Source organism: Prunus persica, chromosome G3, assembly GCF_000346465.2.
Source record: "Prunus persica cultivar Lovell chromosome G3, Prunus_persica_NCBIv2, whole genome shotgun sequence".
Classification (NCBI taxonomy): Eukaryota; Viridiplantae; Streptophyta; class Magnoliopsida; order Rosales; family Rosaceae; genus Prunus; species Prunus persica.
The window spans coordinates 6,712,794-6,784,716 of record NC_034011.1 but is presented as its reverse complement, the minus strand read 5'-3'; the positions used below and the strand labels follow the sequence as shown (position 1 = coordinate 6,784,716).

General features: G+C 35.3%; 5 protein-coding genes across 9 annotated transcripts; 3 read left to right on the top strand and 2 right to left on the bottom strand.

Annotated features, from left to right (window-relative positions):
- On the top strand, positions 23,914-25,120 carry LOC109947895. The gene is made up of 2 exons (XM_020559308.1): positions 23,914-24,019; positions 24,120-25,120. The coding sequence occupies exons 1-2, from the start codon at positions 23,914-23,916 to the stop codon at positions 24,323-24,325; spliced, it is 312 nt and encodes a 103-aa protein (XP_020414897.1). The 3' UTR covers positions 24,326-25,120.
- Positions 25,531-35,617, bottom strand: LOC18782174 (protein TSS). Its single transcript, XM_007217633.2, has 24 exons — positions 35,501-35,617; positions 35,142-35,263; positions 34,994-35,052; positions 34,816-34,908; positions 34,613-34,685; positions 33,467-33,793; positions 33,293-33,357; positions 32,374-32,505; positions 31,890-31,931; positions 31,250-31,783; positions 30,831-30,985; positions 30,191-30,677; positions 29,955-30,017; positions 29,766-29,867; positions 29,350-29,643; positions 29,179-29,271; positions 28,990-29,091; positions 28,813-28,917; positions 28,585-28,718; positions 28,262-28,445; positions 27,970-28,101; positions 27,684-27,796; positions 27,517-27,598; positions 25,531-27,340 (listed from the first exon to the last, which is right to left on the bottom strand). The coding sequence occupies exons 2-24, from the start codon at positions 35,209-35,211 to the stop codon at positions 25,781-25,783; spliced, it is 5,001 nt and encodes a 1,666-aa protein (XP_007217695.1). The 5' UTR covers positions 35,212-35,263; positions 35,501-35,617; the 3' UTR covers positions 25,531-25,780.
- On the top strand, positions 49,067-53,086 carry LOC18781881 (formamidopyrimidine-DNA glycosylase). Of its 4 annotated transcripts, XM_020559639.1 has the most exons (11): positions 49,179-49,483; positions 49,600-49,651; positions 49,798-49,855; positions 50,540-50,608; positions 50,692-50,817; positions 50,990-51,040; positions 51,715-51,792; positions 51,922-52,014; positions 52,073-52,175; positions 52,251-52,285; positions 52,390-53,056. In XM_020559639.1, the coding sequence occupies exons 1-11, from the start codon at positions 49,255-49,257 to the stop codon at positions 52,798-52,800; spliced, it is 1,305 nt and encodes a 434-aa protein (XP_020415228.1). In that variant the 5' UTR covers positions 49,179-49,254; the 3' UTR covers positions 52,801-53,056. The 4 variants fall into 4 exon arrangements, with proteins under 4 accessions (XP_007215481.1, XP_020415226.1, XP_020415228.1 ...); XM_007215419.2 differs by lacking the exon at positions 51,922-52,014 and having other exon boundaries at positions 49,067-49,483; positions 52,390-53,086; XM_020559637.1 differs by lacking the exon at positions 52,073-52,175 and having other exon boundaries at positions 49,178-49,483; positions 51,922-52,021.
- LOC18783668 (haloalkane dehalogenase) lies at positions 53,167-63,230 on the bottom strand. Of its 2 annotated transcripts, none has more exons than XM_007215771.2 (12): positions 62,792-63,226; positions 62,178-62,253; positions 62,015-62,100; positions 61,664-61,757; positions 61,482-61,558; positions 61,188-61,315; positions 60,722-60,793; positions 55,241-55,311; positions 54,985-55,060; positions 54,057-54,200; positions 53,856-53,960; positions 53,167-53,378 (listed from the first exon to the last, which is right to left on the bottom strand). In XM_007215771.2, the coding sequence occupies exons 1-11, from the start codon at positions 63,095-63,097 to the stop codon at positions 53,921-53,923; spliced, it is 1,170 nt and encodes a 389-aa protein (XP_007215833.2). In that variant the 5' UTR covers positions 63,098-63,226; the 3' UTR covers positions 53,167-53,378; positions 53,856-53,920. The 2 variants fall into 2 exon arrangements, with proteins under 2 accessions (XP_007215833.2, XP_020415230.1); XM_020559641.1 differs by having other exon boundaries at positions 53,175-53,378; positions 55,241-55,342; positions 60,729-60,793; positions 62,792-63,230.
- On the top strand, positions 65,620-70,926 carry LOC18783617 (protein FAR1-RELATED SEQUENCE 8). The gene is made up of 3 exons (XM_007216964.2): positions 65,620-65,911; positions 66,857-69,202; positions 70,256-70,926. Exons 1-2 carry the CDS (start codon positions 65,843-65,845, stop codon positions 69,020-69,022), a joined length of 2,235 nt encoding a protein of 744 aa, XP_007217026.1. The 5' UTR covers positions 65,620-65,842; the 3' UTR covers positions 69,023-69,202; positions 70,256-70,926.

Below are 71,923 nucleotides of genomic sequence, written 5' to 3'. Positions count from 1 at the left end.
AACCAAAGCTGAGTTATAATTGATGAGGACTTTCCAACAGTGATAATGACAAGTTCAGCAACGATGAAGGTGGGATTGGTTTTTCAAACTCATATTCAAGGACTTGGTTTTGGTTTGTAGCTAGTGAAGGTGGCTGCATTTCAATAGTCAAGAGGGGTGAATTGCTTTGTGAAAAACACCACTGCCACACAGATTGCCCGTTTGATAACCCTTTCATTTTTTGTGCTAGAGTATAAAGGAAAATGAGAGTGAAAATGAGAGTGAGAGAGAGAGAGGATGAAAGGGGAGGATAAGAGGGAGGAGTAGCAAAAGTGAAAATAAAAACTTGAAAGTGAAAACAATTTCAAATAGAGTTCTGTTTTTAGTTTTTGTTTTCACTTTTATTACTTATATTTCCCATCATTCCCTCTCAGTCTTATCTCCACTCTCATTCTCACTTCCATTCTCCCTCTTTTTCCTCTATACTCTGACACAAAAAATAAAATATAAAATATAAAAACTAAATTGAAATGGTTATCAAACGGATTAACTTGACCTCTCTTGTCTTATTCATAAAAAGCAGAACTAGACCGACCTGTCTTTCCTTGTAATTGTGCTGCTCAAAATATAGACTTAAATTGTATGAAAAGTTTAAATAAATAGACTCCCCCAGGAAGACAATCTTTATGATATTGAATTCAAATTGTGTGCAGAAATTAGGAAATAAAGGAGCAATTGAGACCTCTGGCTAGAACAAAGTGTGAGAGCTCTCATTTTGTTGTTCTGCGATTTGCTCGGATTTTGGGAAGGACAGCTTAACCTCCACACCCGCTTCAAAACTAACTGATAGCCGATTTGTGAAATTACGTCATAGCAGAGGTAGGGACTTTGATCATCCAAGAAAAAAAACCAACTCCAGCACCTAAGGGCGGACATCCCTAGTATGAGAATACCATGTTTTAGCAACATCTATACTTTTAACAAAAAGATTCTTCTTGTCAATCTCAATGATAATAAAATAAATAAAAATTTCAAATATGCTCTTTATTCTCCTTTCTGATTCAAATCTTACTTTCTGATTGGTTCCTACTGTTCGAATTTTTAAAAGCTTTTAAAAAATTTACCACTACAAGTTTTAAATTTTGTTTTAATTATTTGGTTATTTTATTTTATTTATTGTGGGAGTTATAAATATTTATTTTTAAGTTTTATTTCTATATTGAATTACTTAATTTTCTGGTTTAATGTGGTGAATGTTACATGATTTTGGATGCCTATAAAAGGTCACTCCTCCTTCACATTTGAGATTGAGAAGACCACACTACTACAAAAAGTGAAAAAGACGACCAGAAAACAACGACGGTCTAAGTGAAAACCGTCGTGGTTTTTAAAAAGACGACGGTTCTAAAAACACCGTCGTGTAATACAACCTTAGACAACTAAAAAATGGAGATTCAAATGGCTGTTCAAAAACAACGACGTACCTAATTAAACAACCGACGTCTATTTGAAACAGATTTCCGCAGTGTAAAATCAATGCCAACAAAGAACGGCAGAAGTTATGAATCGACCAACGTAGAAAGTAAAGACGACGATTTCAATAAAAACCGCCGTTTTTACTCATAAAATAACACGACGAGGTTTTCGTACAAGAAGCCGTATAATTACAAACAAATCCACGGCTTTAAAATACAAAATATCGCCGTATTAAATTAATGTACAACGACGGAAAATATAAATATATCGACGTCATTCTCGTATAGTTCTACGACGTTATCTTTAAATCGTACAATAAAATTTAACGTCGTATTTATTCATTTTATACGTCGTACCTTTAATTTTAACCGTCGTCTTAATAAGAATTTTTGTTAACAATTTTTTTCTTTGATTTTCTTATCCTACGTCGGTAGATCTACTTAATGACAAGAATTGAAATAACCACGACGATTTATATAGAAAACCGCAGACATAATCAGATTTGTCTGAGATCCCAAGGGTTACGAAATCTTACCAGATGGAACTCTGTTCCACATCATAATCTTAACAAATGACACAAATTTGCAATCAGAGAGACAATTTTTTGGAAGTTGATGATGTGTGTGCGTTTGTGTATCTACAAATATTATACCTAACGTCGTTGCAAATTTGCAATCAGAGAGACAATTTTCAACGACGGTTATATTATACCTAACGACGTTTAAAAAACAAATCAACGTCGCTAAACAAATATATTACGTCGTCTTAGTCTTACTTAAGACGACGAAAAACGACGACAGTAATAAAAAAACAGTCGTTGTTTTTATATTCTTATTTTATTTAAATCTGTCATCCAAAAAAGAAACTTTACATATTCCAGAACATTAATTTCCTTCATTTTAAATTTTCTCCGGAAAAAAAAACTCTATTTATAACGCACTGTAATTGAAAAATAAACTGAAAGGTCACGGGAAAAAAAATTCTATTCATAATTTAAAAATTCAAATCCACGTTGGTTATATTAAACCTAACGACGTTAAATGAAAAGATTCCACGTCGCAAAACAAATATTGCGTCGTGTTAGTTAAAAACGACGGCATAACAAAAAACCGTCGTTGTTTCAAACTGAATTAATTTAAAATTTATTCGGGAAAGCAAAATCTATTTATAATTTCCTCGGGTTAGTAATATTGCGTCGTGTTAGTTTACAAATTCTAGAACATTAATTTCCCTCATTTTAAATTTCCTCGGGAAAGAAAAATCTATTTATCACGCTTTGTAATTGAAAACTAAAACTGAAAGAATTCGGGAAAAAAAAACTCTATTTATAATTTAAAAATAAAATCCACGTCGGTTGTACTACACTTAACGACGTTTAACAAAATAATCTACGTCGGTAATTATAAATCTACCGCCATCTTACCTTAATATAGACGACGAGAAAAGACGACGGTAGAACAGAAAACCGCCGTTGTTTCAGTTTCTTTAACAGTTTGGTCCTTTATCTTTCTACAGGACTTGTATAGTTCAAAGCATTGACAATGTCTTCATCATATCTCCCAGCAACTACTGATTCGATTGCTCATGCTTTAGAGGCCATCTGAAGCCATTTCTATTCTTTATCGCATTCTTGAAACCCATCTTCTTCTTCTGAAGCTCTACGGATAAAGGAAGAGGCTATCACAAATCTGACGGATCTTCTTAGCCAAGAAAATCAAGCAGATTTCCCTGAGAAGCGAACTTTCCTTCGACAGCGAGTGGAGGCCAGGCTTGCATCTCTTTTGATGGAAAGCAAGGAGTATTCAGAAGCACTAAGTGTCCTATCAGGCTTGATCAAGGAAGTGAGAAGGCTAGTTGACAAGCTTCTTCTTGTGGACATATATTTGATGCGAGTAAGCTCAATTTCTCTTTGAGAAAGACATCCAAATTATTGTCTTTGAGACGTGAGAGACAGTGTCTCTGAGAGAGGAAGAACTTGGAACCCTAAATGTAAACCGAAAATGAATGAAAGCGACAAATTTATAGAATAAATTTTTAAAACCAACGGCGGTCCTTACAAAAAAAACCGCCGTTTAAATTGTAAAATCAACGTCGGTATGATCGACGTATATTACAGAAATCCACGTCGATACATTAATAAAAACGACGTGTTAAATAATCTACCATGACGCGAGTTATTACTTATGTACTTTAATTTTTGAGTTTACTACGACGGTACCTACAACACTACTGTCGTATTTATTTACCACGTCCGAAGTTAAATGTACCGTCGTATTTTGTAATTTATACGTCGTAGTTATATGTAACCGCCGTATTATTTTTTTGAAATGGTTTTATATGTAAGCAACTTTTCGTCTACCTGACATACACATGCGCTGTTTCCAAACCCGATTAAAAATTTCAATCTCCCAGAGAAAACTTTTAGACTTTTTTCCTTGTCAGAGCACTGTCAGAGTATCTCATCGTCTTCCTCTCGTCTTCTTCGTCGTCTCTGAACTTAAACATAATCTTCCTCTTGCTTTCATTGCACGCAAAAGGTAAGCTTTCATTTTCACTATTTTGGTTGCTGTTTTGCATGCTCTTACGTTTTTTGTTTGAAAAATCTTTTTACCTTTTTTCTGGCCAAATTCATTTTACTTCTTTCCAAGTTCGATAAAATATACAGACAAAGAGGGAAAGTTTCCAACTTTGAAGACAACTACCTCAACTAAATAAGACGACGGTAGCTTCTTATTTACGTGGTTAAATATGTAGACCACGACGGTTCGTCAGTCGTTCTAGCGTCGTCTGAAAATTGACAAAGTTGTTTTTAAAATTATAGTCTTTTTTTTATTTGCTTGTTTAATTGCAGGTTTGATTTCTCTGAACAATGGTTTTTGTTTTTCCCTAATTTGATAAAATATAAAGAAAAAGAAAGTACGGTTGGTATCTAATATAGACGGCAGTATCTTATTGTTTTACGTCGTGTGAATGTTAATACCACGACGTCATATTAAAATACCGTCGTCTATATAAGATTCCAAAACTTTCTTTCTTGGCCTTGTATTTTATCAAATTAGAAAATAAAAACCATGGTTCAGAAAAATCAAATCTGCAATCAAACATTCACAGAGAAAGAAAGAAGGGTTTTGGATCCTTATATAGACGACGGTATATTACTACTGACGTCGTGTGAACATCAATACCACGACGTTATATAAATATTTCGTCGTTTATAGTTAATTATCACGTCGTTTATAGTTAATTATTTCGTCGTTGTTTAATTACCTTGGTTTTAAACATTTATTACGTCTGAGATTATTTCATTGCGTCGTTTAAAATCATATCATACGTCGTATTTTATTAATAACCGTCGTTTGTGTTCTTAATCTTTTCCCGAAATATTTTCACTTGCAGTTTTGTCTGTAAAAATGGTTTCTCACCAAGACCAAAGTAAGGATTCTGGCTTCAAGAAAAATGGAGGTAAGGAGCTTGGAATGGTACCTCCTCAAGTGAAGCCTTCGAAGAAGATGAAGTTTGCTTCATCATTTGCTGAGACAGAACCAACCAGCACGACAACAATCTCTGATGATTCAAAGTCTGGTCGAGGTATGAGCACAATGCCTCGTGTTGTGAAGAGAAAACTTCAGAAACTGAGGCCAATTGTTGAGTACAATAAAAGGGGGAAAGGAATTGGCCAAGCACATAGTGAGATGCAGTCCTACATTGGTGTGTTGGCACGCTCCAGAGTTCCACTTGTGGACATGAAATGGGCTCAAATCCCCAAGGATATAAAGGAGCAGATTTGGGAAGCAGTTGACATTGCTTTTGTGGTAGGTCAAGGGGGCAAGAACTCTGTGTTAGCTTCTGCTGCCAAGAAATGGAAGGATTTCAAGTCTACACTAACGAGGCATTATATCCTTCCATACAACAATGACAGGGAGAGATTAAGCCAACCCCCTGAAACATATAAATTCATAGAGAAAGCACAATGGGATGCCTTTGTAGCTTCAAGGTTATCCAAAGATTTTGAGTCTGTGCATTCTCAACATGCACAGATTAGGGAGAAACTTGAGTACAATCATCGATTGTCTCGAAAAGGATATGCTGGTTTGGAGGATCAATTGGAGGAAACCATGCCTGGGGTAGAAATTGATCGATCTACCTTATGGAAGAGAGCTAGACAGGACAAACATGGTAACATCCCGGATCCAAAGGTGGCAGAGAAAGCAAAATTAATTGCAAGCCTACTCACTCTGTTTTAAATTTTTATTAAACTGTGAATAATTCTTATTACGTCTTATGTTATATTTTGCGTCGTGTGAATGATATTACCACGTCGAAATTTTTTAAAAAACGTCGTTAAAGGTCTAAATCAGGAATCACTACTTTGTTTTCTGTAATTATAGCATAAGATGTCAGTGGTTCATTTTCGCGTCGTTTGTATTGAATTACTACGTCGAAATGTTTTAAACAAGGTCGTTAAAGGTGTGAATATTGAATCATCCCTCTGTTATCTGTAAATAAAGCATAAGACGTCGGTGGTTTATTCATTTCGTCGTTTTAAAAACTAACCACGTCGGTATAACTACCGTCGTGATAAATTATAATAACGTCGATTTATATGTTATTGCGTCGTGTGAAATTATATAATACGTCGTTTGTATATAAATAACCGTCGTGTGTTTTTGTTCTTACTTTTTTATATATCTTTGTTTTAGGATGAATTGCAAAAACAAGTCTCGGAAGGCAAAGTCACTGTATCTGGCAGCAATGATGTGCTGACCATGGCTTTGGGCCCCGAGCATCCAGGCAGAGTGAGAGGAGTAGGTGCTGGGATCTCACCAAGGCAATATTTCAATTTACCCAAACCACAGAGAGTGAGCTTTGACGACCGTTTGAAGGACAGTTTAAGAGTTCTCCTTCAAGAAGAGACTAAAAAGATAGAAGCTAAGGCAAGGGAAGAGGCTTTAAGGATGGAGGCTAGAACGAAACAATTGGTAGAGGCTAAGAGGGAGCATTTCCTGAGTCAGCTTTCCCAATTAATTCCCAATTTTGATCCAAGCATGCTTAAACCCAGAATTAGCCAAAGTCCCAAAAATCCAATGTCTGACAAAGCAAGCTGCTCTGGAGGTGATGTGAGATCCCTACAATTTGAGGATGATACTGTCAAAAATGGGAAACATCAGGAAGAAAAGGTAACATATCTGAACTTTGAATTCTCTGTTTTTTTAAAACCATTAGACGTCATTATTATTAATAAAACCGTCGTTTGAAATACATACCACGACGATTTCAAAAATAAACCGTCGTTTGTATTTCAATACCACGTCGTATTTTAGTTTACTTGTTTTACACGCCATTAAACGTCGTTATTTTTAAAACTTTGTGGTTTTTAGACGACGGAGTTAGTCATTCCCGACGTAATAGATGAAGAGAAGAAAGAAGAAAAACAAGATGAAAAGGAGAAAGAAGATGACGACCAGGTATGTTCACATAACTTTGCCTTTTTTATTTGTTTTTCAAAATTCCAGACGTCGATATTTTTCTTTAAACCGTCGTTTGTTTACAACTTAGACGACGGAATTTTTTTCTAAGACGTAATAAATTATTCACCACGACGGTTTCTTCACCGTCGTTTAAATTCTTTTCAGACGACGTTTTATTCTTAAACCGTCGTTTTTATTGAATTACCACGTCATTTTTTTATTTCTTTAAACAGGTTATTAAAGTTGTTGATTCAAATATGGAGGCGCCATCTTCTTTAAAATCCCTTTGTCGTTATGTGGAAACGACACTCGTGCCTCAGGATAAGACCCTGCACTTTACAATTGATAAGGAGGTGTTTGGTCTAGAGCGCGATACCTTCCTCCTGCCTGAAAATATTACACAATTTGCAGGCATGGAAGAAATAGGAGCTACTGTCATTGCTGTATATATGAGGTTTGTCATTCTAAAATAATACGTCGTTGGTTTATTTATTGCGTCGTCTTAACTAACTAACCACGTCGTTAGTATGTACCGTCGTGATAAATATATTATAACGTCGTTGTCTATTTCAGTACGTCGTGTGACATTTTATAATACGTCGTTTTGTTATACATAACCGTCGTGTGTTTTTTTGTGTTGACATGTTTATATTATTTTATATATTTAGGTACTTACACGATGTTTTGAAACGAGCAAATATGTGCAGCATGGTTGGCTTTATCGACCCAGCTACAGTTAGTGCCAGCTCTGGCACAATAGCTGACAGATCACGCCTACTAGCAGCTCGACTTCAGAAGACTGACGGTGAACAGATTTTCCTGATGCCTTACAATCCAGGGTTAGTCTCCTTAACAGGATTTTGTTTTTATGATTTTCAATAAATGACAGCGTATAAACTAACCACGTCGGTGTTTTATTTTATTAAGACGTTTGAAACTACTAACCACGTCGGTAGTTATTTATCGTCGTGATAAATGTATAATGTCGTCGATTGCTACTTTATTTCGTCGTGTGAAATATTATAATACGTCGTTTTTGTAAATAACAGTCGTTTTTATATTAATTTTGTGCAGCCGTCATTGGATCTTGCTGATTGTAAGAGCAAAGAGAGAAACCGTCTATTTTCTGGATCCTCTGTCAGGAAATCGTGTGGTCGATGAAGAGGCCAAAAACATCGTGAATAGTGCTATAAAAATTTATAATTCTCACATAGCCAGACCAGGCCGTAAGGCAGTAATTTGAAAAACTCTGTCAGGCACACCAAAGCAACCCAGCAGTGTCGAATGTGGGTATTATGTGATGCGCTTCATGAGGGACATCATCATGGATCCTTCCTTGGGGTTTGAGAAGAAGGTAAGAAGAAATTACCTTCATACATTTTACGTCGTTTTTTGTATTATCAACGACGGTCATGTAAAATTACCGTCGTTGAATAGATATAGTACGTCGGTTATGAAAAATATCGTCGTCTGTGATTGAATTTCTTTTTATTTATAAACCATAATAGTCATTGTTTATGCAGTATGCCAAGGGAAAACAGGAAGCGTCATACCCCCAAGAAGCAATTGATGAAGTCCGGAATGAATGGGCAGAGTTTGTTTGCCTTAACCTGGAATAGGGGAATTATTGAACACTTGATATTTATGTATAATGTACAAATTTTATCTATAATATATAATGTAAAAATTTGTTGAGGTTTTCTTAAATTAAAAAAAAAAACAAACATACAAATTGCGTAACTGACGTGTAATACTTTTCCAACGACCTAATAAAGTCAAAAACCGTCGTTTTTTGTTGTTTCGTTTTAAACAAATCCGACGTAAAAGGATATTTAGACGACGTTCTTTGAACAATTGAGTCGTTTATGGTTTACAATGTCTTCAATTTCTTAAGGGTTCAGGGTAGTACTTTGTAACGACAGCGGTTAAGTCGTGGAATATATATTTTACGTCGGATAGTTAAACATCCGCCATGGTTTCTCATTTAAACGACGTCATTTTAACAACTTAGTCGTCTATTACAATTTACAACGTCTACAATTTATTAACACCGACGTGGTTTGTTGTTGTGATAAGAATATTTTATTATTTTTATATCAAAATATTCAAAATAAATTTAAAATAAATCAGAAAAATGCAAAGTCAACTCCTATGAAGTCATTGATATATTTTCTTCCCCCTAAACCTTGAAAAAATTCATTTTGAATAACAAAAATTTAAAATGACCATCCAAAACAAAATTGTTTTGATGAGTCATAAAATCACTTCTAGTTTTATGGTTTAGGGTTTAGAGTCTAGGGTTTAGAGATTAGGGTTGTTATTTATTGGGGTTTATTTTTAAAGTATAATTTTTGGGTAGTCTAGGGTATATATTAAGCTGTAAAACCATAAACCCTTTTATAAACTTAATTTTTAAAATTATATAATTTAGTTTTAAGGGTTTAGGGTATTAATTGTTAACGACGGTGGTTGAGTCGTGGAATACATATGTTACGTCGTGCAATAAAATATCCGACATGGTTTCCACTTTAAACGACGTCATTTTAATATGTAAGTCGTCTATTATAATTTACAACGTTTTCAATTTCTTAACCCCGACGTGGTTTTTCAGTCGTCTTTATATCAAAATATTCAAAATTAATTTAAAATTAATCCGAAAAATGAAGCGTCAAAATAAACGGCGTTACGTTCAGTGTTTTCGTCGTGGAATATTACATTTACGTCGGTTCTTGTAGAACTTTCGCCATGGTTTTTCTTTCGACGTTTTAAAGAGCGCGCGCTCTAAAAATTTTCGCGCACCCTAAATTTTTTTATATTTGGCTCTTATTCTTATACTTCTAACCCTGAACCCTAAAATTTTCAGATTTCGCACAACATAACATTCGCTCTCTCACTTCTGCTCTAATTAAAAGTTGCACTCTCCAGGCTCCGTCGAATCTGTGAGCTCGTCCAACCTGTAAGTACAAACCCTATCTTCCCCTTGTAAATTCATTGAATGATATTAGGTTGTTTTGTTAAAGGGTTTTAGGTATATGCTTTGCGATCTGTTAATAATGTGCTTATAGGTATGGGTTCATGGATTTTCTGTTTAATGGGTTCATGAATTTTCTGTTTAATGGGTTCATGGATTACATTATCTGTTATGTTGAATTGGGAATGGATTTAATTTTGTCGGATCTTTTAATCACCCTATGTTATGTTGAATTGGGAATGGATTTATTGTTTTCATGCTTGGTTTCATGTATATGTTGGTTTCTTGCTTGGTTTCATACATATGTTGTGTTCTTAATGGGTTTTGGGTTCTTGAAAATAAACTGAGACACGACGCCTTTTTAGGCCTACGACGACGATTACACGACGGTTTATGAAAAAACCGTCGTTGTATTACTTATACACAATGGTTTTTTCATAAACCGTCGTTTGTATTACTTATATTAGACGACGTCTGTTGAAAATCCGTTGTCTATATATGCCAAATACGTCTGTTTTTGTTTAAAACCCGTCGTCTCTGTTGTGTATTACTTGCTATTAGATCTTTGTATAATCTGCTATAGTGATGGTCATTGCCTGTATTTTCACTTTATTATAGATAATACGTTATAGTGTCGGAGATGTGTAAGTCATGGATGCACTCGGATAGAAGATCGAAGGCATATCAGTTTGGGGTGGAAGCATTTTTGAACTTTATTATAGACAATAGCACTTTCATTCAATGGCTACGCTTCAAGGTATATGTTGTTGAATAACATATTTCTCTTTTAATTTTCTTCTTATTTCTATGTTAGATTGAATTAAGATATGATTAATTTGCAGGTTCAAAGTGAACTTGAGGAAGACAATCATGGCGTATCAGAAAATTTAAGGTGGCTAGCAGCTGGTCCAAACATGGCAGTGCCATTATATAGGAGCTATCTTATTAAAGGTATTAAATTCAATATCAAGGCACAAGATGATGTGCGGACAACTCAAAATAGTGGAGTTTATTTACTTGCACATACCATGCAAGTTGCTAGTGCCAAGGATAAAAACTCAATTCTCTCAAATATGGGTTTCTATGGTGTCATTCAAGAAATTTGGGACCTTGACTACCAAAAGTTTACAATCCCAGTCTTTAGGTGTGATTGGATAGATAGTTCTGGTCTTGTAGTCGACGAACTTGGATTTACCCTTGTAGATTTGAGTAAAATTGGACATAGGAATGACCAATTTGTTTTGGCTTCTCAAGTCAAACAAATATTTTTTGTTGACGACCCGATGCATCGTGGTTGGTCGGTAGTGTTATCAATGCCTAATAGAGAATATAATGATGTTATTGGTGATGAAGTCTTAGGTGATGTGATAATTGAGTGTGAGCCATTTACTAGAGGGATGCCAAATGTTGACACATTTGATGAACTGGTGGGTGAGTTAGGCGGTCAAAATATTCGAGATGGGTGTGAAGATATATGGATTGAATGATGCTTATGTAATTGGCAGTGTATGACATTAATTTTGTAATATATTGTAATGTGATTTCTTCACTTTCTACGTTCAAATAAAACACGACGTTATTGTGAACCAGTTATTCAGCATATTTACCGACGTCTTAAAGCAACGTAACAATGAAGAACCACGACGCTATTGTGAAGCAATTATTCAGGATATCACGTCGGGGAAGGATTATAAACCGCCATGTAATTCAAAATAACACGACTCCAATCCCATAATACCGACGTCTAAAAAACGAGATATATAATCTGAACGTTAAAAAATACGACGTCATCATACATTTTTCACGTCGCAAGTTCTTTTATAAACGAAGAGGAACGAAATGAATTCCGACGGTAATTCATTATAACCGCCGTCTAATATCAATTAAACGACGTTATTTGTAATACGGCTCTCATCATAATCAACGCCGTCTATATGTTATGTAATACGGCTCCCATTTATTTGGAACCGACGTTGTTTAGAAGTTCAACGTCGTCTATATTAATAAGTGCGTCGTGAGTAATGAATACATATAAATACAACGTCGACTATATAAATGCCACCGACGTTGTTTCGCATTCAACGTCAACTATATAAATACATACGTCGTAAATAATGACACAGACAACTATTTCCACGTCATCTTTTTTAGAAAAATCGAAGTGGAAAATTTATTTCACGACGGTTGTTTGTAAATAAGAGACGTAGTAGATTTCAATAACGTCGTCTTCTCATGTATTTAAAGACGTCATATTTTTTCTTGTCGTGAAAATTATATTTAATGGCGTAGTGTTTTAGTTGTCGTCGTTGTATGTCTATCTTGCGGCCTTGTTCTTTTAATATGTGTCATATTTTTCCTTTTTAACGACGGTGATTTGTTTGAGTTGGTCGTCTATTCTCATCCTCGACTATTTTTTAGAACTTTAGCAGACTAAACACGTCTGTTTTTATTTGTTTTCGACGTTGTTTTATTTAACAACATCTAATATTTATCGTCGTTGTTTGTTTCTGAAAATAGGACGTATAAATTTTGTAATACGACTCTCATATATTTGTAACTGACGTTGTTTCGTTTTTCAACGTCTACTCTATAAATACATACGTCGTAAATAATGACACTGACAACTATTTCCACGTCATCTTTTATAGAAAAATCGAAGTGGAAAATTTATTTTACGACGGCTGTTTTTATATAGGCGACGTAGTAGGTATCAATAACGTCGTCTTCTAATGTATTTAAAGACGTCATATTTTTTATTGTCGTGAAAATGATATTTAACGGCATCTTATTTTAATTTTCGTCGTTGTATGTCTATCTTGCGGCCTTGTTCTGTTAATATGTGTCATATTTTTCCTTTTTAACGACGGTTTTTTTAGAGAGTTAGTCGTCTATTCTCATCCTCAACTGCTTTTTTAGATCTTTTTGCAGTACAAAGACGTCGTTTTGTATTTGTTGATGACGTTGTATATTGTAACAACGACGGTGATTTAGCGTCGTGGTTTATGAGGGAAAAGATGACGGTGGATTCCACGACCATTGAAAAACCGAATACACGACGGTGATTTACCGTCGTCTTTTTGCTTTTTTGTAGTAGTGCCACAAAAAAATTATATAATTATCTCTTCCCCTACCTTTATAATTTCCTGTTAGTATTTTCGGGCAATGGTTATGTGAATTGGAGACATATCCGACTGTGAACGTGCTCATAAGGGAGACCTTGAGCCTGTGTATTGAGAGTCGTATCTTGGAGTCTTGTAGACCTTCAGTACCTGCACGTAGGGATGCTACAAAGGCTTTAGGACAGCGTCTTTGACGTACTTCACCATACCAGGCTTGCCTTCATAATCTAAATTTATTTTACTTTTCTTTACCTATTATTTGTTTATTTAATTTTACTTTACCTTAAAATATTTTCTAGTTTATTTATATATTATTTATATTATACAGGTTTTTATTTTTGGTTTTTACATAAAGAGAAAAACTATCATTTTTATAACAATCCAAAGCCTTTATACGTTAAATTGCCATACATTGCATCTCTTGTTGCAGGAAAACTTAGTGTGATTATCTATGTATGTTTGCGTATGTGTCTTTACACCAAATCTACTTATATTTATTATGCATTGTTGACTGAAGTGTCAATTCTTTGCTGAAATTGCCCCTTAATAGTAATTGCAAACGCATTTATATTGTTTTGACTAGTTGCATCTTTTCGTGATATCAATTCTATTTCTTATCTATAATAATAAAGAGTAAATAAATAGTACGTATATTTATGTTTATTAAAGCATAGAGAAACAGATATATGAATGTTTTTCTGCAATGATCTTAAAAACGCTTTATCTTTTATAATGCACGTTCCTATTTATGTTTACACATCTGAAAACCAACTTGATCATCATTCTTGGTATTTCAAAACTCGAGTCTTCCTGAATCAACCGAAATGTTTTATAACTAAATTATAAACTATAAACCATCTGACCTCTTAAGTTTTTAAACTGGTTCATAATTGTGGAAAATTGAACAAAAAAAGGGAAAATAAAAAAGAAATCTTATCTATTTCGTGAGACGCTTACTTTTGCATTGTTTAGAACCTTGAAAACTATGTATGTCATCATTTTGCTTAAAGTTTGAATTTCTACAATGTTATAATTGTTGTTCGAATTTCAAGGTTATAACCTATGAATAAAAAGTTTAACAATGTTTACGGTTTTAACTTTCAAGGGTGTTTCCAAAAACAAATATATATATAATAATTGCTATAAAATTACTTCAATGTCATTGGTACATTTTCTTGTCACTTATTGGATATTTTGAAATAATTACTTTGACGTTAGTTTTGATTTTGATTTGACTCATTTTTGTCTTCAATGGGTGTATTGATTAATTTTGTGAATTAATATTTTGATAATATTGTAGATTTATATATATATTTTATAAAAAAAAGTTGAGGTGGAAATTGGTTACTCTCACCGCTAGCGCCACGGCATACCCACAATCCCGAGCCGGAATGACTTACGCAGGACTACTGTAGATTTTTATGTTTCAAAAATAGGTATAAAGGTTTAGGAGATTTAATTGCTATCGTAATGGTTTAAAATTAATTTTGGAGCAGCCAACAACTTTAAAAGCCTTAGCTAGTTGGCTAATTGATTCAGGAGTTTTGGAACCAACCTCAATTTATTGAGAATTAGGACTTTTACATTTATGGAGAAATTAAATCTGACTCTTCTATTTTGTGCATTGCATATATGTTTCAAAATGTCATTACTTATTCTATGTTGAGATTAATTTCCCGGATATAAAGTATTCCAATATGCTATAATTGGTTTTGGACGTTAGTTTTTTTTTTTTTTTTTTTTTTCCCCCGGTTCCAAAAGTGGTTCATTGCTATTAACTTATTTAGAAGCTTTTTGCATTGCATTCAATTACGATAATTTTTTTTATGCAACTTTAGTTTCAAAACTTCAATGTCAATTTCATGATGTTTAGAGATTTTATTTTTGGCAGTAAAGTTATTGATATTGTTACGTGATTATTGCTTTTAATGTACTGAACATTTATGCAATTTAATTGCATCTCTGTTTTAATGTCTTGGATTCATTTTGAAGATGCCAACTCCTATATATCCCAATTGTGCAATCCTTCATATTAGATACTTGAGTTAATCTTGATACAAATATATTGAGTGAACTAATGTTCTAATTTGATTGTGAAGTCTTGATAGCTACCGCATTGAGCTAATTGCCAAGAAGTGTATATTGTGAAAACTTCTAAAGAAAACTGAAATAAAATGATAAATTATATCATTGTAAGTTGCATTTAATTTTGAATTTTGGTGTAAGGTTTTCAACCCATAAATATTATTGACATATCTTATGAATTTAAAATTAAATAAAAAAATTTGGTACAGTTTTCATATATTTTGAGAGAATTCCCTTAATTTGTGGGGTTTGAGGTTTTTTTTTTTTTGGGGTAACATGGGGGGCTAAAAGCCCAGCACAGCAACACCTAAGCAGCAACAAGACGATGCCTGGACACACCCATGGCATCAGCATACAAAATATCCTTCAGGAAGTCAAGAGCCGTCTCAAAGAGATGAATCCCATGACCAAAATCGATGCTCCTAGCAGACAAAGCATCAGCAGCAACATTCTACTCACGGTAGATATGATTAATAGAGCAAAGCCAATCCTTGTTGATCTTTGACTTGCAACAACATATGATGCTTGAGTTATTCCTTAACTATGTGGGTAATTGTTAAAATTTTGTGGGTATTTTAAAATACAAAATTAATATCAATACTTATTTTATGTTGAAATTAATTTTTCAGATTTTGAGTGGTTTGATTACCTTTTTAAAACTGAAGTTATTTTGTAAATTTATTATATAAGTTTTGATATCTCTTTTATTGGGATTTATCTTATTTATTTATATATTTTTAATTAGCCCTCATTTAATGTAGTCTAATTGCATTGCTTTACTACCGTAGGCTATTTGGAGGTAACCAACAATCATTTAATTAAACTCCTTTCTTTCAAAATAATAATAATAATAATAATAATTCCAATCAGAAAGCAAGGCCAACTTTGTTAAGCAGCGATCAGCTCGGATTTTAGGAATGGCAGCTCCACGTCTACGACCCCTTCGGATATTAACAAACGCAGGCAGGGACCGTGATCATCCAAGAAAACCCAGTCAAGCATCTCCTAAAGCACCACCTGGTGGACATCCCTAGTACGAGGATCGTGTCATGTCTAAAGATTCGTGGTGACAGTAGGACATCATTGGGTTTTGCAGTGACAACATAGACAAAACAGAGCAAAACTCTGACCTGTGTATAAATTGCAATATTTCATTCTTGATTTCCTGCGCATATATGTATGAAACTGTTTGTTTCCCAAGAATAAGTTAACAGTTGGTGTGAACTGCCTGCCACCTTCATGAATAAATAAATTGAGAACCAGTTAAAGTGATACTTCAATTGCAATCCTCTATTTTGTGGCAATTTACCTCAATTGCAACACCGCTTCGTCGATGCATCTGTTGAAAAAAATTGTTCTGGAAATTGAACTGAATCAAAAAAGAAAAAGAAAATAACTAATCATCTACATGGTAAAATTCTGATATAGTGATGCACCGACACCGAACTTGAGAACGAACGACTTTTTATTCATCAAAATCTCAAAATAGTAAAAAAAAAAATTAGAATTCCTAGTTTCTCACTCAAAAAATGAGAGACTTTCTACATTATAACTTGTTATGTGAGAGATTTGAGGAAGGAAAAAGCTGATGCTTCTTGGTACCTTGGTTTCAGGTTTATGATCTGTATATATTCAATGAACAGAAGCCGATATAGATTGCTGATTGTACAACCTAGTTACCCTCTGAGCTGCCGGCTTCTTCTCCTCTACATGACAACTGTAAATCCTTGGGCATCCCCTTCCTTTGTATTTACATCCGTTGTTCTTGGTTGCTCAGAGCCACTGGATTCAGAAAGCAAGTCCTTCTTTCCTTCATTCCTTCATTTCCATAGTGAATTTTTATAATTGCACTATCCTTTTATATGTCATCTGACTGTGAATGGTTTTCCTGCTTACTTTCGGTTACAGGATCCTTATTCTGCTGGACAGATTTTATCATGAAGCTGAGCAATATCTGCCTTGGAAGCTCAAAGGATCCTTGTTGTGTGGCGAATTGGTTAAATTTTTGTTTCTTTTTTCTTTTGGCTTTATGAATTTTTATTCTTGTTTTTATTTTTTTTTTGAATTTGTTTGATTAATTTATTGCTTATGTGGAGTCCACGTATGCATGAAATAGCCCACGTGTATAAAATTACTCAAACACCCTTGCGACGTCATCAGATTTAACAAAGTTTTGGATAGAATTAACGGCATAGGGTAAAGTGGGTCACCAAACCACAGTAAAAGGGGGTAAGTGGGCCACTTTAAGTTTGAGGGGGAAATGTGAGATTTGATCGTATAGCCTTACAATAATTGAGTGGGTGATGTGGCAAGTGGAGCTTACTTCCACATAGATAAAAACATAACTAAATATTTTAATAATTAAATATATAATTAAAATAAATTAAAATAAATCAGAAAAATTACATTAAAAAAATTAGAACTAGATATTCTAATAATTAAAAACCCTACCCAACCGCCCTAATCCTCCCACCCAAAAACTCCTTCACGAAGGACTCCACCATCATCGTCAGATTCGCCATCGCCATCACCTTCCTCTTGCACTTGTCAAACACTTCGAAACTATTCGCCCTCATGTCCGCCGCATAAAACCTAATCAAATTAATAAATAATATAAATTTAATATGTAAATGAATTATTTTGGACAAACTACAAAAGAACCTACCCCCCCCCCCCCCTTCCGTTTCTCGACGGTGAAGTAAGACTAAGCTCATGAGCTTATTATCCTAGGTCGGAGATTCCCGACTATTCCATTTCCTGATGTTAGCAATGTATAGCGGTCAAGATCACCCCAAGGACGCCTTCGGCATCCAGGGGTCGCGGATCGACCATAGAACCCTGTTCAATAAGTGGACCGCATTAGCTGTCCGCTTTCAGGTTGGGCAGTAAGGGTCGGAGAAGGGCAATCACTCATTCTTAAAACCAGCATTCTTAAGACCAAAGAGTCGGGTGAAAAAGGGGGGAAAGCTCTCCGTTCCTGGTTCTCCTGTAGCTAGATCCTCCGGAATTAATCTCGTTTTTTGTAAATCCTTAATCTTCCATTTTTATTATCTCGCATGGATAGGTACAATCAATTTAAATGTACGAATTTGTTAGAACGAATCATTGCATAGAAATATTAGTATTTGATTGATCTAAATTCATGTAATTTAGTATTTAGTCAATTTTTTTGGTCAATCCGTAAATTGAAAAGAGAGGCTAGAGAGTCTGTTGATGAGTCTTTACTTGTTTCCGATTACGATAAATTGGATCGGATTTTGCAGTTTTTTCTTCTGCAGTACCTCTTGATCGTGGGATATCATTGAGAAATAGGAATCCATGTTATCAAAAGATTTCCTGCGATTATCACTTCCCTAAGTTTCAATTTTTGAAAGATACGAGGATAAGCAAAAATACCAACCAATTGAAAGAATAAATAAAATAATTTATATTTCAGACATAAAGAACCTTTAATTGAAGGGAAATAAATGTAATAAAACAGAACACAGTTTAATTTGGATTGCTGTTGCCAATTATTCTATAAAAAAAACAAAGAAAAATGTTCATTTTCAAATTCATACCTATTTTTGGGGACATTTAGAGCATCTCCAATAGTATGAGATTGGGGCTTACATTTGCCACATCAGCATTTAACAGATTCATTAACGATTTGTATAACAATGGGGGCAATTTGTAGGTTTTCTGTGACTTTGAATATGAACTTGTAAATTTCCCCAAAAAATGAGTTTGAACTTAAAAATGACCCTTTAATTTGGGGGATCTTTTGTAGTTTTGTCCAATTATTTTTTATTTGATTTTTGCATACCAGGGAAGCGCGGCGTAGGAGGCAAGCTAAATGTCATATATGTGGAGGCTGGAGAAGGAGATGAAGATGGGGATTTGGATATGCTGAGGGCTTCAGAGAAGAAGAAGTAGGCGATGATGAAGAGGGGGGAGGGAGAGGAGGAGGCAGCCAGCTTCAATGGGGACAAGCATGAAGTAAGGGTGGGATCTTGGTGGGAGGATTGGGGAGGCTGGGTAGGGTTTTTTTAATTATTAGTTCTATTTTTTTTAATTTAATTTTTCTGATTTATTTTAATTTATTTTAATTTATTTTAATTATGTTATTATCTATGTGGAGGCAGACTCCAGTTGTCACGTCACCCACTCAATTGGTATAATGATCTATGTGTATTAAATTACAAAAACACTCATTTCATGTCATAAATGTTAATAGACTTTTGAATGGAGTTGACGGCAGGGGTACCATGAAACATTAAATCTTGATCAAGGGAGAAAGTGGGTCATTTGAATTTTTGGGGGACAAAATGAGCTTTGATTGTAATTTTGGGGGCGTTGTTATAAATCAACCTATTTTTTATTATAATCAAGGTGTAATGACCCAAACCTAAAATTCATTTATAATCAGTAATTTATTATGAGGAAAGACAATTTTACCCTTGGAATAATTTATTAACGAAAAGTTGACTTTTTGACCAAAAAGGAATTTGATAATTCTACATACACCATTGCGTAGAGCACGACGAAATGAGTTCATAGATACGAAGTGGACTCGAATCGGAGTTTTAACGAATAAAATACGAATAAAATATCACGAGGGGCAAAATGGTAATTTAAAAAATCAGATTTTTTTTTAATAAAACCTCATCTCTCTCTTTCTTTCTCTCTCTCTCTCTCCCTCCCGTCGACATTCCTCTCCCGTCACCTCCCAATCTCCATAACTCCCGCCACCGACCACCTCTGCCCCTGTCGTGGGTGCCAACAGAACCAGCTCGATTCCGTCTTCACACCCCGACCACTCTCCGCTGTCAGCCGTCGCTGTTGTCGCCGGATTCCGTCCAAAAACGAGCCGGTTTTGCATAGTTTTGCAACCGTTCGTTCTCCTTCAATTATCCTCCAAATTTACCGAGTAAGGTATGGATTTCTACCTATTTTCCATGCTCTAGCTGATGGTTGGGTAGGTTTGCATCGATTTTGACCATAGCTAGCTCAGTTTGCAAATGGAAATTCAGCCAGTTTTCGGCCTCCGCGTTCGGCCACTTCCGATCAGTTTTTAGGGTAGGTCCAAGAACAAAAGTGGTTCCAAATATGGTGTTATACCTAGGGTAGGAGTTTGGAGCCGTGGTTTTGAGATTTTCCGGCGATGTGTAATCGCTTTGGACACCCAGCGCTGCCGGCACGTGCGGCGGCGCGTGGGCGAGGGTGGTGCAGTGACACTGTGTCCTGATGCGATCTTTAGGTTGTCACAAGCGCATAGGAATTCGCGGATCTCAATTTGGATACCGTTTGAGCCTCGAACGGATTTTCCATATTGTGCGATTATCGGGTTCAATAATGTTGAGTCGTTGGATCGTAACCAGTTTCAGATATGTTACTCTAGATAATTTTAGAATTGTGTAGGATTTGACAGATTGTGAATCGGAGTCCCGGATACTCCAAAAACGCGAACCCTAAGGCTAGGGTTTAGAAATTATGCGATTACAGGATTGTGATCAATCCGACCGTCCGATCGACATTAATACCCTCGGGACATGTGTCCTAGATGTATTGGACCTTCTAGCGGCTTCCGGATCATATTGTGAGGTCATGGACCCGTGAGGTCCCGGATTGACTTTTGGACTTTAGCGCTTTTTGAGTCCCAAGATAGCGCTAAACTATCCCATGTGGAAGGAAAGCATTTATGGGCATAGGGATAACTTTAAATTGATGCACATACGTTTAGGAGCCGGGGGTAGGGTTTTTAATTTAATACTATATTGTATTAATAGAATATTATGGTCATTGAATCAGGCACCCGGGCACCAGTTGACCCGCATGAGGGACCTTCAAGAGGTCCAGCGAGCTGGGACTATCAGTGAGTGGACTTTTTGTTTTTATTAATGAATTTAATCAGTTCAGTTTCAGTTATAAGCTCTTTTATTATGTTAAATATTTTATGTTGTATGCTGCCGAGTGAAATTTCCTTTAAAGAATTTAAGAAAAGAAATTCTAGTTAATTGTCAAATAAATGGCAGCAGAATTTTAAAGGTTACAGACAGTTACTTATGCTTCAAAAATTTTATATTTTCCTAAATCACCTTGTACCCAGAGATTAAATGTTGCCTTTGGATTATATTTGTTGCCTTCAGTTTAGTCAGCATGCTTGACAATTGCCCCACGAGTTCCTTGGTACTCGAACTCGTGTGGAGCGAGTAATGCGGATAAAGGTGGACTACGGTCCCCTGAATCCTGCGAGTTGCGACTCGGACTGACTTCATGTCACTAAGACCTACGAGTATGTGTCACCCATGGTGATGCCAGGAATTGACGGATATAAGGATTTGACGGAAATAGGGGTACACCTAGGTGATAGTTTTCAACTATTTTCAAATATATAGTTATATACATGCATCGATTTCAGAAATAAAGAAAATAAGCTAGTTTGTATAACTGCTTTTACAGTGGGGTTAGTATGTTCATATACTATTTTCTAAACTTTGTTTTTGGGTCCACTCACTCTTTTTGTTGTTTTGCGCTCCCAGGCAGTAGACGTGCACAGGAATCCACCACCGGGCCATTTCCCATCTTCCGCGCCTTTCTTCTGATGTAGGATTTTGTTTGTAAAAGGATTCACTCCTTTCTAAATTCTTAGTAGTTGCTCTGATATTTTGTCCTAGACTGAGAATTTAACTGTTGGAATGTATATATACGTATGCTGGCAGTTGGTTGTATATATGTATACTTGGCAGGTGGAAATATTTTGGTATTGAGCCAGTTACAAGGGAAACTCTGCCGATTTTTTCGGTAGAAGTCAACCTTGTTATTTTATCATGTTTTGTGTAGAGGGGCAAATAGGTCATTTGTGCCCGACATTCGCCACGTATTGGACACGCACAGGGTCTGGTTCGGATTCCAAAGCGGAATTTGGATCGGGTCCTGTCACAAGCACCTCATCAACTTTGTTAAAAATCATATCAACCATAGGTTCTTGTGTTGTTTCTTCTAGGGCTCATTGTATTCTCCATTTCAGTCTCACTATTTGCAATCTTTTTTTGTCAAACACTAGAGAGATTGCATTTACAAATTACGTCATAAGTGCCGTACAAATACAAAAGCCTCAAGGGCTAGAACAAATGCCCCTGAAGGGCTACACCAAACAGTAGGAAATCTAATCACAGCATCAAACTTATATAGTACACCTCCACTTAAAGCCACGCAATGCCACACAAGGCCACAGACTGTCAGGCTTAATCACTTCAAATCTATAATAACCAAGTACATAACTCATAACGCAACTTATAAACCCAAATTCTCCCGTAGAGAAACCACAACCACAAATGTGCCAAAACAAGAACTGAAAACCAACAACAGCCAACCCCAGCCCATGAAAATGGCTTGAAAGAAAGTCAATTTGAATGGATTCTTGAATATTCTTCCATCCTAAATCATTCAAAATATAAACTTCTTGTAACATGTATGTATGTGTATATAATTTAAATTCATTCACCCAAAAAACAAAACAAAACAAAAGACAAAAATAATAATAATATGATGAATTATGTATAAATAAATAAAACATAGAAGAAATAAAACGAGACAGGAATGGGAGGTACAGACAGAGCCCACTTTGATATAGTCAATCGTATAAGCCAACTTTGGCGGCCCCACAAATATAACTAGCAATTCCGGTCATTAAGGCCCTTCCCTTTTTCCCCACCATAAATGCAAAGACAACTAGATATGACGAACTCCTTTTTTTCCAATTCAAATTCCTCATTCAAGAGCACCTAATTTCAACTTATATGAAAAGTCCAAATTTGAATATTGGTTAATAGTTGTCTTAGTATTATAAAATATTTACAAACTATATCATCTATCTTATTTGGTATATCATCTATCTTACTTGTCAAAATCCTGGAGAGAAGAAAATTCTTACTTGTCAAATCCCTAATTTTTAGCATTTATATTTAATTTTTAAACTTAATTTGGTAACTGCCTAAGTTGGATATTAATCATCGGGTTCTTCTTCCTTCCTTCCCTGTGCATTCTTTGTGCATCCTTCATTTTAATTTAATTTTCGTGTTGGGTTTTGGGTTAAGGTTGGCATTCATAATTCTTTTCATTGATTGCTTGAAGTTGTTTGGGTGCATGAAGCCCTAAGATCTATTTTCATGGTTAATATCTTATCTCGATCATTTCTTAATATTTAACACTAAACAACAAATATAAAAAGAGTTTTAATACAAAAACAAGACGGTCTCGTAAATTTTGAGAAATGCACCAACTCAATTCATCTCAACACTGAAGGTTTCAATCATAACATTTATTGTGTTGCGGTAGTTTTAACACCATTTCTTCACTCCTCCATCACATCTTGTTTCTTTCTTACTTCCACATTTTACTTTTGGATCAGAAGCGGAGGTGGTGCAAGTGGGGCCATCGCACAAGACTCCTAATTTTTGAAGGCTCTTGAAAAAAATATTTCTTTATATTATATATATTAATATTATAAGAATGGTATATACTTTAGCATGCTACATATTATCACAAAAGTGTATGTGACGGAGCTGGCTTTGTAGCGCATATCTCTTAATAGAAGGGCCCGTTTGGACTCCACCATTTGAAGCAAGAGTTAGACTTTGCTTTCGTTTTTGTTTCCTTTTTTTCCCTTCAAAAGTCAAGGGTGAGAATGTACCACATACGCATAGCTTAACTCGACCTCTCTCTTTCCTTGCAATTGTCCATGTCATTGTCAACATAGACTTCAATGTCTGCAAACTATATATAAGAGACTTGAAGAAGTTCCCATGCATAACTCAATCTTTCTTCATTAACAATGGCAAAGCTCCTTCTGGTATCAGCCTCTACAGTAGTCTTTGTCATCCTATTGCTTGAGCTTAGGTTGGCTTACTCTTCAGCTGAACCACAAAGGCCAATAAAGGGTAAGGTTTTAACCTTACATATTGCTCTAGCTGATATATATTTTTCGTCGTTCAATTGATATTGAGTGTATCAGTCGTGTTTATATTAAATTTTGTGCAGAAACTTGGGAAGCCAATAATGCAGCTGTTAACACCGGTGGCTGCACAACAAAGAGCAAGGCCAACTTTGATAAGCAGCAATCAGATTTTGGCATGGCACCTCAACCTCCACCACACCTTTGGAGACGAATGGCTAGAGGTAGGGACGGTGATCATCCAAGAACAAAACCAAGTCCAGCACACCCTAAACCTGGCGGACGTCCTTAGTACTGTACGAGGATCATGTCTTGTCTAAGATTTGTAGTGACAGTAGGGATATCATTGGATTTCACAGCAAAACCCTTACCTGTGTATCCATTGCAATGTCTTCATTCTTGATTTCCTGCCCATATATATGTATGTAATTGTTTCGATAGTTAAATAAAATGTGTAGTGACCTCACAACGTGTCGGTCAAATAAATTTATTTGAGAATCTCTCAATAGAAGAGAATTTTACAAAACAATAAATAATTTAATTTTACATAATTCAGGCCATTGTCTTTGATCTGGGCTGCCATGTTTGTAGCTATCCCCACCCTTGTTCCCACTATTAGTATTGTTAGGGCCGATCTGATTCGGATTTCCAACCTCGCAAGCAAGGTTTTTTTTTTTTTTTTGTTTTAAAAACTAGTTTACTTTTTGTTTTGTTTTTTGTTTCTTTGACTTCTTGTTTTTTTTTCTTTTTTCCCCTCAAAAGTCTCTTTCCTCGTCATTGTCTTTGTCAACATAGGTCTTCAATGCATGCAAACTCTAAATAAGAGACTTGAAGAAGTCATCACATGCATAAGTACTCGAGCTTCTTCATTGGCAAAGCTCCTTGTGCTTGTGGTATCAGCCTCTGCACTAATATTTGTCATGGCTTTTAACTCGGATTGGAATACTCTGTGGCTGTACAAAGACTAAGGCCAATTTTGATAAGCAGCTGTCAGCTCGGATTTTACACATGGCAGCTCAACCTCCGCCCCGTCCGATACCAACAGATAAAGGTAGGGATGGTGATCATCCCCGAACAAAAGCAAGTCCAGTACCTCCTCTAGCTCCACCGGGCAGACATCCCTAGTACGAGGATCGTGTCTTGTCTAAGATTCGTAGTGACAGTAGGATATCATTGGATTGCACTGTGACAACATAGACAAAGAAGAGAGACTCTGACCTTTGTATCCATTGCATGGTCCTCATTCTTGATTTCCTGCCCATATATGTATGAAACTGTCTGTTTCCCAGGAAAAGTTAACAGTGAAGTTAACTGCCACCTTAATGACTAAACAAATTGATAACCAGTTGCCGTGGTATTACAATTGCAATCTTCTACTTTGTGCTAATTTACCTTGATTGAACCTGCTTCGTGAATGTATCTGTTGAAAAAAATTTGTTACAGAAACTAATCTGAAAGAAAAAAAAAAAAAAAAAAACTTATCACATTGATCATTAGTAAAATTCTGATATAGTGATGCCAGACACCGAACTCGAGAACGGACAACTTTTATTCATCAAAGTCTCCAAATTAGTAAATAAAACATGAACATGAGGAGAGCTGATTGACAAAAAAAAAAAAAAAAATTAAAATTCCAAGTTTCTCTCTCAAAAAAAAATGAGAAACTTTCTACATTATATATTGTTATGTGAGAGATTTGAGGACGAAAAAAACTGATGCTTCTTGGTACCCTAAGATCTGTATATATTCAATGAACAGAAGCTGAAATAGATTGCTGATTGTACAACCCAGTTACCCCACTTCTGAGCTGCCGGCTTCTCCTCCTCTTCGTGACAACTGTAAATCCTTCGGCATCCCCCCCTTCTTTTGTATTTACATCCGTTGTTTTTGGCTGCTCAGAGTCACTGGGTTCAGAAAGCAAGTCCTTCTTTCCTTCATTTCCATAGTGAATTTTAATAATCGCACTATCATTTTCTATGGCATCTGAATGGTTTTCCTGCTTACTTTCAGTTACAGGATCCTTATTCTGCTGGACAGATTTTACTATGAAGCTGAGCAATATCTGCCTTGCAAGCTCTGACTTCTCAGTCTCAGAGATGCTCTTTCTCAAAATGCCATCTCCACCTTTACTATTGGAGTTTACATCCCGTTCCTCCTGTTGAGACCTAGTAATTTCAAATGAAGGATTTGATTCACTTGCAAGTTCTACATATTCATCTATAGGATCCGCTTGCCAAACTCTCCCAGGAACAAACTCAGGAGCATGTGGATTCATGATTTTTGGAGGCCCAGAACCACCACTTTCTGTAATGTGTCTTTGAAATTTCTGAACACCTTGCCGCAAGCGGAAAGAATAATTGGTTTTATAATACAAAGGCGACCGTGGCCCACAAGGAACTCTAGCAGCTGCTGGGGGGAGTACAGGTGCTGAAAGCATTACTTGACTGGCTCTCACATCGTATACACTTGTAACAGCTGCTGGATTGAGAGGGTGAGTCGTTGCGAGTGGTCTTGGAGTGTATGGTTCCGCAGCAGCTGAAAGCTTACTTCCATTTCTTTCTCCAGACTTTTCCTCAACAATTTCAGGGGCTATAGCTTCCAACTGGGATGCACTTTCAAGACCTGTTCCATCCAACTTGTCATCTGGAATTTCTTCTACTACAGAATTTCCTATGCTTTCGTCTATTTTTAATGTCTCAGGTGGAATTTCGCATGACTTGGTTTCAGGGTTTTCCACATTTGGGTCTTCAACTTTATCCAGCAGTGCCTTTAGAACTGTACCTGGAGGTGCCAAAGCTACTTCTTTGTAAGACACAGTTTTTGAAGTCAAGTTCGTAATGACTGGAGTAGTGGGAACTTTAGAAACAGAAGTTTTGGAATTAACTGAATCCTCCCCAGCACTCAAAGTACGAACCTTTGACTGTTTCGGTTGAGATAAATCAGTCAGAAAGCTCTTAGGAGCTGCAGTCTGCGGTGGTGAAATGATGTCCCTCCAGTATTTGCCTTCTCTAAAATTAGAATATTCACTCTCTGGCCTCCTTCGACCAAACCTCCGGCCGGTAGCGGTACTCCCAAACCGGACCTTTGAACTGGCTTCTTGCCAACCTTCATCTGAAGTTGTTTCTTCAACAGTTAAGCTTGTAATTGGCAAACCATTTCCAGACATTTTTTCTTCCTCTGGTTCCTGATGAACCGATCTATCCTCAACTACTTCAGTATTACCATCTAGCAAAATCTTGTTACCCAGGTCATCATCAGCTATTACATTTTGATGTTCCTGAGATATATTATCACTCGACTGATGTACCTGAAAATAAGGAGAAATAAAGTACGGATATCAAACATGAAAGATGAGATTAAATAGATATAATATTTCAGTAACGTCACCCACTTCCATTGGATCTGGCCCAATGTCGAATTCAATGTTCTATGTCCAAATGAATAAAGACTCTAAAGGGAAAATAAAAGAAAAAACCTATCCACCTTTGCACGCCGCTGCTTCCTATGAGCATCATTTACTTTCGAATCTTGATCAGGACTAATGAAATCTAGGAGATCAGACACACTGCACAGAGCCGAAAAGGGTTAATTGCCTGGACGTATGATCATATAATTTGGAAGAAAGTAATCTGGGAATACCATATTAGTACCTAAGGTGACCTTTGCTTGCAATTAATGCATCTGGCTTTGGGGATCCATTTCGTGCTGCTTCTTGCTGCTCCAGAGATTTAGATTCAAAATATTCAAGCCATGCAGCTGCGTCCTGCTCAGGAATATATAATTCATTAATATGTCGACTTCGCAACTTCAAACTATGTCTAATATAAGCCATGGCCATTTCATTTCCTTGTAGTGAGTAACAGAGAAGGCCAGTTGCACATAATGTATCAAATAAATCCAATAAATATAGACAATAGCAAAGATTCTATAGTCAACCTGAGTACGAAGATCCTCTGGCCCAAGTTTGGCCTGAAGAATCTTAAGCGTTGTTTGCTCATGCTGCACACTGAGGGAATATGCTTCCATCAACGAAAGAGCTATGGCTATGGCATGATAGCTTGCAGCAGTCTAAAAGGTGAAAACCATGTAAGAAGTTCAGCTTACCAGAGATTATATATTCTAAGTGTTTACAGAAGAAGGTGGGCCGTACATGCAGGCATGCAGGCTCACGAGCACGAGCACAACCAGACACAGAGAGAGAGAGAGAGAGAGAGAGAGAGAGAGAGACCTGTATATGATCTGCTCCCAATAGTCTCTGATTGCATTTGAGAGCCTCGTGCAGGTATCTGAGAGCAACATGTACATTTCCCATTCCCTCTTCCATCATAGCCACGTTTATGTACGTTGCAGCAGTATTAGGGTGAGATAGTCCACATGTAAAATGAAGAAGATACAAAGCACGATTTACATACCTACCAAGAACACACAAATCAGAACCGTAAAGAAAAAGTGAACACAAAATTTACAGGAAATATGTCAGTAAAAATAAGTATGAATCACGGTTGCCAATTTCATTGAAAAGTTATACAAGAAATGATTAATTCAACTTACTTTAAAGCCAATTCAATGTATTGAAGACGATAATAGAAAACAGAAAGATCCCCATAGCTTTTCATGGTATCTGGATGATCAAGCCCAAGTTCCCTTTCATTAATAGCTAAAGCCTTCTGCTGATAAATGGTTGCCTAGACAACGACAGCGAGGTATAAGATGTACAGTATATAGAAGAACAGGATAAAAATATAAACGTGATCCATTACGGTTAAAAGAAAGAAATACCTGATTAAAATCACCAGTGTGGTAAAGAACTACTGCTAGAAGGCTGTAAGCACTCGCTGTAACTCGATGATAGGGGCCACAAACAGCTATCATCTTTGCTAGTGCCTTAAAATGGAAGAGGGAAAATCAGTATCAGAAAAGAGCTGGCACAATTTCGAATTAATATAGAGGTGTTACCTTTGTTCCAAAATTAACAGCATCCTCCAGCTTCCCTTTATCAAGAGCAATTTTGGATGACTCCAACAAATTCCGTCCATCTGCTGAAGAGCACACTACATGCTGTCAAAGAAGAATTAAAGAAATATTAGACATTTAGAATCCGCCAAAGCTGGGTTACTAAGAGAGGACTACTGAACAGAATAACACCTTACACACTGGAACCATGCTAATAATGTCGTATTTGCTGAAAGGATTTGGGAAATCCATGTCATAATCTTTCGGGGCCAACTCCAGACCAACCTGGAAAGAGAGACATGTAAAAATCATGACTCTGCTTTAATTACATATCAGTGAGGCTCTTAGTCAAAATTAAAATACCTTATGACAAAGTCCTCGGAGAATTGATAACTTCCTCAAGTGCTGAAATTCATCTTTCAGTGTCCAACTAAATCTTCTGGCCAGGAATAATCGTAACCATTGCAATTTGAGGACACCATCTTCCATCCCCGAAGCACCAAGTAGAAAATTTAGGGTCGAAGCAATTGCCGCAGGTAAGTCAGTTATGTTGTCAACACAAGCAATGACGGCTTCAAGCATGTGCTTGAAAGCTCGAGTAACCATCTCATGAATACAAAGTGACTGTATATGAGGAAGTTTCTCCGACAGTTCAACCTAAGTTGTTAAGACAACATTAGGAACAGAAAAGGAAAAAAAAACTCAAATTCACTCCAGGACAGAGACCAGTGTAAAAAGGAATGGTAGCAGTGGGAGAAAGAGACAGAGAGCTGACATACCACACGACCCAAAGAGCGCATCTTTAGTCCCCTCAAATGCATGAAGTCTGTTAGTGTACGGCCATCAACTGGTGAAAGTTCAAGGGATCCAAAGTCTGTTACCTAATGAAGTGACAGATTTAGATCATAAGCTCCGTAGAAGACACTTCTTATATGATAAGAGTAAAGTCACTGTAAACAGAACATTACCAGCTTTGGCAGGGCAACTTCATCATAATATTTGTGTGCCATCTTGATAAGCTCCTCTGCTGACTGCCAGTGTCACAACCAGCAAGCTTAAACTGTTAATATCAATGACGCGAAAAGAGTACTACAAATTGGGAAAATGTGGCAGTAAAAAGTTTTTTTTTCTTTTAAATCAATGTCACATAGTTTGCAAATAATTGCAGATTCAAACAGTTGTATTTGAAATAAGTCTAGTAAACCTTCAGATGAAGATTAGTTCCAGTTTCTTTCAGACGCAAAAAGGATTCTTCTGAAAGTAATTGTTTCAAGTCAGAATTATTGCTGATATCTCCATTGTGTAGCTCTAATGTTCTGCTGTTGCTACTTCCGCTTTCACTAGCATCAATTTCTTCCTCATCATATGGTCTTTCGCCACTTGTTTTCTTTTCCCTCTTCTTCAATAGTTTAAATTGCTTTCCTAGACCTTTCACAATTGCTTCAGCTTCATTATTGTCATCAAGACTATCAGAGTCGCTAACTACAGAGGATTCCTGCTTTTGTAAATGCTGCACCCAGCAGGAACCAAGTTCCCATCTGATAGATCTTTCAGAATTGGCAGGTTCATTCTCAAGTTTTGTCAAACTCTCTTTTATTACTCTTCGAACCAAACACCTAGAAGTTTCTAAGCTATCCAAATCAGAGGAAGCCAATGATTCAGTTTTGAACTTTTGAAGTAGAACCCTCAAGCTGTACAAAAATTTGCAATGAATCAGTGAGTATAAAGAAATAACATGCATGATACTATATGGCATGTTCCTGAGAGAGGAAGAACAGCTTCCTATGAAGCTTCAACCATACACTGCTTCCAAAACAAAATTGTTAAAAGAAAATGGTTTGAACCTGTTGACATTAAGAGAATTAGCTCCTCCATCTGGTTGATCTTCAACATCAATATCTTTAGCCTCACGGTTCCCCTTCTTTATATTACCAACAACTCTAACTGTTGCAGTGTATCCACAGTGCCTTACATTGACCACACCCAAGGAGGAAGTATCCTGCGAAAGTACTATTTTGTTTCATCTCTTCACTCTAACAACTTATATTGTACAAAAATACAGTCCTCACAATACAAAAAAAAAAAAATTTGAACTTGACCTAAACAATGACAGTATCTAGTAAGAAATTAGATCAGGAATAATAGAAATTATAATACAATGGAAAAAATAACATTCAAGGATGGTCAGTGGAGTTGCATTTCTTATTTATTGAATAGGCATAGATACAGATACATATATACCTACAGTTATAAATATACTTACATGAACAACCACACTCTCATCAGAAGTTAAACCCTTAAGTAAACACCTCTGAGCAACTTCCTTGGCGGACATACTGCATAAATGGTCGCCATTAACTTTCACTTCGGACTTCGACCATGCTTCTGTTGTATCACGTTTTACAACTATGGACAAGTCCCCAACACGATCCTCAAAAAGAACACAGCCTTGAGAACAATTCGCTGTCTCCTTTGCATTCATACTGGAGCCTATTAAAGCACGTATTGCTGAAGCAGCTTTAAAGACTGAGACATCAATAAATTTGCTATGAAGCAAAAATGCCTTCCGGTCTCGGACTACCCTCTCCTCCTCAGTTTTGCAAGGAAGGCAAGCTAATATTGCGAAATCTGTAGCCCAGGGTCGAAGATCATATTCACCATTTCTTCCCTGGCCTCCACCGTTTCCACCCCAATTTTCATCTTCAGTTGGTAGGGGTGGAAAATCTGATGGAGACTCAGCAATTGATGGAGGCACAAGCCATGTATTTGCTCGAAAACCATATGGAAGATCACCAAACTAAATAAAAGAGGAAAAAGGGAAACAAAACACTCATTAAAGGAGGAAATAACTCAAATATTACTCATTTCGATTAAAGTACATAGACATTAAAATTATGTCTAACCTTGTTATGATCAACAAAAGCTTTTGTTAAGGATTCATATGCCTGCAATTACCAGACCATATCTAGTTAAACAGATAAGTTTGTAACACAGTAAAAGGTCGGCTAAAAGAAATCAAAGCGTACATAAATGCTGATGGAAATAATTCCAAAGATCTTCTAAGAACAAAAAAATATATATATATATCAAGAACAGAAAATTAACATTAGGAAGTTTCAGAAATGCACGCAAGAAGTATCCATCTGAACTATTGCATGCACCTTGGAAGTAGATTTACTGATTCAAAAGTGAGGAAGGAGGAGAAAATCATATCTAGCTTCCTGAATCTCACTACATTTTTTGTGTGATAGGATTAGATTGAGCCAAATCCAAAATCACCAGAAGTATATATGTAACATATGTTGCTAGCCGTTATAATCATTTTTCCTTGGGCTGACGGACGCTATGGATTTATAATTAAGGTATAACAGAAGTACAAGTACTCACATTCGCAAAAGCTCTGCTGAGCTGTTGCAGAAGATCCACCAATGAGTGGCTTTGTAAAAACTGTTTCCCCAAAGTGTAGAACCCTTTGACAGATGCAACCACTTGTATTTGCTTCCCATTGCAAATCTTAATCTGCATGGAATGACCACATTTTCAGAGAGGGCAAAGGTTGTCAAAACAATATCGTATGAACAAGAAAATGATAAAAGAAAAACAACAGCGATAGTAATATACAAACTACTCAAACATAAAGATAGATGTAGATCCCGAACCTTTACATTTACAAATTATTCATTTATCTGCATTTCGCAACATTTACACCATTATAAATGGATGATGTTTAGGTAAGAAAAAATTCATGCGTATAACAAATTTCTTTTTCTTATCAATTGTCACAGAGAAAATGATAAATAGATCCTCATTATTTTAAAATAATTTTCTTCCCACTAATCTTCTGTCACACGTACCTCAAACTGTCTTTTCCTACTGTAATTCCTACTGTAATCTCATAACACTTTACACGTGTTTTTGGGCCCCACCAAGTTAATGTCACTGATGCCTAACTTTTCAAGTTCCTTTTTTTCATAATTATGTCACAATAATACTTGTTCCACTCACTCATCTATCAATGATTTATCGAAATTATTACACAACGTATATAATAATAATAAAATCATGTAAAATATTTCAAAATCTTTAACCACCCAAAAGAGATTCACTTTCGCACTTGGTTATCGAAATTACTACAATGTGAAAGGCATTATACCCGTGTTTGACCGCCCATGTTTAGTATAGTAGTAAATACGTACAACTTTCACGTGCCTAAAATATTTTATTTATGTTACATTATAGGCCTGTGAAGGTCGTACAATTTTTTACTTTTTTTTTAACTTTTAACGAAATAGAAAAAAATATATACCTGAATTTGAAAATAGTCACCGTCGCGCCTCTCGTGTCCATCGTCAGCGTCCAATCTCCTCAAATCTACAGAATATTAGATTAGTGAAAAAAAAACGAAAGGTGAATATTTTTCCACGTTTTCTCGGGAACCAAACAGAGAACTCAGAAAATGAGTTGAAAAAAGAAGACTCACGGAGGATGGGAGGGGAGAGATGAGAAAAAGAGAAGAACTCGTAGAAGTCGGAGAGCTTCGGCGTCGGATGAATGGCTACCATCCCGAGGCTCTCCGAGATAGCCGAAACGGACGGTTCGGATCGCGCTGAAGTCGCACGTGCACTTCCCCCACCGGACGGCGAAGGTGGCCTGGAGCTCCTGGTGTCAACCCTACCGCCGTTCTTCTTGGACTTCGAGTCCGGGTTAGAGGCGGACCGTTTGGGCTTGGCGAATCGGGTGGTGCAGGCTACCAGGTCCAGCAGCCGCCGCACGTGGGCCTCGGATTGGGCTTTATCGGTGTAGTCCTCTGAAAAAGTTTAAACACTGTTATCACATGATGAAATTTGGTGAAAATGTACCTATCTGCTAAATTTGGAAACAAAACAAAAAGGTTTCATATTCTTTGCCTTTTCCTTTTTTTTTTTTTGTTGTCTTGTTGATACAAAGAAATTGAATCATAACAAAAAATATATAAAGTAAAATTTTAAATTACTAAATTATACAGAGAATGATTTGCAAAAGAATAAAGCAACTAATTAGACCATAAATTAGAACAAAAAATATATAAAGTAAAATCTAAATTATACTTAGAATGATTCAAACTCAGGTGCAAAAGAATAAAGCAACTAATTAGACCATAATTAGAACAAAAACGTATAAAGTAATATATTAAATTACTAAACTATACATAGAATGATTCGAACTTGAATGCAAAAGAATAAAGCAATTAATTAGACCATAAATTAGAACAAAATTGTATAAAGTAATATATATTAAATTACTAAACTATACATAGAATGATTCGAACTCGAGTGCAAAAGAGGGCAACTAGACTAATCTAAATCCGCAAGAGTTAAAACTCTTTTCATAAATTTTTTTTACCAGTGCGATTATAATAATCTAGCATGCAAAGGTCCAATTAACTTTGTTTAGTGGGAGGAAGGATCATGCTAAACTATCGTACACGTTGTCTTTGTGTGACAATTAACTTTTTGGCTTTTCTGATATTTAAAACACTTAACCCAAAATAGTAATTGACTTAAAATAATAGAAAGCCAAAATGGCACCAAGATGGTTGTTGCCAGTCTGGTTGATGCTGAATTACAAGACTGCCGATTTCACCTACCTTCAACCATTTTCAGAAGACAGGGTTTCAGACTAACAACCTCAACCCTATCATTCAATCTCTGCCCCTTGACCTGAAAATGCCAAAACAAAAAACAAAAAAAAATCAATTTTGAATTTTCAAATTGGATTAAAATAAACTCAGTGCCATAAACAAAGTTCTTGGAAAGGGAAATTAAATAATCAAGTTTGAGAAAGGCTTACTTCATGAGACAAAGAAAAGTTTGTGAGATGGCATGTCTCTACATTCACAGCCAGTAGCCTTCTTACATCAAGTATCTTGTCAGTGGAGATACCCTTCATAAAATAAAAGTCATCAATTTAGCCAAAGAAATCTTTTGCAAAAAACAAATGAAATTTTGAAAGAAAAAAAAATCAGCACCTTCAGAATGACTTGTGTGTCATAAGGGGTAGTGACAGTGATGTCAAGAACACTGGGAACTGCCAATACAAGAGATGAGAGTACAAGTTCAAAACCAGATTTTTAATTTAGTAGGGAAATTTCAGAAAACTGGGGAAATAAATTTTACCCTTCTCTTCTTTCTTCTTCTTGTCAGACTTGGCCTTGTTGTTCTTGCCTCTACCTGACTTTGGGGCCATTGGATTGGATTGGAGTAGATTGGATTGTATTCTCCTCTTGCTTCAGTGAATGCTATGTGTATTTGAAAAGAATTTGAGAAACCCAGTTGAGAAATTACTTAAACACCACTCAAAATCGACCAGAATTAGTGGAACACTGAACAAAATACTGATGAACATGCAGAAACAGAAGAGGAAGAGGAGCATGAAAAAAGAAAAGGGTCCAAGAGACTTTAGAAAGAGAGTGAGGGGAAGTAAACAATACTTTTTTTGTGAAACGTCTATCAGAAAAGATAGGATAGGGCTTTACCTCCTTTTGGATTTGTGAGCAATTGTGGCCTCTCCTTCTGGCTAAAAAACCTGATATTGCACTCTCTCTCTCTCTCTCTCTCCCCCCCTCTTTCTCTCTCTCTCTCTCTCTCTCTCTCTATCTGTGAGAGAGATGAATGGGTTTGCCTTATGAAGAGCAGAGGAGGCCCATGACATGCACTATGACAAAAACAGAACTGGTGGTGCGAAAGTGACCGTTGAGTTCGTGCCACGTGGCACACGATGGTGAGGCCGTTCAAATTTTGTTTTATCACGTGTTGGGGCCTTAGATTTTCCCACCGGTTAGGGGGTAATTATGGGCTGTTGATTGTTGGCACTTTGAGCAAATTCAGAGAATCTCTTGGTCTGTTTCGTTATAGAACCAAATTGTGTCACATTTTTCATGGTTATTAGTGCTTGTATTTAGTCACAGCTACAGTGTAGAGCAAGGTTGTTTTTTTTCAAACCCACATTCCTTTTCGGTAGGATTCTCTTTTTTGTCCATCTTCTTTTGGTAGAATCAAGCTATGAATTTCAGTGATTTTCAATTATTGATGCATATGAGTCTAATTCACACGTTTAAAATGGAAATATGCACATACCTCTCCTCTAATAGTCATTAGTTTTGATTTTTTCAGCTAAGTGGACTTCTATTCTAAATACGTCGCCTCATTTAATTATCATTTAATGGCTAAAATACTCATAATATACATTATTCAAAAACAAAAAAATAAATCAAAATAATATATCCGTTGATGTTCCCTCTTTTAAATTACGTTCTTGATATTTCGGGATAAGGTCATTATTTGTCTCTTTTTTAAAATTGTTTTTTATCTAATCAATGGCTTATGCAAGGGTATCTGAGTTTTCTGTGAAAGATTCATATATGAAGAGTATACAGGAGAACTTGGCCACTGCCCATCAGAATCAATATAAAATGCCAGTTATGATTATAAATAAAAATTGTGGTTAAGTTGTAATTCTGTGAAATTTTAATGAAGTTTTGGTTGTAGCTAGTTTTTTCAATTATGAAAGGTATTTGACAATTGAAGGACTTAATCTCTTTTATTTCTTTCTATTTTAAATTTATTAGAATTCGGAATCACATAGCCTTAAAACAAAAACAAAACAAAAAAAGAAAGGAATTTATTTGGGAAGATAGTTCCAACTTTTAAGCCTTCTTTTAACAAAAAATGTGGGGCGTTAGTTCTGTTGGAAGATATTTAAACGAAGTGGCATGTAAAGTCAACGGATTCTAATTGAGAAAATTCAAATTGAGGAACCGAATCCTTTTCTCCGAGACTAACAACCTTTGAGGCATTGAGTCACATATAATATATATCCCTTTCAAATAGCTTAAACAAAAAATTTAGTTTGACACATATTTTACCATTTGAGACGAAATTAAAAAAATTTATTGCAAATAAAAACTTTATGGAAAGAGTTATTAATCGGAGAGTGATAATGTTAAGATTAATATATAGAGAGCCTTACTTTTTTTCCTCTTAAAAAAATATTTCTTTCTTTCTATTAAAAGATGGTATTGATGTCCAAAATAATGGATTCAACTTAAGCGAGCTGCCTTCGGCCTCAAGTGTCCTTGGGGACCTGCAAGGTGTGAGAGGATCAGTGAGGGGAATGATATTGGTGGTATAAATCATGTTATCTATAAGTTAGGAATATAAATTAAAAGACTGTTTATAAGTTATATAAAAAGATGCTCTTACAAGTACAAGTTGCGTATTTCACTTTCTATCTTTCCAATCATCCCCTCCCCCCACCAACCATGCATGGCATTGCCAGCAGCACATCCCAGTATTACCGTCGCTGACTCTGTCATGGGTCCATCCATGACTGAACTTTTCTCAATTATTATTATTGTTATTTGGAAAAACAAGGATGGATATAAAGTGAGGTTAAAATAATGGGAAATAATAAAGAAACTTTTGAGTGAGGAGATGCGTACCGTGTGTTGCGCAATTCTACAAAAGATGATACCCATCTTTCTCTTTCTAGATTTACCGACAATTCTAGCAACCTAATTGCATTAGGAAAAAAAAAAAGAAAAGAAAGAGTACATATGAACCTGCAATATTAATGAAACCGACCCACATTTACTTATATGGATTATTAATATATGTGTGTATTGTATTATGACTGAACGAGCTTGACATAATAATTTTTTCTTTTTAGAAATGACAGATTAGTGTTTAACGAGAGAATTTATCTGACTGAATAACTCTATGTGTTGAAGAAACAACACCATATATGACTTTATGCAAAATAGGATTACATTCCTTTTTTGTATTTTCTCATGTAGATTTATTATTATTATTATTATTATTATTTGTAAAGTATCTAGTTGTTTCTATTATGCCCCTTGAAGTATAAATTAATTTGTAGGACAATAATTACGAGATTTTATTATGATTTTAATATAGGGATATACATAGGTTAATAAATCCCATAATTTTAGGACAATTTATTATTTTGGAGATACAACAAAATAAATTTTTTAATTTTTGTTCATCTTATGGAGAAATTGAAAAAACCTACCTCTAACCATGCTCCCTATCCAGCTACAAAAATAGGGAAATCTCTGGGAACGCCTACATCTGAGGAGAGATAAATGACTCATAATAACTCCTTATAATTAAATAATACTATATTTTATTATTATTTAAAATATTTATTTAATGATGTCTTTAATTTTATCATTTTTTTCTGCATTATATTGTTGCAAAACACAAACATTTTTCTTTTATTCAATTCTTTTTGCTGTAAGTGCTTTGCAAAGCACGATCACTTTTTCTTTTCTTTTTTTTATAAAATTCTTTTCGCTATAGATATTTTGCAACACACAAACACCTTTTTTTTTTATAAAAAAAATCTCTTTCCCCCTTAGGTATTTTGCAAAACACAAACACTTTTATTTTCATAATTCTTTTCATATGATTTCTTGTTTTGATAACCAATTCTTTCAAAGCAGAAAACCATAGAATATCAAAATTGAATAACAATTAAACTTACAATTATTTGGCAATATTCTTATTTGAATATGAAAATTTTATTATAAAATCAGGAATTAAATTAAAAAAGAAGTAAAGCATTTATGACAATTAGAAGTAATTCGCCAAATTAGGGAGTATGGTATTTTTTTAGAGAGCTGCTAAAATAGCTTTTTTGTGTTTGTAGCTAAATTTTTGCTAAGAAATATGGAGTTTGATTGTGGATGCTTAGAGCATCTATAATGGGCTCCCTAAACCACCTCTTTAGCCAAATTTTAGGAGGAATTGAAAAAATACAACTCCAACAATACTCCATATACACCCACCTCCTAAAATAGGGAAACTTCTAGGAGCTCCCAAATCTAAGAAGAGAGAAAAGACTCTTAGTGGCTCCCTATAATTTAATGATGTTTTGTTTTATGTATATTTTAAAAAATTTTAATTAATGCTAATTATTTTTTTTTATTTTTTTTATAGAGATAGACCAATTATATTGAATTATAAAATAATTATAGTATTTATAATTCTCTAAATTAGAGAATATGATTAGAGTTTAAATTCTATAAAGAATTTTTAAAATAATTTTTATGTATTTTTAGTTAAATTTTAATGAAAAAATAAAAAAACACGATTGTAAATAGACTAGTTTAATATCAATTTACTTCGAAAGCGGTCGGAGCAGCTAAAAAAAACAAGTTTTGAATCAAAAGGTTTGAATTCAAAAAGTAAAATTAATGGCTAGCATGCATGATTGGAGTAGCCACCTCTCAACCACACATATGTGGTGTGGTTTATTTATTTTTCTGGGGTGATTCAAATTTGGGATTTCTAATACCACGGTTAATATGAACATCCAACCAAAACGGATTGGCAATAACTAGGAAGGCCCAAATTTTTAATTTTTCTTCACACTCTCAACATTTACTTGGTTACTTAAAAATGCTTAATAAGAGCATTCACAATGATACTCTCTATTTCTTAGCTAAAATTTAGCTAAAAATATAAGAAAGCTATTTTAAGAGCTCTCTAAAAAATTTCAACTTTAACCATATTCCCTAATTTGGATAGTCATAAATGCTATAACTTTTTTTTATTGGTCCATCTCTATTAAAAAATAAAATTAAAAAATAGTTAGCATTAATAAAGGTTGAAAATACTCATTAAATTATAGAGAGCCATTAGAAGTGCTTTCTCTCTCCTCAGATTTAGGAGCTCCTAGAGGACTCCTTATTTTAGGAGGTGGATAGGGAGCATGGTTGGAGTTGCTTTTTTACAATTCCTCCCTAAAATTTTTCTAAGGAGGTAGTTTAGAGAGCCAATTGTGGATGCTAGTGTGAACGTTTTTATCAAAATTTTCTCTCAAACGCTCTCCACTTCTCTGCCTCTCAAATTATAGCTGCCGCTCCTATCATAGGGGAGAGGGAAGGAAGGTCATTGCCTTTCCTCCCTTGTCCTTTCTTCGCCTTCTCTATCTTCTCTCCTCCCCTTTCTCACTCTTTTCTCTGGCCTTCTGTTTGGTTTTTTGGTTGAGTTTGTGGTTATTTTTGACCCTTGGAGGGTTTGATTGTGCTTTCTGCCCTACTTTCTTATTGCCCCGGATCTCCTTAAATCTCTCTCACCTTATGATGCCCCTTTATTTTGTGGCTTTATCTTAGTGTTGTTTGGGGTTCTTTTTGCAAATCTGTGGGGTTTGTGTGTTTTTTTTGTAGGTTCCTGTGTGGCTGCTGTTTTCCCCTCAACTTGGGCTTCGACGGTAGTGTTCTTGTTTTCGTGGTGGCGACGGCGGCAACTCTACTTTCTGTCATCTCGATTGGTTTTGCAGTTTTTTGTTGTTGTAATAATTACATCTCTTTTATGAGTTGGGTATTTTGTTTGTAGTTGAGTCTCTACTTGTATTTTTACTTGTGAGAGTTTAAAAGTTGAGTTGTATTGATAGTTTTGGGCGCTGCGGTCCATGTCTAATTTGTTTCGGCTTGTGGCTTTTTCGAAATTTATATGGCTTTATGCCACTAATAACCTTACGTGGTTATTGTGCTTCCACATTTGTATCAACTATTTTGGGTAGTTTATGCCAGTGTGGCTTGTGCCTAAGTTATGAAGTACTTAATCTAAGTGCATTTAAGATGTCTATAGTTGAAAAATGCTATAAAAAAAATTTGTTTGAAATATTTCAAAGGAATATGAAGAAAATATATAGATCGGCCTTTCGATTTGCTTAAGTGTTTTTGAGCTATATGGAAATTAGTGGCTTTTTCTTATAATAAGAGAAGGATATGTTTAATTATCATTACATAATTTCTTAATTTAAAAAGAAACTGTCCTCACATGCAGAGAAAATGAATGTATTCTTTGTTTTTCTTTTAGAAGAATATGTATTGTTTATTTTTTTTTATCAAATGGAACAATTTCATTAGCAACTCGCAAACAAACGTACAACCAATTTAAATCGACAATGGGAGGAGTCATAGAGTGGCTTCATTAAAATCTTGCCATAAAAATCCCTCAAATGGAATTATTCAGTTAAGAAAAAACAGTACCACAACTCATCCCAAAAGCAATTACCAAAATGAAGATTTCCATTTCATGATCTAATTTTGGCTGTCTTAGAGCATCTGCAATGGTTGCTCAACCGTTAATTTCAGTTGAGTTCAATAGTTCAATTTATTGAACTTTTTTGGCAGCTATTGAACTGAACTTCAGTTTCACTTGCAGCAGTGCAATTCAATAGCTTACAAATTTAAAATTATATATATTTTAAATGATTGAATAAAACAAAATGAATAAAGTTAATTACGATAAGAATTATACAATCTAAATGGTTTCAAAGAGACCAATTTTGAACATATATATAATAAATTAATAACAAATTTTCTATTGAAAAATAAAATTTCAACATAAACAATTTTTTTTTTTGCGGGTGTAGGAAGTTGTGGGAGAGTTGTTTTCTACATATGTATTTATAGGTAAATAACTAGCCGTTTGAAAAGGGAACTAGTCATTTGTGTTTTTGGAAAGTGAAATAAGTTAGCAATGGCTAGTATATAAAGTTGGCAATGGCTAGTATATATAATTAGCTATCCTTTTTTTTTAAAAGTGAAACAAATCGGTAATGTCTAGTATATACTAGATGCAGTGGCGAACTCAGACTTTTTCTCATCTGGGGGCATAAAAAACAATTTCATAACTAACTCCTACAAAGTCTAGGTTTTCATAGCAATACAATATATATTATAACACATAATCTATTTCAATAAATTTTTAATATATGATTTTGGGCCAAAATCTAATGCTTTATATATTGGACCATATGTTTATTAAGTCTCGGGCCTTGATATTTTCAATATAGAAGAGGTTTTGGGCTAAAACCTTGAAGACTTTACTTATTTAGGGTGCTAAGTGGGGATTTTGCATGCAAAATATTAGCTAAGTGTCTAATTTTTATTGACAAAGTGTTTGGCTAGATAGGTGAAGAAACCACCTAAGTGTGGGTAGTTGCCCACAGTAGGCATGTATTGGGTCCGCCAGTGACTAGATGTTTGTTTTTTTCAACAGTGAAATAAATTAGTTGCCTTAAAAAAAATAAAAATAAAAATAACGGCTAGTTTACACTAATTAAATGTAATGGAAAAATTAAAAAGTAAAAAATAATGTTGTCCATGTGTCAATAAGAGAGAGGCTGTAGAGTTATTATGGTGGGCCAACTTATTGAAATGAATTTTATTTCATAGTTCATTTTATTGACCTCTAAAAAGAACTATTGATCTCTGAAATGAAATATTGATCTCGAAAATGAATTAAACTTTATCCCAGCAAATAAAAAGTTCAATTTATTAAAATAAAATTGCAGTGATAAAGTTCAATTTATTGAAATAAAATTGAAATGACATTGACCAGTGCAGATACTCTTATGATAAATTACTGTTAATTAATTGCAGCCTGTCAATTATATCTTAATGGATTGAGGACAAAGAAATAATTTTAACCACCAACTACAAAAAGATTTAAGGCAAAAAGCAAAAGTACAAGATGGTTGCAATAAAATTAGCCTTTGGATGCATCAAAAGTAAAATTTCTCGGTACATTTATTGAGCCTTCAAAGAGGGTTATGAAAACCAATCCATCAACCTACCCAATTTTTTTTCACAAACGATATGATATTTATAAGACACTTTTAAAACGGACTAATAATTAAATGATGATATATACCATTAGACCGAAAATTAGTTTTTTTTTTTGTGCTGCCATTCTTTTTTTTCTCATTAATTTTGCATTTCTTATTTTAATCTGTACATGGAAACAATGGAAAGGCCAGCCTGCAACGTGAAATTTCTCTTACTTATGATTTATTTATTTTATTTTTATGTCCCCTTACGTATGATATAGATGAATTAATTTAGTTCTTTTTTGGAATAGAAATTAAGTCACCATCTAGGAATTAAACCGGACAACTGCAGCCGTACGTCTTCTCTCCCAACTTGGCTTCAAATAGAATATATATATATATATATATATATAGTGTCAACATTAATTACTTGTGTACCTTGGCATGCCCTATTTTAGAAAAGAAAATACTTGCTTATTTTTAATGAAGTAAGAACTTTGACTTTCTTATCGATTACAGTTTGACAGCTGTGTAGAATTATTCCTTTTATGAATTATTTTTGTGCAGTTTAACCCTTTCCTCACCATAGTGAACCTTTGTGCACTTATCCTTATCTATTCTAAAGGACTATTAAAGCATAACGAGGTTGGTTGAGTTGATAAGGATCGTTCTCTTCTCAATCAAGGTCTAAATTTAAATTCCACCGCCGACAATCTCTCTTAGGATGGGGTGGCCTTCCCTCTCCCTAAATTCTTTTTCACAAAAAAAACAAAACAAAAAAAAAAAAAAAAAAAGCATAGAACTTCTTAGATATTACCCTAACTCAATATTAATTTCATGCCCTAAAAAAATTCGCTTATGTCAAATTATGATTTATGAGAAGAAAGAATGTATCCTTATCGAAAAGTGACAAGCAGTATCATTTTAGAAATCACAACATTTAACCATTTTCCTTAAAAACAACGAGGTACAAAAATCTTCAATTTTTGCCAGTGGCCTGATCACTTTGTCCCCCATTAAGTGAGCTCATCCAAAAAAACGTGCTCTTTAGGTGCACAAAGGAAAAACAATATATTGAAGTTATTGTCCTCCTGCAATTCCAGGCTGTTGTGCAAGCCTCGCCAAACCCTGCAGAAAAAAGGCACACTTCACCTCTCCTGTCATGTCATGTATTGTATGGGATCATCAACAACCACATGTATGTGGGGGAATTTATAACATATGTTTCCTTCTGCCTTGGGCCAACTTGTTGAGTATATATTCAACAAAATAGTTTTTAAAAGAAATTGTCTATAAATTTATACTCGAATTTTATTTTAATATTTCAAATTTTGTATTTCTTTAGTTTAGTCATTTCGTTAATTTGACGAGTCAAAGTGTCAATTTGAATACAATTATCCTCTAAAAATCAACAAAAGAATATTACGAAAAAATTAAATTGGAACATGTGCGAGAGTTGAATAATCAAAATAATTACGAAACTAATTTAAATAGTGAAATGAAACTCTAGTATAAATTCAGGAACCATTACTTATAAAATCTCTTGAACATTCTTCCATTACTTACACATCTAGAGGAACCAAAATCCTAACTAAGCAAGTACTCACTAACACTCCCTCAAGTTGGAGCAAAGATATTTCGCACTCCCAACTTGACAAAAGAGTCATAGAACATCATACTCTACATTGACCAATCAAACAACTGTAAAGAAGACTTTGTCATAAACCACAAGTGAAACAACTGACAAACCCAAACAAATAGGGCACATAGAATAACACATAAAAGTAGAACACAGAAACCCTGTGAGCACTGCAGATAAGGCAGAACACAAAAACCTTGTGAGCACGACAGTAGGTAAGGTAGAACATAGAAACCTTGTGAGCACGGCAGAGGTAAGGCAGAACACAGAAACCCTGTGAGCACGGCAGTAGGTAAGGTAGAACACAGAAACCTTGTGAGCACGGTAATAAGTAAGGCAGAACATAAAAACCCTGTGAGCACGACAGTAGGTAAGGTAGAACACATAAGCAAGTGAAGAAATAAAGGCATCAACATTTGGTATGATGATGGATGGCGGGGTGGTGGCATCGACGACAATAGAAAGGTAGGTGGCGGCAACGGTAGCAAGGTAGATGACGGTGGCGGGCTAGGATTATAGGCTAGGTGTATAGTGCAGTGGAAATATGTAGTGTTTACAATTAGGTTTTTTTTATGTTATAGAGATGGATCAAAACACACAAACATCATTGGCAATGTAAAGCCAAACAAACAAAGGCAACAGCAACGACGACGACATCGTCTATGGCAACAGCAACAGAAAACGGTAATGACAAATTCTTTCACATCAATTTTAGCTTATTCATGCATACACAACTTCTCTTCACTCCCCCTCTTCCCCCTAAAGAGAAGGGGTCGTTGGAGCCAAGAAATAAACAATTTCTTCGTGGGAATACGTTAAGGTAATGGGGCAAGCAACACATTAGAGAGAGATAAGATATAGGAAATAGAAACATATCCATTTTCACTCCCCCCTCCCCCCTTGAAGATGAGGGGAGGAGAGCACTTAAATTGCAAGAAGAATGCAAGCACAGGTCACAAGAGAACTTGGCTCTAATACTATGTCAAACAAAGTAGCGCAAATATTCAGTTATGCTCCGAATTGCTCATATTATTATTCTTCTTCAATATGAATGTATTTATACAAGTACAAATATATGTTAACCCTAAATAAAATGAGAAATATATCTAAATTACAATAGGAAATAAATCTCTATTACAATATGACTAAATAATAATTGGTAAGTAACCAAAATTCTAACTAAATAAGGAATCAAAATCCTAACTAAGTAAGGACTCGCCAACAAATATAAATTCAGGATCCATTACTTATAAAATCCCTTGAACAAAAAGTACGAATAATGATATGGCCCCTCCCAACTGGAATCCTAAAATAATTGGCACCAAAAATTTGGAAGGTTAATTGAAAAAGAAAAAAAAAAATTTGTGTTAAAGAAGAGTAGAAATTTAATTGTTCTTTTTGAAGTTGCATATTTTATTTTGATATAAGTGATATTAAAAAAGAGAAAATCGAACTAAACTTTAGGCGAAAATGTAAATGCTCTTAAATGCTTAAACTACAGGTCTTTGTCTTTGACGTTGCATTTGATAGAAACACATCTTGCCAACTTGGGAGAGGGCATAAATAGAGGTGGGATTGGATTATTGTGAGACTTTTAGAGGTGGACCAATGGACCAATAAGTCAAAACATTTGTCAACTACTTTCTCCTTGCATGGTCAATGTAAATGATTTCTAAGGCAAAATTGGAGCTTCCTTCGTTTTTTCTTGTTTGTTCATTTTTTTCATTTTTTCGATCTGTGTTTCATTCTAAGCAAGGCCTGCACAAGTGTATTTGTATATTAATAGGGTCAAATGCATACACAGTTATTCGGAGAAATATTTAAATCCAAAACGATATCCATCCAGGAAGGAATGCCAAAATAATTCTCTAACTTACTTGATAAATCAAGTACTCAAGGGCAGCTTACTAAATTTATTATTAACTTTTCATAACTATTTTGATCGATTTATTCTATTTTATATATCATGTTCTATCTGCCAAAATGTCTCTGTATATGAAACTGTTTTTTTATTATTTATTATTTATTTTGGTAGATGAAGTTTTTATATTAGTTCCCATGGGAGAGGAAGAGAGAGAGAGAGAGAGCAGCTTATGCAAGTACATGAACAAAATCAAGATTTGGCTCATGTCAACAACCTCTAGCCTTATTAAAAATGGTATTGATTTGCATACCAGTAGTCTTAAGTTCGAACTTCCATAACACCTAGATATTGTTAGGGCCGTCCCCGAGATTTTGAGGCCCTATACTAAACTAAAATTGGGGTTTCACATAATCTAATACAAAAATACTTATAACTAAAAGGGTTTAGGTAGATGAAGTTTATTAAACAAAATCAAGTTTTGTTTATTATTTATTATTTATTTTGGTAGATGAAGTTTTTATATTAGTTCCTATGGGAGAGGAAGAGAGAGAGAGAGAGAGAGAGAGAGAGAGAGCAGCTTATGCAAGTACATGAACAAAATCAAGTTTTGGCTCATGTCAACAACCTCTAGCCTTATTAAAAAAGGTATTGATTTGCAGACCAGTAGTCTTAAGTTCGAACTTCCATAACACCTAGATAGTGTTAGGGCCGTCCCCGAGATTTTGAGGGCCCTATACTAAACTTAAATTGGGGTTTCACATAATCTAATACAAAAATACTTATAACTAAAAGTCACATCAATAAACATGTAATGACAAAAATATACCTTGCTATCCAAAAATCATTCACATTGTATTTATTATCTTTATTTGAAGAATTAAAACTATTATAAGAGTTTTTTCCCCAAAAGGAAAAAAACACAAAATCATCAATCAAATGTTCATAATCAAGTTTTTCTAGAGGTTCACTTCCAATTGAAGTCAAAGCTAGTCCGTGGGTAAAATGACTTCAGTGATACTTGAACATGGGCCCTTCTATTAACGGGTATGCGCTACAAAGCCAACTCTACCCCACACACTTTTGTGATAATATATAGCACGCTAAAGTATATATACCATTTCTATTATATATATATAATATAAAGAAATTTTTTTCAGAGGCCCTAAAAAATCAGAGGCCTGTGCGATGGCGCCACTTGCACCATCCTAGGGCCATCCCTGGATAGTTTGTATGTGAGAAACTCCCTATCTCTCTTGTAGTTTAGACCATTGCTTGTATTAAAAAAAATTTTTTTAAAAAAAAAAACCTTTCTTGTTCCATATAAGATTTTTTAGGACCATAAGATAAATAGGGCATAAATTCAAGGTGTAGGCCTCTCAAAAAAAAATATTTTATTTATTTATAATTGAATGAATATTTTGTTAATAAAAACTTGAGGCCCACAAAATAGCAATTCAAAGGTGCTAAAAAAATATCAAGGAACATTGCACAACACTAGACAAGAGTGTCTACCAAATAATAAACCAAACTGAAGGCACAAAACAAAGGCATAAAAGAATACAAACCTTTGCAAGCATAGGAGAAAATGCATTATAAATGAAGGTGTACGATTTTGTATAGGGCCCCAAAAGTATTAATGGATAGATCTCGTTGGGACATAAGTACAGTATGGTCTATACGTAATACAAGGCCCATTTCTACTTTCACAATGAATTGTTTTCGTGTTTGTAGGTTGGATGAGTGCTCTTGGAGTAGTTGGTTTAGCCCTGAACTTATGACTTCGTTTCTAAGGAAATTCATACAACGCTGGGGTGGGCATGGTCCGAATTGGATTAGCTTCATTTCAAAATTGTGGCAGAACAAATTACAATATAAAAGTTTGGTTCAGTTTAGTTTTGACAAAAGTCATTTTAGAAAATCCAACCAAACCAAATCAATTTAAGACGGTTTGATTTGGTTGGTTTGGGTCTAGGCATAATTCTCTTTCCTTTTGCATTTTTTGAACATTGTTAACCTAATTACAACCAACAAATTCACAACTTACTTCATACTCAAATCATTTTCTAGAGTACAAAACCATCCTCAACTAGTCTGCGTTTTTGGGGGTGTGATGAAGTAATTGAGCTTATTCCATTTCCAGTCAGCTCTTGTACAAGCCTCTTGAAGATTGGGATGTCAGTGAAGTTAGACCACGGGCACAAGAACCTTATCAAACCATGATATTTGAAAAGGTAATAAAAAATGAACAATTATGACCACCAAACCACATTGCGGGATGAGAGTAGAACAACAATGTAGAATGTATAAAGCCAAAGATAGTGATATGTAGTTCAATCTCTTGCTCACCATTTGTTGATGACCCAAAATTTGGCACAACAAAGTAAGACCGACATAATTACACCAAGAACAAGAGTGAAGCATTGTGGTTTACTGAAGTCGGGTTACATACACTTTGAGTAGTTTCGAGATTTTCATTATGATAATGTAGGTTACATTTTACAAGAGAATAAAGCTTGTGAGAATAAAAATAAATAATGTATAGAGAATTAGGATACAATGTACACGTTGAGTACTTTCAAGACTTTCACTATGATAATGTAGCTTACATTTTACAATACTAGAAAGCCCTGTGAGAGTTCCATTAAATAGATAAAGACTTGGACGTTCTTCACTTATGAGCTTCGATACGAGTGTATGCTTGCTCCCAAGATAGAAGTTCAATAATAGACATAATGGTAAATAATTTTATGCTAATTTGGATCAAATTTGAATGCCAACCACATTTTGCTTCAGTGGTTGGTTCTTGTGATGAACTTTCACAACCAATGTTGCTCTCAAGAAAAAAAAGAAAAGAATTATTCAAGATTTTAAATAGAAACACTACATTTAGCAGTGGATACTGTCCCCAATAGCCCATTGACAACACCAAATCTCAGCCGTTGATCCACATATCTCCATCACACAGCCATTTTCTTACACATCAACGGTTCATATTCCAAACACTCATGCACCAACCGCGCCAGATTCCACCTTACTCCACTTTGACAACCCCACAAAACCCCAAACCTCCATTGGATACTCACTCCACCCTCACTCTGTCACACAGACTCCACCAGAAAAGCGCGCGAACCGAAGCGACGAAATGCCAGAGCTACCGGAGGTGGAGGCGGCGCGGAGGGCCATAGAGGAAAACTGTCTGGGGAAGAAGATAACGAAAGCGCTCATCGCCGATGACCCCAAAGTCATCGACGGAGTTTCTCGCGCTGACTTCGAGGCGTCGCTCTTGGGAAAGACCATCGTCTCTGCTCACCGCAAGGGCAAGAACTTATGGCTCCGCCTCGACTCTCCTCCTTTCCCTTCCTTCCAATTCGGTGCCGTTTCGATACTTATTGTGACCATTGTTGTCAATTTTATCATCACCGTGACAATGTACTGCGAAAATTCATATGTAATAATGTCTGGTGTTTTGTGGTTGTATGAGTTTCAGGGATGGCGGGTGCTATATATATTAAAGGGGTCGCGGTCACGAAATATAAGAGGTAAGGTGTTTGCCCATGAAGTGAAATAAAATAGAAAGACTGAATTTTTGGGTTCCCTTTGGTGTTTTGGGCTGACCCAAACGAAGGGTTCAAGTAAAGAAGTGATTTTTTTTTTTTTACATGATGTTTGATTGAATTGCTTTCAGGTCTGCTGTAAAGGACACTGATGAGTGGCCTTCCAAGTATTCCAAGTTATTTGTTGAAGTACGTAAGAATTAATATTCTAAGACACCAACGGTGATGTTTTTTTGTTTTTTGTTTTATATATGCTTATTTGGTAATGATTTTATCAAAATGAAATTGCTGAGGCTGTGAGGGTTTCTCTGAGTCTGTGAGTCTAGTTGTTTGTGGTTTTAGCAGGAAATGTATTCGAATGAGAGACAACTTAATTTTAGCGATTGTAATTATAGCTACTAAACAAGGTCCTTGGTTTCTGAGACATTTCAGAGTACTCTTAAGTTCCGCTCTTTGAAGGTGTATATTCTTTTAGGATTTTCTGAATTTTTAAATTATCTCACCTTTCTTTATTTGAGATTTTATGTGCTTGAGAGCAGCTGGTAAAGGAAATAGTTGATGTGAATCTTCTTATGTGATTCTGCTTCATGATCAAGTTTCACTTCAATTGCAATTAGTTCCTTTCTACAATAGTTTGAGCCATTAAAGCTCATGGATGTATATTTCTTTTTCAATGTCTTTTCTCAAGTTTGTATGTTATCCCACTAGCAATGAAAGGGGAGTAGTAATTGTCTGACTCATTTATTTGTACTGATTGTAAACAATTTTATGAAGTACTTTCATGGATTTGATTTATCTGTTTTTTTGAATAAAATATGGGTCATGATGTGAGTTAACTTATCCCATTATGACTGTCACATACTCGTTGGGCAGCTGGATGATGGTCTGGAGTTCTCTTTCACTGACAAGAGGCGATTTGCTAGAGTCCGCTTGCTCAAAGATGTATATAATATCCTCCTTAACCTGTAAAGTTTTCATGTTCTTTTAAGCTGGCACTCTAATAAGCTTTCAATTTGTTGGTACAGCCAGCATCTGTGCCCCCCATATCTGAGCTTGGGCCTGATGCTCTCTTGGAGCCTATGACAGGGGATGAACTTTTTGAATCCTTGAGCAAGAAGAAAATTGCAATTAAGACTCTATTGCTTGATCAGGTTAGTACAGCTTAGTTCATTTTTTTAGCGTGTCAAATTATGGATAATATTACCATGGAATACAAATCAAAGGCTATTCTATAAGTGTATAGTTGTATGTGTAGATATCGTTTTAAATTCTCTGTTATGTGTTTACAGTATAGATAATACCCTTTTTTTTACATGTTTGCAGAGTTACATTTCAGGAATTGGAAATTGGGTTGCTGATGAAGTACTATACCAAGTCAGTTTGGTCTTTATACTTGAACAGTATCATTTTTCTTATTTACATTCCAGTTGACATGAGATTGAACTATTCTAGGGACCCAAATAATGGGGTAAGATTAAGATACTGTGTGGTCCCAGAAAAATGATGAGATTGAGATGGATGAGTTGCAATACTGAAAACTGAATAATTTTCGGTTAACTAGAATATGAGCTGGTCTGGATAAGATAGAGATATATTGATGACCTAGATTTACAAGGGCCGTAGGATTAGGGATTCTTTTTATGCTCTTTTAACATTTGATGCATCCACAACATATCCAAATGTAACCTAAGATGATTTGGTCATAGTTAGTAATTACTGAGAATGGAAACTTGCAAGAGAGATAGTATGCCTCAGGTTAACCAACCTTCAGATTCTAAAATGACTTCTGGTTGTGACAGGAAGAAAGAGCATGCACTTTGCTGACCTCCATTAGCCAGGGTTTATGGCTTTGTGCAATTCAATTATTTTTTCCAGGGGATTGGAAATATGCTCAATTGAATTCCTTTTATATGATACATAAAGAAACTTCTAATTTACGCCTGGTGCTGATTCTTAGAGCTAGAAGCTTTAAATTATTACTGGTTTTCTTTTGTAGGTCTAGATTATGCCTGATAGTGGACTTTTACAGTTTATTTGATTTCTTACAGGCAAGAATTCATCCAGAGCAAAGTGCTGCCAGCTTGTCGAAAGAAAATTATGGAAATTTGCACAAGAGCATCAAAGAGGTGAGAGATGTAACTTCTTATATTGAGTCTCTGCTAGTACCTGTACCTGTACTTTTATTTTTATTTTTTATTTTTCCGGGAGGTGAATATGCACCCTTCATTGCAAATATAGAGGATGAATACCTGTAGGTTATTGAATATGCGGTTCAAGTTGATGCAGACTCTACCCAGTTTCCCTGTGAATGGTTGTTTCATTTTCGGTGGGGCAAAAAGCCCGGAAAAGTTAATGGTAAGAAACTGGAAATATATGTGGTCATTTTGACAAAAGTTTATTTTACAGGTTATCGAAAAATCACTTGAAGTTGGGGCAGATAGTAGTCAATTTCCAAGTAATTGGATTTTTCATTCCCGTGAAAAGAAGCCTGGAAAGGCTTTTGTTGATGGTTTGGTTTCTGACCCTTGTGTGATTATATGTTATTGCCTAACATTTGGTTAATTGATGTTTTCATGTAATGCAGGGAGGAAAATTGACTTTATCACGGTTGGTGGCAGGGTATGTCATGCTAAAAGAGGCCCTCTTATATTGCTCGTGGCAATTCTAAGTTTTTCTTTTCAGTGGTCCTTATTTATTTTTTAGTTTGGGTTTTGTTCTTCTAGACTACAGCGTATGTACCAGAGCTTCAGAAGTTAAGTGGACAGCAAGCTGCCAGAGCAGGGAGTAAACAAGCTAACAAGAGAAAAGGGCATGGTGATGGTGTCAAGGATGATGTTAATGAAGCAGCGAGTGATGAAGAAGTTAATGGAAGTGTGCAGTCAAAGAAAGGGAGGAAGCCTAGAGGTCAAGGTAATAAGTCATCAGCTAAAAGAAAATCTAAAGAGAGTGATGATGAAGACAATGCCAATGACAGTGAGGATGATGACGATGATGACAATGATGATCATCATGATGAAGATCAAAAGAATAAAACAAGAAAAGTGACCAATAATAAGCAATCCAAGGTGGAGAAGACATCAAAGAAAACAGTCCAGACCAGTCAGAATAGTAAGAAGAAGAAGAAAGCAAAATAGGTAGCTACCGAGATATATTCAACACCTATGATGCGAAGCCCAGCTCTTTTTGGAAGTACGGGATGATGGGCGTACAAGTGGATTCAGTTTTTGTAACTAACTCTACCCAGGGGATTCAGTTATTGCAGCTAACTCTAGCCAGTAGTAAGCCTTTTTTTATCATGAAATTGGCCAGTGCTAATTATGTGGTTATATTAATGACTTCCATTATGTATTATATGCGCAATTGTTGTTGGAAATACTCTCTTTGCTTGCACCTAAAGTAGTGGTTTTCCCCTAATGAAAATGCGTTACAGTAGAGGCGAATAATCTTGACTGGACCTTCAAGATACAAGACTACTAGTACTAACAATGGCAGAACAGAAAGAAGACAATTATGAAATCTTAGTTTTTATTTATCGTTGTTTACTATAATACATATAAAAAAGAAGAATATATTTAAAAAAATCCGAGTCCAAATGTTTACAATATGATACACACAACAAAAAAGGAGAAATATTTACACATGAACTGCCAAGGCAACTGGTAGGATCTTTTTGGCAGTTTAATGAATCCCCTCAAGTCATGCAGCTGTTTAACTGAAAGGAAATCACAGAGTAAATGAGCATTGTTAGGTGAATTCTCCTCGTACTCATTGTTATGTCATTGACGACTTCACCCTTGATTTGGAAATTTAAGAACAGAAAACAATCAAGCATTCCAACAGAGAAATCATATCACTTCCAGTCATAGGAGAACTAATGAGCACATTAATAGAATTATATAAAAACCATGCAGCTCTAGTATTCTCATGCAGATAATTATATGCTGTGTCGGGGAGAAAGGGTAGGCTTCTGATGTACAGCAGTCTCCTTTGAAAATACAACACGCTGCAATTAATTGCTTATGGAATAATATGATCACTTGATTGTAGCATAACATATGCTACTTTATCAACTGTTGTTTCATGTTTACCAGGGCACAAGGAGACCCTTCTCAAGTAGGTATCTGAATAATTTGCAGAATTAATTCAACTAATTTGACAAAAGAGTTACAGGAAAGGTTTTCTTTCTTACCTTCAAACAATTAACTTGGAAGATGATGCCGATTTCCAGATTAAAGGTGGATTCGTGCATTGAACTTAAAAGAATACTCTCAGAGCAGTAACAACTCTCTCTGGCCTGTTGCATGTTTTGTCAATACTTCATTAAGAAAAGTGAAAGAGGCAAAATAGTGTGAGACACATGAATTCTTACTGAAATCTGAAAGTCATTTACCAGTCCTCCTGTGGCATATGCCCAGCACCTTCTATCAACTTAAGCTTGACAGCAGTAGGGTTTCCTTTCTGAAACTCTTCCGCCACAGATTGAGGTAGATACTTGTCTGCAATCCCCCAAGCAACTAGAGTCGGTATATCCCAACTGAAGTCCAGAAGCCATTTTTTAGCAAGCCATCAGCAAAAAGTAAAATACATTATCAGAAACATGAAGATAAATGAATTTAGAACAGTTATACAAAATTCAAAGTTGTCTTGTTGACCATGAAATGACAATCATCAAGTTGATAAGAGACCTATCACTATGGATGCAGTAAATGGCCAATCTGAAGTACAAAAGAACTCTAGATACTTTATAAATTTGAATTGTGCACATTCACTCTCAGCTAAACGACTTTTTATACAATTCATTTTTTGGACAGATTTTATACAATACAACGATATTATAGAGGCACAAATAAAACGCTAAGCTATCTATTCTTGGCTGAAACATCTTGTGTCACAGAATTCTTTAGACTTCGTGCTAGAGGATGCACAAAAGGTGCAATTTTTTTAGGTCTAGTGTTACTTTGAGGCAAATATTAATCAAAACGGTAAAGACCAATGGATGTACAAGTTTCTCCTCTTTAACATCTGAAAAACAGAAATAGAACCCCACAAAACTGTCAATGATTTGACCATTGGAGCCTTTCTTCATATTATCATCTCTCCATGTTAACTTGAGTTAGGTATTGACTGATAACACACGAATTTTCCTTTAGGTTATAACAAAGTCCGGCAGCCGTTATTCTAAATTCCAGAGAACTTTTTCATGGGCTCAAATTGTCATTTTAAATCTGTCAATCTTTCGAGTTCAAAGCTATAAACATGTGACAAAAGCATGCAAACGAGAGCCAACGTATTTAAAAGATAACACAGTAAAGGTATACCTTCCAGATGCAAAGCCAGATGCGATTTGGGTTGATATATTATTGAAATTGGCCTTTCTTGTAGCTTCAAGTATAGCTGAAACATTGATATAAAAAAACTGATATTTGAAAGGTTAAGAGAACCTTAATTCTGCTGATACTCATAATTAATTTCAACTCAACATTACTTCAGAGATTAAAGGGCCCAATTATTTATTAGAAATCTAAAAATGTAAACATTGAATAATAGGGTCCTTTGAAGAAATGGATTACAAACCAAATCCAGGTCCACTGCTTGAAAGATATGGTAGCCGGTACACATCAGCCTTTTCCAGCTTCAAGACGTAACTGTTGAAGGAAGACATGCTTTTTGTAAGAGCTGCGCCAAATCTCATTAGATATGTCAATGTTGCTTTTTTTCTTTTTTCCTTCTTTAAGTTTTATTTACTTCTAATATTGTTAGAAACTCGGTTGTTTGATAAATTTAGTTTAGTCTGTTACATGCCTTTTGCATTACCAATGCTTTGGTTATAGCTGTTGAAATATAATCCTGCAGCAGATTTCTTAGAGCTGAAGCTATTCTCCATTTGTTCTGTTTTTGGTCAGCTTATTTAAATGATGTAAGGAGAGCCATTAGATCATAGTCTAGGTGGATTCTCTAGCTTAGATTTGCTATGACAGGTGTAAGAATCTAATAGGATGACAGCTGTAATTCTGTTAGAAGAGAATCACATTTCTCTCCTGGCAGTCACACTATATAAGCTGCAGTTTTGCAGAAATCAATAGAACAGTGCATTTTTCATATTCTCCTATTCATTCTCTCTAGCTAAATGCTCTAGAAGAGTACCTCTTCCTAATCTGAGAAAGAGATAAACTCAGAATGATAACATGGCCTCAGAGCCAGGTTTTGATTGTTTATTGGGCGTAAATCTGTGAAGAAGGAGCTGGTGCTTGGCTGAGCTGACGATTGAGCTCACTCAAAACTTCACGAAGCTTGTCTAGCTGCGTCTGATGTCTAATATGGCAGGATCAAGCTCTTCTGAGCTTTGTACACCAGTATTCAATGGAGAAAACTATGAGTTTTGGAGCATTCGATTGAAGACCATTCTGAAATCTCATGGACTGTGGGATTTGGTTGAAAATGGATTTGATGCTTCAGATCCAACAAAGGAAAAAGGAAAGGAAGAAGGATCTAAAGCTGCTGAAGAGGAGAAGTCTGTAACGGCTGAGACTTTGATGAAAGATGCTCGTGCACTTGGACTGATCCAAGGTGCAGTCTCAGACCAAATTTTTCCCAGAATAGTGAATGAAGAAACCTCAAAAGGTGCATGGGATATCCTGAAGCAGGAGTTTAGAGGTGATAAACAGGTAAGAAGTGTGAAACTACAAGGCTTACGTAGAGAGTTTGAATACACTCGTATGAAGGATAGTGAATCATTTTCTGTTTATGCTGCTAAACTGTTTGATCTGATAAATCAAATGAAGAATTATGGTGAAGAGTTACCTAGAGAAAGAGTTGTGCAGAAATTGCTTATTAGTTTGCCTAGATCTTATGATTCTATATGTTCTGTGATTGAGCATTCAAAGGATCTTGACACTCTTGAAATTCAAGAAGTGGTTGCATCTCTCAAGAACTTTGAGCTCAGATTAGACAGGCACAATGAAAATTCAACAGAAAAGGCTTTCACTAGTCTGAACATTGAGAGTAAAAGCTCTAAGAATGGAAGTTCTTCTGGAGGTAACAAGTCTCAGAAGAACTGGAAGGAAAATGGGAAGAATTGGAATAACAAGTCCAATTCAAATACCAAACCAAATGCATCAAATGATGGAACTAAAACACCCTGCAAGCACTGTGAAAAACTGCACTATGGCAAGTGCTGGTTTGAAGGAAAACCAAAATGCAGAGGATGTGGAAAGTTTGGTCACATGGTTAGAAATTGCCATGACAATCAATCTGTGCAGAAGGTGAACTATGCCAATCAGGTTGAAGAAACTGGAACATTGTTTTATGCATGCAATGCTGTGACAGATGTGAAAATGAGCAACTCTTGGTATGTGGACAGTGGCTGTAGCAACCATATGACTGGAGATGAAAGGCTACTGATAGACATTCGAAGGGATGTAACTTCCAAGGTGAAAATGGGGACTGGAGAGACAGTTCAAGTTGCAGGAAAAGGTACTCTTGTGATAGAAACCAAATCAGGCAGAAAACACATTCAAGAAGTGATGTTGGTGCCTGGTTTAGAAGAGAACTTGCTAAGTGTTGGTCAAATGATGGAACATGGGTATTGTTTAGTATTTGGAAAGGGAATGGTGACAATTTTTGATGATTGGTCACTGCAAAACCCTATAGCTAAGGTTCCAATGACTAGCAATAGGTGTTTCTCTCTCACAATGGTACCTGCTACTCAGTTGGTGCTGAGAGCAAGTGTGACTCACAGTTTGCAGACTTGGCATAAAAGGCTGGGTCATCTTAATGATCAAAGCATCAAGATGCTAGCAAATCAAGACATGGTTCATGAACTGCCTAGTCTGGAGAAGGATTTAGCAGTGTGTGAAGGCTGCAAGCTGGGAAAGCAGCATAGAGACTCATTTCCTGCAAAATCTACTTGGAGAGCTCAGTCTCCACTAGAATTAGTTCACACTGACATCTGTGGTCCAATGCAGACTGCATCAATGTCAGAAAACAAATATTTCCTGTTATTCATTGATGACCATACAAGAATGGCTTGGGTTTATTTTCTCAGAAATAAATCTAATGCTTTTGAATGTTTCAAGAAGTTCAAAGCAATGACAGAATTGCAGAGTGGACACAAAGTGAAGTCACTTAGAAGTGATAGAGGTGGAGAATTCATGTCAAATGAATTCCTTGCATACTGCAGTGAGGCTGGAATACAAAGGCAGCTGACAGTGGCATATTCTTCTCAGCAAAATGGAGTTGCTGAGAGGAAGAACAGGACAGTAATTGAGATGGCAAAGTCTATGCTACATGAAAAGAATCTTCCTTATGAGTTTTGGGCAGAAGCTGTTCATACAGCAGTCTACCTTCTCAACAGATGTCCTTCTAAATCTCTTGAGAAAATGACACCATTTGAGGCCTACACAGGAAGAAAGCCAGGTATTGCACACTTGAAAGTGTTTGGATGCCTATGTTATGTGCTTATTCCTTCTGTTTTGAGACACAAGTTGGAAGAAAACAGTCACAAATGCATTTTTGTGGGCTATGGATTGTGTGAAAAGGGCTATAGACTGTATGACCCTAAGACAAGAAAGATTATCTTGTCTAGAGATGTCTATTTTGATGAAGAAGCCTCATGGAAATGGGAGAATCCTAGCAATGCAGATGTGGGAATACCTATGCCAGATGAAAATCAAGGTACTGCAGAAACTGAACAGAGGGTATTAGATGAACAATCTCAGTTCTTGGATACTCAAATGCAGATGGAAGAAGAAATTGCACCTCAAGGGGAAGAAATGTTTGATGAGACTCAAAGGCTTGATCATACACCTCACAAGTGGAGGAGTATTAATGACATCATGGCACAATGCAACATGTGCATTGTAGAACCTGACAGCTTTGAAGAAGCAGATTTGGATGAATCATGGAGATGTGCAATGGAGGCTGAATTGGAGATGATTGAGAAGAACAATACTTGGAAATTAGTTGACAGGCCATCTAACAAACCAGTAATAGGTGTTAAGTGGGTCTACAAGGTCAAACTGAACCTAGATGGTACTGTGCAGAAGAATAAAGCTAGGCTTGTGGCTAAAGGCTATTCACAGAAGCCTGGAATCGACTATAATGAGACATTTGCCCCTGTGGCAAGACTTGACACCATCAGAACTTTGATAGCTCTTGCAGCACAAAAGGAATGGAACCTATTTCAATTGGATGTGAAGTCTGCCTTTCTCAATGGCATTCTAAAGGAAGAAGTTTATGTTGAACAACCTCAAGGATATGTTCAAGAGAGCAAGGAAACCAAGGTGTTCAGGTTGAACAAGGCTCTATATGGACTGAAGCAAGCCCCAAGGGCCTGGTATGATGAAATAGATGCCTATTTCAACACTGCAGGTTTCAAGAAAAGCTTAAGTGAAGCTACTCTCTATATCAAAACTAGTGACACCTCAGGTATTATCATTGTCTCCCTCTATGTAGATGACATTATATATACTGGAAGCTGTCCTAAAATGCTTGAAGAATTTAAACAAGATATGATGCAACACTATGAGATGACAGACTTGGGTCTGTTGCATCATTTTCTTGGCATGGGAGTGGAACAAACTGACAAGCATATTTTCATTCATCAAAAGAAATATGCCATGAAAATTCTTGAGAAGTTTGGAATGAGAGATTGCAAGTCAGTGGCAATTCCATTAGTGGTGAATGAGAAATTGTGTACAGAAGATGGGAGTGAAGCAGCAGATGAAAGTGAATTCAGACAGATTATAGGAAGTCTGCTTTATCTGACTGCCACAAGACCAGATGTCATGTTTGCATCTAGCTTGCTTGCTAGATTTATGCACAATCCCTCAAAGAAACACATGGGAACTGCTAAAAGGGTGCTGAGATACATTCAAGGCACATTGAATTTTGGAATTGAGTTTGTAAAAGGGAAGACAGCTACTCTAATTGGGTACTGTGATAGTGACTGGGCTGGGAGTGAAGATGATATGAGGAGCACCTCAGGATATGCCTTCACACTAGGCTCAGGCATGTTCTCTTGGGCTTCCATCAAGCAAAACACAGTTGCTCTATCTACAGCCGAAGCTGAATATGTGAGTGCTGCAGAAGCAACTTCACAAGCTAAGTGGCTGAGATTTGTGCTTGAAGATTTTGGTGAAGAACAGATAGAAGGGACTCAGATTCTATGTGATAACACCTCAGCAATTGCAATGGCAAGGAATCCAGTCCATCACCAAAAGACAAGACACATCAGCAGGAAATTTCATTTTATCAGAGAAGCCATTCAAGCAAAAGAAATTGAACTGATATACTGCAAAACAGAAGATCAGATAGCAGACATCTTGACTAAAGCTCTACCTAAGGATCGGTTTGTGAGGCTGAGAAGCTTGCTTGGTGTGAAATCAGCTAAAGGATTAGAAGGGAGTGTTGAAATATAATCCTGCAGCAGATTTCTTAGAGCTGAAGCTATTCTCCATTTGTTCTGTTTTTGGTCAGCTTATTTAAATGATGTAAGGAGAGCCATTAGATCATAGTCTAGGTGGATTCTCTAGCTTAGATTTGCTATGACAGGTGTAAGAATCTAATAGGATGACAGCTGTAATTCTGTTAGAAGAGAATCACATTTCTCTCCTGGCAGTCACACTATATAAGCTGCAGTTTTGCAGAAATCAATAGAACAGTGCATTTTTCATATTCTCCTATTCATTCTCTCTAGCTAAATGCTCTAGAAGAGTACCTCTTCCTAATCTGAGAAAGAGATAAACTCAGAATGATAACAATAGCACCATGGAAAATATGCATATGTTGAAACCTAAGGTTTGACATCTTTATCCATTTAACACAATGCCTAATGCCAACTACTAGCATCCTCAGGGCCTAAAAAAAGTACAAGCATCCTCAGTTTAGATGTAGCTGAGTGCTGCTTTCAGTTTATTTACATACTAATAGCAGCATTTGCTATTGGGAAGGAAAGGAAAAATGAGCAAAAAGGTTGTTAATATGCTTTCCATGGCCAAAAAGACGGATATATCTTATGTGATTCCACAGAACTGGATAAAAGAACTAGATACGTACGCGCTACCTGCTTCAATAAAGCGCTCTGCCATAACAGCATTCTGGCATGTAAATTCACCAAAAAGAGGAATTCTGAAAAGAATCAAAAGAAAATTGGAATGAAAATTTAGAAATAGATAGTACAAAGAAAATTAGAAACTAACTGTTAAATGTCTGATCAGCTCAAAAAGAGAAAACGTGTAAAGCCTCAATCTGAGCCTTCATCATAATGCAATAAATAATTGAACCTTTAATCATCCATGTTTTCTATTTGGAAGTGCCCTAGTGTTTGGTTAAGCATGCCTTTCTCTTGAAATATTTCAATAAATATGTCGTCTAATTAACTTGAATTCGAGGATAACGTAAAAACTGTAACTAGTATTTTTACCTTCATGGCAGAAACAGTTCTTCATTAGAAAAAAAACATGTCAAGAGGGAAACCTGGATTTTAATATCATGTTATTTTTTTCAAGTAAGAACATCAAACCTTAGTTGCTTGAACAGTCCAGGAACAGGAGATGAAACTGTGAGTGGACTATTTAGAATTGCAAGCTTTGATATTCTGCTTCGGCTTTTTAAGGCCCATGTCAATCCATATGAACCTACAAGAAATCCCTTCAAGGGGAGAATTAAAGCATGTAAGATACATAGTTTAATTACAGGAGAACCTATAACATAGATTTAACAATAGCTTGACTAGACTTTACTGAAATCTTTTCAACCAGAATATCTTTCATGACAAACACCAGTCCAATAGCTTGTCTTCTACAAGTGTTCAAACCTGAACGACCAGATAGAAAGGAGATTTGACTCCAAGCACATCTAGTAATTTGTCAAATTCTTCATGGAACTCCTCTTCTGTAGTGGAAACCAATATTTTTTTTTATAAAAAAGGAGCATTATAGGAGGCTCCCCCCAAAATAAAAATTCTGACATGAAAAGTCTTCTAGTAAAAGAACATACCTTTGTAATCAAATCCATATCCAGGCTGTGGCTTGTCACTGAATCCAAATCCTAGCCAATCAGGTGCAAAGCAGTGGAACCCAAGTTCTGACATCTATTCAAGATAAAGATAATGATTATGAAGTTTAGCAGCAATCAGTTGACAGCTAAGGCAGACTAAGTCACAATAAAGACTCAAATTACATGAACATGAGATTCAAGAGAATGTATGTAGGTGTGGTCAAAAGACTGTAACATGGATTATCTACTCTACAGTTTCTTAAGCCTTCAGCCCTAAGTATTTACAATAAGCCAAAATCAGCAAAATAAATAGAAGTAGTCTATAACATCGAAAATGAAATTCAGCTAGACCTGAGACATAACATTTCTGTAGCTATAAGATTGTGTGGGAGCACCATGAAGAAAGATAACTGTTCCACGTTGGCTCTCAGCTGATCCTGCAAAGTAAGCTCTTATAAAGTTAAAAAGAACACAAAGAGGAACTAGTATAATGTGGCAACATAAATTTTTTTACCGGTTTCTCTCACAAACCATACATGCTCCCCTGATCTGACGTATTTTCCATATTCCTTCCCCTTGTCTTCTATCCTCTAGAGTCAAAAGCAAGAAATTCAATATTTGCAAATATCTGGCTCTATGTCAACTTTCAAAGAATAGCATGTCACATGAAAAATTTAGTTTCTGAATGACTACAAATTCAAGAACTCCACAGCCATGATGGTATTGCATACTATTTTCTGGTGAAAGACTTTTTCCTTCATAGTATGCTATAACTTCTATCTTGTGCATCAATGGCATACCAAAGTCCAAAATCCAAATTCCATCTTTCAACTTTCGTTAAAGCTACGAGTAATTCCAAAGCAAACATTGACTCAACTGCACTCAACATTCACAACCTTGTGTGGTTCCCTTGTTAAAGTTCACAAGATTCTAGTAACTCTATGCAAAAGCACTTGTATCAATGGCTTATATGATATATCTATTCAATTCTCAGAATTGCTTTAACAATGACACTATTTTAATTGAAACCCAGTTGAAAAATAGACAATATCATAAGACTGAATACATCAATAAAGAGAATTCGTCAGCAATTCTTCATAAAAACAGTTAACTCAAACTAGAGCTTACATAAAGCATTTGGCCGACATTGCCAGACTCTGCAGGGCTCTCAATGATCTGAATGGCGCTGCGGCTTGACGGGTTATCAGTGACAAAGCCAAAGGGATTGAAAGCTGACGAGTCTTTGTCTTCGTCTTTGTCCTCGGTTTTTTCCTGGTCTGCAGCACTGGCTATGACTCTTGCTCTTCTTCTACTGCCACTACAACTTGCAAGCCAGCCTATTTGGGATTTGGGTTTGAAAGGATTGAGTATGGAGGGCAGAGGAGAAGAAGAGGGAGGGAGGTTGAGAGGCAGAGAGAGCAGAGCCCAAGCCATTTTTTCTGGTTGTGGCTGTTGGAGCTTGGAAGTTGAGAACCAACGGTTTGAAAATTAATAGATACGGGCACCACTGTAGTCTGTTGCCAAAGTTTAGCTGCTCAAGTTCATTCTTTCCCAACCACGCGTTTATAATTTGCACAACTTTTTGACCCAAACTAAAACCACACAAAGGGATTTTCTTTCTGCCAATTCTTTATGTATGCCTTGTGCATGCGTTTAAGTGCACTTCATCAAAATATATTACCTCTAAGAAAAATTAACGAAAAAAAAATTAGGGGTTAATTATTTTTAAACAACTTAATAAAGCTATGAACTTACATTTTGAATCAGCAGGATTGAAGAAAAAGACCGTTTAAGTCGGGCAATACATGAATAGTTATATTTTGAAGGAGGAAATTTGGGTTTAACACAATTTGAGTTGGAGATGGTCCATGTTTCACAAAGAAAAAAAAAAGTTACCTCCAAGTGGTTGAGAGCACTTATTTTATACTTGCATTGTTCTTGATTTTTCTTTCCTCAATATTGCTTTGTATGAAAATTGTTTCAAATCAAATTAATGGCTCTAGCCTCTAGCAAACATCATTGAACCAATACAAATATGAGACACTGAGGCTCACCAAATTCGTTCATCAAATCACGTCTCAATACATATGTCGTCGGTTCAAATTTCCTTCTTCCAATATGACTTGTATCAATTTTATTATTTATATTTTTCATTGTATTATAAAAATCTAAAATCTATATATATAAAGCAAAAGGCAGAGAATGGTGAAACATTCAAAATACCAGAAAATGCCCTTTGTTAATTCAAACATTAAGAATTGAATTATTAATTAAATGAGAATAATATCGTAAATTCACATTTTTTAATATTAAAAAATTAAAATTAAAAACAAAATAAGATAATAGGTCATACTTTTATGAAACATAACTCCCCTATTATTTTTTTTAATTCTAAAAATAAAAATAAAAAAGAAAAAGAAAACCAATTGACACATGGCTAATACTGAATAAAACACAAAACCTCGTTTGGTACACAGGCTTGGCTTGGACTGGATTGGACTAAATTTAGTACCGTGTTTGTTTCATTTAATTCTAGTCTTAGATGGGATTGCTAATACCGGGCCCACCAAAAATACCTCACTAGGAGGGGACTACTAAACCCATGTAGAAAGGGAGGATTAGCTAGTCCTATGTTCACCAATATATAAGATGCATATATTATATTGTAATACTAATAACATATATTATTATTATTATTATTATTATTACATACACATATACTATAATGTACATATATACATGTATATACACATATACATGTATATATATAAATACATATATACATATATAATATATATATAAATACATATAGATATATACACATATATTATTATTATAATATACTCATATACACATACATATTAATATTATAATAATACATACATGTATACATGTATATATGTAATATATATTATATTATATATTAATGTACATATATACACGTATATACATATATATATAAACACATATATACATATATAATATATAAATACATATAGATATATACACGTATATTATTATTATAATATACTCATATACACATACATATTAATATTATAATAATAGCATACATGTATATATGTAATATATATATAAGTATATATACATATATGTGTATATATATTATACCAATGTATGTATTATAATATACATATACACACGTATATACACATATACATTATATATTTATACTATATGTATATATATTATAATATACATATATACATGTATATTATTATTATAACATACCCATATATATTATCTATTATAATATACATATATATGTATATGTATTATACCCATGTATATATTATAATATATAGATACACCTATATACACATATATTATATACATGTATATACGTATATATATATGTATATTATAATATATAATATATATACATATATTATATATACATATATTATATATACATATGTATTTTATAATATATATAATGTATATGTATATATAAATACATATATAATATACATATATACACGTATATACATGTATATTATTATTATTATTATAACATACCCATATATATTATATATATTATATTATACATACATATATATAAATATATGTATATGTATTATACCCATGTATATTATAATATACATATATACACCTATATACACTTATATATATATGTATGTACGTTTATATTATTTAAAATATATAATATTATTATAATATACTTATATACATGTATATATACATATATATATTATATGTATGTATATATACATATATATTATATATATTATAAAATACATATATACATATATATATAGATATTTTTGAAAAAATAAAAAAAATTCTAGTCATAGTCCAAGCATACACTAAACGCAGGATAAGTGTTATCCAACTTAGACCAAGCCAAGCCAAGCCAAACCAGTCCCTAAACATAGTCCATGTCAAGACAGTCCTGTGTACCAAACGAGCCCATATATAAAACATTGTGTGAGTACCTACGCCGCTTTGCATTCATTAACGGGAAAAAAGAAACTATTGATTATTTCTGGCCATAATCCATTTATTAATTTGCAATTACGAGAAAAATGAAGGACTTCAATCCAAAAGAAAAAAGCAAAAAAGCAAAAAACCGGTCCCAGCAGTTGAGGGTAAAACTAAGGTCACACAACTTTGACAGAAGGCGTGCTCAAAGCTCAAACCATGACCGGCGAAAACACTTTTTCTCCGAGCGACCAGGCCTTCTCAGCAAACTCTAACCTCCATATCACTGTAAGCTCGCGTTACCTTCCTCATCCACTCTGCTTGTAATTGTTCTTACAATTTATCTTACATTGTTCACTTTCTGTTTGATTCCTGAGAAAATTAGGGTTAAGAAAAGGAATTTTCAATGGAAAGGTGGATAAAAACCATTTGGGATTCAAAATTTAAAAATTATGGAGTAGGATTGGAAATTCAGATACTGGGAAGTACTTAGCTTGCTTGAATAAAGCTGTGACAGAAAAAAAAAAAAAAATCGGAAATTTACAGTTGGCAACCAAATGGAAGAATTCAGTTTCTTTTTGAATTACTCTAAAATTTGAAAAAGATCGAAACTTTAAATGAAAGTAGCAGAGAATTATGCAACGGAGCTTTAGATACAACAGATAAGCATCCGAATTTTGCATCTGGTCTGTGCGTAGAGAGGATTGACAGGGAGAGTACTGAGGAACTGAGCTACATTTATTGAAGATAGATAAACATCATATAGTGAATAGGATTGAGATTTTTCTGTCACTCCGCAATAACAAAGAGCCTACTTTTTTCATAGCAAAGGAACAGCCAGAAAACAATATTTAAGGGAGTTTTCGATTCATCATAAAAGCATTAGAGTTTTGCATATGTTCTGTACGTACGTGTAGAGAGAGGAGCAACTGAGCTACACTTATTAGAAGAAAGATAAGAATCATAAACTGAACAAGATGAGACTTTTCTGTCACTTTGCAACAACAAAATGGCCGTCATACGCATGCTTGGTTTGCAGGCTATTTACTCTCTATTAGAAAGAAATTAGAAAACAAGATGGACAAGAAGTCCATCAGGAGCAATGCATCCAAAAAGAAAACCAAGCAATGACTTGGTTGGCATGCTATTGTTCCATATTTTTTTTCTTATCTTTCATAAACTCTGCTTGTCTTTGGATTATCTTAAGAATTAATGACTTGTTTACTATTGCAGATACAAGAAGGTTCCCAAAACAGCGAGCAACTGCTGGAGAATGAAAACAATGACCTTGAAAATGACTGTGAGCAATTATTTGAGATTGAAGGCAATGAGCCTGAAAGTGAAAGAGATGATACAAGTGATCAATTATTTGACATTCAAAGTAATGACCATGAAAATGACGGAGGTGATATAAATGAGCATCTGTTTGAAATTGAAGGCAATGACCATGAAAGTAGCAGGGATGATAGAACAATAATTGATTATCAAAATGGTGGATCTCAAGAAAAGGCCTATCCCCCACCAGTTGTGGGTTTGGAGTTTGATTCATATGATGATGCCTACAATTATTATAATTGTTATGCTAAGGAACTTGGATTTGCTATCAGGGTGAAATCCTCATGGACAAAGCGTAACAGCAAGGAGAAGCGTGGTGCAGTGCTCTGTTGCAATTGTGAGGGTTTTAAAACAATTAAAGATGCAAACAGCCGCAAGAAAGAAACAAGAACAGGCTGTCTAGCAATGATAAGGTTGAGATTAGTAGAATCTAACAGATGGAGAGTGGACGAAGTCAAGCTTGAACACAACCATTTATTCGATCCTGAAAGAGCTCAGAACTCCAAGTCGCACAAGAGGATGGACTCAGGAGCTAAAAGAAAGATGGAGCCAACTGTTGATGTTGAAGTACGCACAATCAAGTTATATCGGACACCTGTCGTAGATGCAGTTGGTTATGGAAGCTCAAACTCAAATGAGGGAGAAACTAACAACCATGTTGATCGGTCCAAGCGATTGAAACTCAAAAATGGAGATGCAAGAGCAATTTATAAGTATTTTTGCCGGGTTCAGCTAACCGATCCTAATTTTTTCTATGTGATCGATCTCAATGATGAAGGGTATTCGAGGAATGTGTTTTGGATTGATTCCAGGTCTAGGGCAGCGTACAATTACTTTGGTGACGTGGTTTCATTTGAGACTACATGCTTGTCAAACAATTATGAGATTCCACTTGTTGCATTTGTTGGAGTAAATCACCATGGACAAACTATCTTGCTTGGTTGTGGTTTGCTAGCCGATGAGACACTAGAAACATATATATGGTTATTTAGGGCATGGCTTACGTGTATGTCTGGTCGCCCTCCACAAACTATCATCACAAACCAGTGCAAGGCCATGCAAAGTGCTCTAGCAGAGGTATTTCCCAGGGCTCATCATCGTCTTTCTTCTTCACATGTCATGCAAAGTATTCTTGAGAATATGGGAGCAATACAAGAATATGAGGCATTTCAAATGATTTTGAGTAGGACTGTATATGACTCAATAAAAGTAGATGAGTTTGAATTGGCTTGGGAGCATATGATTCAGAGATTTGGAATAAGGGATCATGAGTTTATTCAAACTTTGTATGATGATCGAGAGCAATGGGTTCCAGTTTACTCAAAAGACACATTTTTTGCTGTAATGCCCAATTTTCAGAAAGGTGAGTCCACAAACCCATTTTTCGATGGTTATGTGCATCAACAAACTTCGTTGGAAGAGTTTCTTGACGTTTATGATGTAGTCTTAGAAAAGAAGCGTCAGGAAGAAGCTCGTAATGATTTTGAGTCGAGAGAATTGACTCCAATGTTAAGAACAAGATGCTATTACGAGTTGCAACTCTCTAAGTTTTACACAAAAGATGTATTCATAAAGTTTCAAGATGAGGTTGTGATGATGTCTTCTTGCTTTAGCATAACTCAAGTTCACACAAATGGACCAATTGTGACATACATGATCAAAGAACGTGAAGGGGAGGAAATTATGAGGGATAATAATAGGAACTTTGAAGTTATGTATGACAAAGCAGGAGCAGAAGTTCGTTGTATGTGCAGTTGCTTTAATTTAAATGGCTACCTATGCCGACACGCCTTATGCATCCTGAACTATAATGGTGTGGAAGAAATACCATTTCAGTATATCTTGTCGAGATGGAGAAAAGACTTTAAGCGGTTGTATGTACCAGATCTTGGGAGCAATAATGTTGATATCACAAACCCAGTTCAGTGGTTTGATCATTTGTATAGAAGAGCGATGCAAGTTGTTCAGGAAGGGATGATTTCTCAGGATCACTATATGGTATCTTGGCAAGCATTTAAAGAGTCTTTGAATAAGGTCCGTCTAGTAGCAGATAAGCATGTATAGTTTATAACAATGTGTATCTGAAGCCTTCCATCGTTCTTGCTGGAGAGATGATATGCTGGTATTAATCAATACCCAGGAAAAACAACAGAGAAAAAGACCGGTGATCTACTGCATGAATAGAAGGGTAGAACCAAGGAAGACAACTGAATACCGGGAATTCAGAGAGAAGGATCAGCAGAGGTACTTATGTGGATTATAAACTCAAATAAGATTCAAGCTAGTTGTTGACGATCTAGTAGTAATTGGCGGTCATCATCTCCTAGGAGCCTATACATAACTAAACTAGGGACCCACCTAAATTTAGTGTATAAATTTTTAGGATCAATAATTGGACCATCCGGCTCGGCAAACTAAATACACTTTTCTTGGAAAATGAAAGAGATTAGTTGTTTCTGGAAATAATGTTGAAGGCAGAATCTCTTTTCTTTTCTTTTTTTTCTCACGCACTCACAAAGCTTTCCCTCCTCTCTTTCTCATTGGGAGGAAGAAGATAAGGGTCGGAAGCCCTCAGTTATAACTCTTATCAAAACCTGATTTGACAAGAAAAAAAAAATACGTCAGGGCTTGTCTCTTTTTTCCTTTTGTTTTTCTTTACCTTTCTATACATCAGGCCTTATATTGCCTCTGCTTTTGTTAGGCCCTTATTGTTAGTTTGTTCTTTAACTATTTGTAAGTGTACCTTTGATCCTTGCTTGTGTTGCTCTCTGCATTTTTGGCTTTTTGGCATTTTCTGCAAATCAAGCCTTGCGTTTATGTTTTGGCATGGCTTGGGGTTTTTGTTTGGTGTTTTGTAATTAAATTCATTGTCAGGGATTGTTTTTGTTGGTTTATAAGTATACTTAAATTTGAATATGTGGGACTGTGACAGAGTATAAATTTACATGAAGTTATAAAGTTTCCAATTCTATTCGAGTATTTGTTCTTCATTTGTGATTGTATGGGGCTGTCTTGAGTCAAGAAAATAGAAATTTCTCCTTGATTATTCTTGGATCACTATTAATCTCCATCTTGATGATGGTTATTATGATGACCGAAAATCTAAGTGATATGTCTTGTATCGGAACTCTTTAGTTGACTTTTTATCATAGAGAAGAATCATGACCAAATTGTTGAACATAAGAACAAGTTATTTTGTGCTTGGATTATCTCTTCATTGTGTTCAATTGACACTTGAGTATTAATTGATTTTGTCAATTATGCATTGGCATTGCTAACGCTGTGTATAAATTTCAGGTGTTTCTGGCACGTGCAAGAAGATGAAAGTTGTCATTGAACAGTATAGAAGGTTAAGATCTACCCCAAGGTGCAGAATGTTTGTAGGTTAGACACATTTGTTTCTTTCTTTATAGTTTACATTGGAAGGGATCAAACCCTTGCCTACCATAACGGGCCTAGCAGAATCAGCGGGGAAAGAAGACCCTGTTGAGCTTGACTCTAATCCAACTTTACGAAATGACTTAAGAGGTGTAGTATAAGTAGGACCTTCAGAATCCTAACCCATTTCCATACCCTCCCTCTCCACTTGGGCTAACCTCAAGGGGTTCTAGACATTTGTTTCTTCAAGCTAGTTGAGCTGATATTGTACTCTCTTAGCTTCTTCCATTGTAATGTAAAAGATTGTATAGTCATTTAGTGATTTAGCATCCTTGGCTCTTGGACGTGCATGGTATTCTTCCCTTGAAGATAGCAATACTCCTTCAACTTACCAGTTTGAGTGTCATTGTTAACTTTGAAGGCTGTTTAACTCCACTTCTTGTCAGTGAGTGTGATTGGGATTGCACAATTCAAATGCCTGTATTTTTTTGGGGTCACAGGTGCATATACGTGGTAGATGGAAAAACGGACATTATATTTTTGAAGAAGTTTACATGCTGTGCAATAACACTAGGGCACCAACTTTGTTACCAATTTATGTGGCATGTGACATAATACATATCATTTGCAACGTCATATTTTCAGTTTTATCATCAATTTTAATTTGCCCACTGTTGGTACACATTGGTAACTAGAATAGATATTGCCAATATAGCAGGCATTAGCACCAATATAGTGGGCTTTCACGAAATAGGTATCGCCAATGTTGTAGTAACTAGTTCAATAAAAGCAGACACACTAATAACTACTAGCTCACATCACTACAATTGAGTATAATCTAAAATAAAGCCGACAAAATCCAAAATAACAAAACCACAAAACACATGGCCCAAATGAACACTACCGCCACCAAAAACGTCGCCCTCAAACCCACCATCGCATCTAACCTTTAAGCAAATGCAGAGCCTTTGACGAGTATAGGGAAAACAAGGTTTCTAATTATCCAACAACTATGTCATTCGAACAATCATGGCAACAACCAATCGAGTAGATGAATTTTTTGTTCATGTTTTTCATCTCTTATATTAAACTCTTCTTTTTTAAAAAAAAAAAAAAAAAGTTTTAATAACCAAAATAGTATTTTACTGCAGTAAAAGTAAAATAAAAGATGACAAATTGATATTTAAACCTTTTTTCTTCTTCTCAATTCTTAGATTAAATTCAAGGGTAGGTAACCACAACTTCCTTGGACCATAGGGTCCAAGAGAACGAGACTGAATTCTTGAAACTAGAAGCGTTAATTTTATTATATTAACACACCCACCCACCCAATCTCTAGTATATTCCTCCTTAGAGCACTTTCACCCATTTGCCATGGCCAATGTCCAAAATATCGATGGTATCGGAAATAGTGGTCGTTCAAAAACAAGAAAATTTCGATGGAAATATTGGAACACTATCGATATCGATAAAAATTGAATAAAAACAGTTGAAATTGTAAGAAAAACTTGGAAATTTTTATTAAAACTTTGGAGGATGTTTATTTAGTCAATTATCTATTAGTTTATCACAAAAAATTGGAAGGAA

Coding starts and splice junctions, on each gene's coding strand:
- LOC18782174 (XM_007217633.2), bottom strand. CDS start 35,211: ATGGCCCCAAAGTCAGGTAGAGGCAAGAACAACAAGGCCAAGTCTGAC. Junction 28,719..28,812: donor ACACTGGTGATTTTAATCAG/GTATTTCTTTCT, acceptor GTCGTTGTCTAG/GCAACCATTTATCAGCAGAA. Junction 28,102..28,261: donor TGGGAGCAGATCATATACAG/GTCTCTCTCTCT, acceptor TTCACCTTTTAG/ACTGCTGCAAGCTATCATGC.
- LOC18783668 (XM_020559641.1), bottom strand. CDS start 63,097: ATGGCTTGGGCTCTGCTCTCTCTGCCTCTCAACCTCCCTCCCTCTTCT. Junction 60,794..61,187: donor GGACTGTTCAAGCAACTAAG/GTTTGATGTTCT, acceptor GATTCTTTTCAG/AATTCCTCTTTTTGGTGAAT. Junction 54,201..54,984: donor TCTGGCTTTGCATCTGGAAG/GTATACCTTTAC, acceptor TCTGGACTTCAG/TTGGGATATACCGACTCTAG.
- LOC109947895 (XM_020559308.1), top strand. CDS start 23,914: ATGGCAAAGCTCCTTCTGGTATCAGCCTCTACAGTAGTCTTTGTCATC. Junction 24,020..24,119: donor ACCACAAAGGCCAATAAAGG/GTAAGGTTTTAA, acceptor AATTTTGTGCAG/AAACTTGGGAAGCCAATAAT.
- LOC18781881 (XM_020559639.1), top strand. CDS start 49,255: ATGCCAGAGCTACCGGAGGTGGAGGCGGCGCGGAGGGCCATAGAGGAA. Junction 49,856..50,539: donor ATTCCAAGTTATTTGTTGAA/GTACGTAAGAAT, acceptor CTCGTTGGGCAG/CTGGATGATGGTCTGGAGTT. Junction 51,041..51,714: donor CTGATGAAGTACTATACCAA/GTCAGTTTGGTC, acceptor GATTTCTTACAG/GCAAGAATTCATCCAGAGCA.
- LOC18783617 (XM_007216964.2), top strand. CDS start 65,843: ATGACCGGCGAAAACACTTTTTCTCCGAGCGACCAGGCCTTCTCAGCA. Junction 65,912..66,856: donor ACTCTAACCTCCATATCACT/GTAAGCTCGCGT, acceptor TTACTATTGCAG/ATACAAGAAGGTTCCCAAAA.